The sequence below is a fragment of the Kogia breviceps genome, chromosome 1, assembly GCF_026419965.1.
Source record: "Kogia breviceps isolate mKogBre1 chromosome 1, mKogBre1 haplotype 1, whole genome shotgun sequence".
In the NCBI taxonomy this organism is placed as follows: Eukaryota; Metazoa; Chordata; class Mammalia; order Artiodactyla; family Physeteridae; genus Kogia; species Kogia breviceps.
Window position 1 is genome coordinate 56,628,196 of NC_081310.1, and position 70,518 is coordinate 56,698,713.

Genomic DNA, 70,518 nt, shown 5'->3' on the forward strand with positions numbered 1-70,518 from the left:
CTTGATTCAGTGCCTGATCTGTGCCAGGCCCTGTTCTGATGCTGGGGATACAGCAGTAAACAAGACAGCCGTGGCCTCTTGTTCCAGAAAGCTGCTTTTTGGTGGAGAAGACAGATAATTGCAAGTTGAAGTAAATGCTGGGACAAAAAACAAGGGACTGGGATAGAGGACCAGAGCTCCTTTAGTTGTAGCCTGCAGGGAAAGTGTCTTTGAGGAGGTGATGTTGAAATTGAAGTCAAGCCTTGGGAAGAGCGGGGCAGAGACATTCCAGACCATGGAGAGTCTGTGCTGAAGTCCTGAGAAAGGTAAGTTGTGGATGTGTCAAGGAGCTGAAAGAAAACCAGAGAGGGACTTCCCTGGTGGTGCAGTGGTTAAGAATCCGCCCGCCAATGCAGGGGACACGGGTTCGAGCCCTGGTCTGGGAAGATCCCACATGCCGCAGAGCAACTAAGCCTGTGTGCCACAACTACCGAGCCCGAGTGCCCCAACTTCTGAAGCCCGTGCTCCTAGAGCCCGTGCTCCGCAACAAGAGAAGCCACCGCAATGAGAAGCCTGCGCACCGCAACGAAGACAACGCAGCCAAAAATAAATAAATAAATAAATTTAAAAACAGAGAAAGAAAAAAGAAAACCAGAGAGGACCAGGATGAAGTGGGGAGGTGGGCAGGGGCCAGGCCATGCAAGACTGTGTCTAGGAATGGAGAGTTTTTATTAAACCATTGAAGGGTTTTATGGGAGGAGGGAAAAAAAAAAAAAAAGTCGCGCATGCGCACAGTCACCACTGCCCACAAGGGCACAAGCCGTGTGCGTGGGCGGTTGGTCCAGTCGGCGCCGGCCTCCTGCGATGTTCGTTGAAGTGAAATTGGGTCCTGGTGCCAGTCTAGTCAGCCTTGAGACTCCTGTGCCGGCTGTTCCTTCTTCTGGAGAGGATGAAGCCACGGAGTCTGCTGAGGTAATGGCCTGGAGTTTTTTTTTTTTTTTTTTTTGGTGGTACGCGGGCCTTCCACCATTGTGGCGTCTCCCGTTGCGGAGCACAGGCTCCGGACGCACAGGCTCAGCGGCCATGGCTCACGGGCCCAGCTGCCCCGCAGCATGTGGGATCTTCCCGGACCGGGGCACGAACCCGTGTCCCCTGCATCGGCAGGCGGATTCTCAACCACTGCGCCACCAGGGAAGCCCTGGCCTGGATTTTAATAGGTGCTAAGTGACCTCTTTGCGGGAGGCTTCAGGGTTCGATTCATGCTTACACTTAGGGACAGACGAGGTTCCCTCTTCTTGGGGGCCCACGGGGGTGGGGACCGTCAGCTTAGGGCACGTCAGATGTCCTTTGCTACATCCACTACAATTTAGACGCTTCAGATATTTAGTATCTTTCCTCGCGGTGCACACTCAACCTTGGCGGAGAAACTCAACAGTGGTGGTGGTCACATCATTTAAAAAGAAACATTCTCTTATCAATAAACCTCCTGACTAGAATATTCAAATCGAATCACTATGCAACTTTAATCATCTTCTTTAAACCCCGCCCCCCGGCCCGCCGCTTATCAGGCCCACTAAGTAGCCTCCTGAGGGACCATCACAAAGTCTCTTACCAGGAGCTCCATGGGAGGAGGGATTGATCCCCGTGCTCACATCACCAGGCCTGAGGTGACCCTGCACAGCCAAAGAGGAGTGAGAGAGGGGAGAAGGGGAGCCCACCCTCCTTCTGCCACCTGGATTCCTCTGGGACTCAGGAACCCAGCTGAAGTTGTCTCTCTGCCCTCACATACCCCTCACACACTCAGATTTCCTCCTCAGAGCCTCTTCCTTGCCCAGGTGGAGCCATGGCTGTGTGTGACAGCTCAGTTTCCATCTACCCACCAAACCCAACCTTCTCAATGACCCCGTGAAGGCCTGCTTTCTTCGAAGACTCCTTTCCTGACTGTCCTGCCCCTCCTAGACGTCGCACCCCAAACTCACTCTCTCCCCCACCATCGTTAAGGCAAAGGCGTTTATTTCCCCACAACACTGAGAGGCCCGCGTACCGCAAAAAAATAAAATAACATAAAATAACAAAGGAAACTTTCTATCGCTACCAAACTCAGAAAAATCTAGAATCCCTTGCCATGTAGAACACCAGAAATAATTTTAGTGAAAACCAAGTACTGTGAATAATTTCTGGATCCAAACTGTTGCTTGCCTGAGTTTGCTCTGCATTAGAAAAGGGAACTGGAAAGTCTCAAAGAGGAGCTCAAGACCAGCTCCAAACAAGACCTTCTCCTTGGTGTCAGGAGAAGAAAGAGACCTAAAAAGATAAGAACACTCCTGCTGTGGAAGTCTGCAGTCGTTAATTTCTTGTGCGTGCGTGTGGTTTGAAAACTGGCCCCAATAGACGGTAGGCTTGGAGAGACGGAAGAAAGAGGCAGCCACTCCAGACTGGTAGGAGGCAGGGTTAACGCGCAAGAGAACTTACATATGAGGCTTGTCTTGAGTGCCGCAATATGAGTAGATCTCTGCACTTGCCCACCAGAATCTCAACAGTTTACAGAGAGGCCTTAACAGGGTTCAGACACATACACGCCGTCCAGATGGTATAACACTTAACTGCTGCATCCTTGAAGTAGCTCCTAGTGTGAGAACAGTGGGTGGAATGTACATTCCAAGGACAGGAGAGGGAGGAGCCTCAGATTGCCTGGGTCCAGGTCACAGGTCCACAAGTGGTCACATCCTCTCGGTGACCTCTTCCAACAATGCACCCACTACAGTCATCTCATATACCAGTCCCAAGCACTGGGAAACGCTATTATTTTAAGGTGAGAAAATTGAGGTCCATTGCTGGGCAGTGAGTGACTTGCCCAAGGTCACAGGGCTGAAAAGTAGTGATTTTTATTTGACAAATCCTGTGCCCCGAGCCAGGATGTGAGGATCCAGAAGAGGGAGAATCAAGGCAAGTACTTTCTTTGCCCCTGTGGAGCTCACTGTCCAGTGGAGGAGAAAGACTAAATAAATAATCAGACTGAAAAATTAAATAATGATAATTGCAGCAAGCATTATAAAGAAAAAGCTCAGGAAACTAGAGGATCTTGCAGTGGGAGAATCTACCTGGACTTGGGTGTGGGGGGGTCATCAAGTGGGCTCTTAAGGAAATCACATGTAGGCTAGAGGTGAAGGACAAGTAAGAAATGGCAGGGAAAAAGTTTTAAGCAGAGTGACGTGCATGTGCAAAGGTCCCGAGGCCAGGTGGCTGGCGCAGTGACGGAGGAGGAGAATGGGTACATTTAAAGCTGAGGGAGGAAGGAGTTCAGGTTTCCTCCACAGTAATAGTTTTCTTCAACTCAGGACTTCTGACTCCTAGGGAGGTTTATTTCCCCTGTCACATGTCACCCTTTGGTTAAGTCACTTAATCTCTCTGAGCCACTGTTTTCTTTCTTTTCTGTAAACTGGATCAATAGTAATCTACTGTATAGACTCACATGAGAATTAAATGAGATGTTCTTTGTAGACCAAGAAGTGCCCTCCAGTGTTAGCGCAGTTAGGTAAATTGCTTTCCTTGTACCGAGGGGCCAGCAGAGGTGCAGAGAGGTGAAGTGACTTACTAGGGTCACACAGCTACCAAGCCAAGACCCTTCAGGGATGGACACAGGAGAGGAGCTTGCTCTGGTGATCCTCTTTTACAGGTTAGTTTGGAGGGTCTACTGGATGGAAGCCGCTGGGACCAAAAGACCTCTGGTCGCTTGGGAGAGAAAACTCCTCAGAAGAACTTGTTTCCCAGCTTGAAAAGGAATGGACAAGGAACCGCAGCGCAGCCCAGCGGTGAGTGTGTGGAAGATGGGCGCTCAGCCCAAAGCTGGGTCAGCAAATCACTCGACCCCAAATACAACCACGCCCCTACTCCAGGCTCCACCGCCACAGTCCCCTCCCTGTCAGCTGACCTCACTAAGCATTAGCAGGTTGGGCTCAAGATGCTTTTCCTCCCAGATGCTTTGCAGGTTCCAAAAGGATATTGACAGAGGGGGAACCTCTCCAGGCTCCCAGAAGGAAGCTCGGATGGTGGGATGGAGGCAGGGAACAGAAGGACTATTTTAAGACTGGGGGTGGAGAGGTAGGTATGGTCCATAACATGCAGGCAACTACTCACTTACTACTTAACCTGAGTGATTAGTTTCCTGGCTTTTAGTTTTCTTATCTGTTCAAGGAGTGGGGGGGGGGGATGCCATTAGCCCTAGCTCCTCATAGCTTGTGTGAGATGAGAAAAAAAATAGATTTATAGAAAAGAACTTAGCGAATTTCTTAAAAATGGTAAAATTTCCAGCAATATCGGTTATCCAGAGGATTTCAATCTCTTTCTAGTCTTGCCCACTTGCCTCACTCTTGCCCTCTCTGGCATCTCTGGAAACTTCTGTGAAGTGCTCAGAGCCTGAGGAACCTGGTTTGTGAAACTTTGGTCTAGAGAAATAAGCTCTCTAATAGGATTAATTAAACCCGGGTTAAACATAGCCCTGCCATCGAGTAGTTGATGACCTTGGACAAGTCGCTTGACCTCCACGGGGCCAGGTGTTTCAGGGCACAGACAAAAGTAGCTCTGTGGAAAGTTACAGGGTTCCCCTGCATACTCTATTATTTTGTGGTGATTGTTATAGGTGGCTAAATCCCACAAATTAGAAGGAGCCAGAGAGAGACCGAGTCTGCTGGCTCCCATAGCTGAGAAGGTAGGTCTGGCCTCAGGTGTGGCTGGATCCAGGACTTGAATGACGTCCAAATTCTTTCCCTCCATCTCTCAGCTCAGCTGTTGTCTGGGCACTGGTCTCTCTATAAACGCCTGTCCTGTATCATGCCAACTCAGCAACCCCTACTACCATCCACATAGACAATCCCAAGGAAGGCCTTTTATTAGCTGGCTTGAATCCTGTGCCTCTCAGGGGCCAATCCCATGGCTGGAGAGCAGGCCCCATAATTGGTGGTCCCTTCAGAGCCACACAGGGAGGGGAAGAGCTGCTCCCCAAAGGAAGGGAGTATGTTTTGCAAAAGGGGTAAGTAATATGAGCAAATCAAAAGAGCAGCTCTCGCTCTCACCCCGGGCATATCTTGCTGTACGGTGAGTTTAAGTACAGCTGAAGTGACTTTTGAGTGGCAGAATTAATTCAAAAGGACCCTGGAGGTCTTGTCCACCCTCTCCCAGCTCTGGCCTCCCCTGCCAGCCTGGGAATGATAGTCACCCAGTGTTAGAGCTAGCACATAGAAACACTCTCCAGAACAGTTTGAGAATCCGTGAACAACTGACAGAAAGAGAGGAGGATGGCAGGGTTGTAGAGAGATCTGGTTCAGGCATTTTCTAAGCTGACTCATTACACACCAAGAGAACTTTGGTTTTATTTCTAAACTATTTTGCAGCCTTTGGGGGAAGGGAGAAGATGTCATCTTAAGAGGTCACAGACCAATCTGTCTGCTGGCCAAGTCAGGGTCACAGGTGTGTTTGGCCAGCACGGTGTCTTGTTGTTTAAGGTTTTTTTCTTTGTTTTGTTTTTGGAGAAGTCACCAACATTTAAAATGTTGGAGATGTCACAGGAAAATGTGGAATTTTGGCCTCTCTTAAAGTAGAATGGCAGTACGGGCCACATCCCTGCATGGCAACAGGAGGGTGGATCTGGGTAGCAGCTTCCCCATTGAACAGGGCATGTGAGCTGCAGTCGCCACCACTCCCTTTGATATCCCCCAGCTTGCACCTGGCCACTCACTCACGCCCCCTGCCTTGGCCTGTGGTCATTTTGGGGTCCTGCACTAAATGGCTTTGGGGCCACAGACCAAAGACCAGCCACCAGTCTAGAGACCTTCCCTGATGGAAAGTGAGACCAGCTAGAAAGGAAGAAGTTTGTTCCCAAGCCTGCAGGCTGAACACAGTGACTCAGAAGTTTGGTGTGAGCAGCTAGAACAGAACAGAGCAAAACATCCAGCGGGAAAGAGGCTTTCACAGTGGCCTCTTCACCCACCCCATTTTATGGATGGGAACACCGAGGCTCAGAGGGAAGGGCATTTGGACCTCGGTTTTCCTGCTCAAAGGCCAGGTTCTATCAACCAAACCAAATCATTTCCTTCCTTCCTTTGCTTCCTTCCACAAATCTTTATTAATAGCAAGCAGTAGGCCCTTTGCACACATCACTCCCTCTGTTTTTTCCCATTCACTGGACAAGTATTTATTGAGCCACTTATGCATTCAGGTGCTGAACTCGGTGCTGGGGGAAATACGAGTAAAAAGAAAATACAAGCAGGAAGCCTACCCACCTGGGTCCCACTTTAGGCGGGGCGGGAGGCGGCGGGGGCGGGGCGGGGCGGGGCGGGGCGGCGGGGTTGGCCCTGGTTGGCACTTGCCCAGCCCAGTGGGTGTGCAGCAGCAGCTGAGTCAGGACCAGCACCCAACATCGGGCATCGAGGCACGGTGCGGACGCCGCGCTGGCCTTGCCTCCGACCTGGACCGACCCCAGGCAAATTGTGGGTGCCAAGGAGAGGCCACATCTCAGGGCTACGGAGGTGACAAGGGAGAGAGGTGAGCGCAGGGTTAGAAAAATGGCTGAATTGCAAATCCCGGAAGGGGAGGTTGGGGGGTGGGGGTAGGCTTCAAGACAGGGGTAGAAAGTTAACATTTGCTTATTTCTTAGCAAACCGGGTGGTAAAGACTGGTTCCTTATAGCCTCTTGTGCTAAAAATACCACTTTTCCTTTGGACTGCCTGCTGAGATTTGTCCCTCCCCTCCATCCTGAGGAGATGCTGAGAGGATTCTTGAGGGGAAGGGAGGGAGGGACTGGACGTCTGGCTTGTGGTGGAGGGGTATTCACACTGCTGGCTGGGCCTTGGGGGTAAAAAGGCTGACTTCCGGGGTCTCAACCCACCTCTCTGAAAAAGGAGGCCCAGGCACACCACCGATCCTTCAGCTAGTTCAGGTGGAGTGGGACTAGGCGGTTTGCTTTGCTGGACAACAGGAAACTTGTATCTGTTTAAACTGGGCCAAGAGACTAGTTGCACCTGGTCCTAGTGAAAGCAACCAACAGGTTAAGTCCAGTGTCACGAGGAGATCTTGAAAAGTTCAGTCTATTCCCAGGTAGTGAGTGCTTGATTCAGTGCCTGATCTGTGCCAGGCCCTGTTCTGATGCTGGGGATACAGCAGTAAACAAGACAGCCGTGGCCTCTTGTTCCAGAAAGCTGCTTTTTGGTGGAGAAGACAGATAATTGCAAGTTGAAGTAAATGCTGGGACAAAAAACAAGGGACTGGGATAGAGGACCAGAGCTCCTTTAGTTGTAGCCTGCAGGGAAAGTGTCTTTGAGGAGGTGATGTTGAAATTGAAGTCAAGCCTTGGGAAGAGCGGGGCAGAGACATTCCAGACCATGGAGAGTCTGTGCTGAAGTCCTGAGAAAGGTAAGTTGTGGATGTGTCAAGGAGCTGAAAGAAAACCAGAGAGGGACTTCCCTGGTGGTGCAGTGGTTAAGAATCCGCCCGCCAATGCAGGGGACACGGGTTCGAGCCCTGGTCTGGGAAGATCCCACATGCCGCAGAGCAACTAAGCCTGTGTGCCACAACTACCGAGCCCGAGTGCCCCAACTTCTGAAGCCCGTGCTCCTAGAGCCCGTGCTCCGCAACAAGAGAAGCCACCGCAATGAGAAGCCTGCGCACCGCAACGAAGACAACGCAGCCAAAAATAAATAAATAAATAAATTTAAAAACAGAGAAAGAAAAAAGAAAACCAGAGAGGACCAGGATGAAGTGGGGAGGTGGGCAGGGGCCAGGCCATGCAAGACTGTGTCTAGGAATGGAGAGTTTTTATTAAACCATTGAAGGGTTTTATGGGAGGAGGGAAAAAAAAAAAAAAAGTCGCGCATGCGCACAGTCACCACTGCCCACAAGGGCACAAGCCGTGTGCGTGGGCGGTTGGTCCAGTCGGCGCCGGCCTCCTGCGATGTTCGTTGAAGTGAAATTGGGTCCTGGTGCCAGTCTAGTCAGCCTTGAGACTCCTGTGCCGGCTGTTCCTTCTTCTGGAGAGGATGAAGCCACGGAGTCTGCTGAGGTAATGGCCTGGAGTTTTTTTTTTTTTTTTTTTTGGTGGTACGCGGGCCTTCCACCATTGTGGCGTCTCCCGTTGCGGAGCACAGGCTCCGGACGCACAGGCTCAGCGGCCATGGCTCACGGGCCCAGCTGCCCCGCAGCATGTGGGATCTTCCCGGACCGGGGCACGAACCCGTGTCCCCTGCATCGGCAGGCGGATTCTCAACCACTGCGCCACCAGGGAAGCCCTGGCCTGGATTTTAATAGGTGCTAAGTGACCTCTTTGCGGGAGGCTTCAGGGTTCGATTCATGCTTACACTTAGGGACAGACGAGGTTCCCTCTTCTTGGGGGCCCACGGGGGTGGGGACCGTCAGCTTAGGGCACGTCAGATGTCCTTTGCTACATCCACTACAATTTAGACGCTTCAGATATTTAGTATCTTTCCTCGCGGTGCACACTCAACCTTGGCGGAGAAACTCAACAGTGGTGGTGGTCACATCATTTAAAAAGAAACATTCTCTTATCAATAAACCTCCTGACTAGAATATTCAAATCGAATCACTATGCAACTTTAATCATCTTCTTTAAACCCCGCCCCCCGGCCCGCCGCTTATCAGGCCCACTAAGTAGCCTCCTGAGGGACCATCACAAAGTCTCTTACCAGGAGCTCCATGGGAGGAGGGATTGATCCCCGTGCTCACATCACCAGGCCTGAGGTGACCCTGCACAGCCAAAGAGGAGTGAGAGAGGGGAGAAGGGGAGCCCACCCTCCTTCTGCCACCTGGATTCCTCTGGGACTCAGGAACCCAGCTGAAGTTGTCTCTCTGCCCTCACATACCCCTCACACACTCAGATTTCCTCCTCAGAGCCTCTTCCTTGCCCAGGTGGAGCCATGGCTGTGTGTGACAGCTCAGTTTCCATCTACCCACCAAACCCAACCTTCTCAATGACCCCGTGAAGGCCTGCTTTCTTCGAAGACTCCTTTCCTGACTGTCCTGCCCCTCCTAGACGTCGCACCCCAAACTCACTCTCTCCCCCACCATCGTTAAGGCAAAGGCGTTTATTTCCCCACAACACTGAGAGGCCCGCGTACCGCAAAAAAATAAAATAACATAAAATAACAAAGGAAACTTTCTATCGCTACCAAACTCAGAAAAATCTAGAATCCCTTGCCATGTAGAACACCAGAAATAATTTTAGTGAAAACCAAGTACTGTGAATAATTTCTGGATCCAAACTGTTGCTTGCCTGAGTTTGCTCTGCATTAGAAAAGGGAACTGGAAAGTCTCAAAGAGGAGCTCAAGACCAGCTCCAAACAAGACCTTCTCCTTGGTGTCAGGAGAAGAAAGAGACCTAAAAAGATAAGAACACTCCTGCTGTGGAAGTCTGCAGTCGTTAATTTCTTGTGCGTGCGTGTTGGTTTGAAAACTGGCCCCAATAGACGGTAGGCTTGGAGAGACGGAAGAAAGAGGCAGCCACTCCAGACTGGTAGGAGGCAGGGTTAACGCGCAAGAGAACTTACATATGAGGCTTGTCTTGAGTGCCGCAATATGAGTAGATCTCTGCACTTGCCCACCAGAATCTCAACAGTTTACAGAGAGGCCTTAACAGGGTTCAGACACATACACGCCGTCCAGATGGTATAACACTTAACTGCTGCATCCTTGAAGTAGCTCCTAGTGTGAGAACAGTGGGTGGAATGTACATTCCAAGGACAGGAGAGGGAGGAGCCTCAGATTGCCTGGGTCCAGGTCACAGGTCCACAAGTGGTCACATCCTCTCGGTGACCTCTTCCAACAATGCACCCACTACAGTCATCTCATATACCAGTCCCAAGCACTGGGAAACGCTATTATTTTAAGGTGAGAAAATTGAGGTCCATTGCTGGGCAGTGAGTGACTTGCCCAAGGTCACAGGGCTGAAAAGTAGTGATTTTTATTTGACAAATCCTGTGCCCCGAGCCAGGATGTGAGGATCCAGAAGAGGGAGAATCAAGGCAAGTACTTTCTTTGCCCCTGTGGAGCTCACTGTCCAGTGGAGGAGAAAGACTAAATAAATAATCAGACTGAAAAATTAAATAATGATAATTGCAGCAAGCATTATAAAGAAAAAGCTCAGGAAACTAGAGGATCTTGCAGTGGGAGAATCTACCTGGACTTGGGTGTGGGGGGGTCATCAAGTGGGCTCTTAAGGAAATCACATGTAGGCTAGAGGTGAAGGACAAGTAAGAAATGGCAGGGAAAAAGTTTTAAGCAGAGTGACGTGCATGTGCAAAGGTCCCGAGGCCAGGTGGCTGGCGCAGTGACGGAGGAGGAGAATGGGTACATTTAAAGCTGAGGGAGGAAGGAGTTCAGGTTTCCTCCACAGTAATAGTTTTCTTCAACTCAGGACTTCTGACTCCTAGGGAGGTTTATTTCCCCTGTCACATGTCACCCTTTGGTTAAGTCACTTAATCTCTCTGAGCCACTGTTTTCTTTCTTTTCTGTAAACTGGATCAATAGTAATCTACTGTATAGACTCACATGAGAATTAAATGAGATGTTCTTTGTAGACCAAGAAGTGCCCTCCAGTGTTAGCGCAGTTAGGTAAATTGCTTTCCTTGTACCGAGGGGCCAGCAGAGGTGCAGAGAGGTGAAGTGACTTACTAGGGTCACACAGCTACCAAGCCAAGACCCTTCAGGGATGGACACAGGAGAGGAGCTTGCTCTGGTGATCCTCTTTTACAGGTTAGTTTGGAGGGTCTACTGGATGGAAGCCGCTGGGACCAAAAGACCTCTGGTCGCTTGGGAGAGAAAACTCCTCAGAAGAACTTGTTTCCCAGCTTGAAAAGGAATGGACAAGGAACCGCAGCGCAGCCCAGCGGTGAGTGTGTGGAAGATGGGCGCTCAGCCCAAAGCTGGGTCAGCAAATCACTCGACCCCAAATACAACCACGCCCCTACTCCAGGCTCCACCGCCACAGTCCCCTCCCTGTCAGCTGACCTCACTAAGCATTAGCAGGTTGGGCTCAAGATGCTTTTCCTCCCAGATGCTTTGCAGGTTCCAAAAGGATATTGACAGAGGGGGAACCTCTCCAGGCTCCCAGAAGGAAGCTCGGATGGTGGGATGGAGGCAGGGAACAGAAGGACTATTTTAAGACTGGGGGTGGAGAGGTAGGTATGGTCCATAACATGCAGGCAACTACTCACTTACTACTTAACCTGAGTGATTAGTTTCCTGGCTTTTAGTTTTCTTATCTGTTCAAGGAGTGGGGGGGGGGGATGCCATTAGCCCTAGCTCCTCATAGCTTGTGTGAGATGAGAAAAAAAATAGATTTATAGAAAAGAACTTAGCGAATTTCTTAAAAATGGTAAAATTTCCAGCAATATCGGTTATCCAGAGGATTTCAATCTCTTTCTAGTCTTGCCCACTTGCCTCACTCTTGCCCTCTCTGGCATCTCTGGAAACTTCTGTGAAGTGCTCAGAGCCTGAGGAACCTGGTTTGTGAAACTTTGGTCTAGAGAAATAAGCTCTCTAATAGGATTAATTAAACCCGGGTTAAACATAGCCCTGCCATCGAGTAGTTGATGACCTTGGACAAGTCGCTTGACCTCCCCGGGGCCAGGTGTTTCAGGGCACAGACAAAAGTAGCTCTGTGGAAAGTTACAGGGTTCCCCTGCATACTCTATTATTTTGTGGTGATTGTTATAGGTGGCTAAATCCCACAAATTAGAAGGAGCCAGAGAGAGACCGAGTCTGCTGGCTCCCATAGCTGAGAAGGTAGGTCTGGCCTCAGGTGTGGCTGGATCCAGGACTTGAATGACGTCCAAATTCTTTCCCTCCATCTCTCAGCTCAGCTGTTGTCTGGGCACTGGTCTCTCTATAAACGCCTGTCCTGTATCATGCCAACTCAGCAACCCCTACTACCATCCACATAGACAATCCCAAGGAAGGCCTTTTATTAGCTGGCTTGAATCCTGTGCCTCTCAGGAGCCATTCCCATGGCTGGAGAGCAGGCCCCATAATTGGTGGTCCCTTCAGAGCCACACAGGGAGGGGAAGAGCTGCTCCCCAAAGGAAGGGAGTATGTTTTGCAAAAGGGGTAAGTAATATGAGCAAATCAAAAGAGCAGCTCTCGCTCTCACCCCGGGCATATCTTGCTGTACGGTGAGTTTAAGTACAGCTGAAGTGACTTTTGAGTGGCAGAATTAATTCAAAAGGACCCTGGAGGTCTTGTCCACCCTCTCCCAGCTCTGGCCTCCCCTGCCAGCCTGGGAATGATAGTCACCCAGTGTTAGAGCTAGCACATAGAAACACTCTCCAGAACAGTTTGAGAATCCGTGAACAACTGACAGAAAGAGAGGAGGATGGCAGGGTTGTAGAGAGATCTGGTTCAGGCATTTTCTAAGCTGACTCATTACACACCAAGAGAACTTTGGTTTTATTTCTAAACTATTTTGCAGCCTTTGGGGGAAGGGAGAAGATGTCATCTTAAGAGGTCACAGACCAATCTGTCTGCTGGCCAAGTCAGGGTCACAGGTGTGTTTGGCCAGCACGGTGTCTTGTTGTTTAAGGTTTTTTTCTTTGTTTTGTTTTTGGAGAAGTCACCAACATTTAAAATGTTGGAGATGTCACAGGAAAATGTGGAATTTTGGCCTCTCTTCAAGTAGAATGGCAGTACTGGGCCACATCCCTGCATGGCAACAGGAGGGTGGATCTGGGTAGCAGCTTCCCCATTGAACAGGGCATGTGAGCTGCAGTCGCCACCACTCCCTTTGATATCCCCCAGCTTACACCTGGCCACCCACTCATGCCCCCTGCCTTGGCCTGTGGTCATTTTTGGGTCCTGCACTAAATGGCTTTGGGGCCACAGACCAAAGACCAGCCACCAGTCTAGAGACCTTCCCTGATGGAAAGTGAGACCAGCTAGAAAGGAAGAAGTTTGTTCCCAAGCCTGCAGGCTGAACACAGTGACTCAGAATTTTGGTGTGAGCAGCTAGAACAGAACAGAGCAAAACATCCAGCGGGAAAGAGGCTTTCACAGTGGCCTCTTCACCCACCCCATTTTATGGATGGGAACACCGAGGCTCAGAGGGAAGGGCATTTGGACCTCGGTTTTCCTGCTCAAAGGCCAGGTTCTATCAACCAAACCAAATCATTTCCTTCCTTCCTTTGCTTCCTTCCACAAATCTTTATTAATAGCAAGCAGTAGGCCCTTTGCACACATCACTCCCTCTGTTTTTTCCCATTCACTGGACAAGTATTTATTGAGCCACTTATGCATTCAGGTGCTGAACTCGGTGCTGGGGGAAATACGAGTAAAAAGAAAATACAAGCAGGAAGCCTACCCACCTGGGTCCCACTTTAGGCGGGGCGGGAGGCGGCGGGGGCGGGGCGGGGCGGGGCGGGGCGGCGGGGTTGGCCCTGGTTGGCACTTGCCCAGCCCAGTGGGTGTGCAGCAGCAGCTGAGTCAGGACCAGCACCCAACATCGGGCATCGAGGCACGGTGCGGACGCCGCGCTGGCCTTGCCTCCGACCCGGACCGACCCCAGGCAAATTGTGGGTGCCAAGGAGAGGCCACATCTCAGGGCTACGGAGGTGACAAGGGAGAGAGGTGAGCGCAGGGTTAGAAAAATGGCTGAATTGCAAATCCCGGAAGGGGAGGTTGGGGGGTGGGGGTCGGCTTCAAGACAGGGGTAGAAAGTTAACATTTGCTTATTTCTTAGCAAACCGGGTGGTAAAGACTGGTTCCTTATAGCCTCTTGTGCTAAAAATACCACTTTTCCTTTGGACTGCCTGCTGAGATTTGTCCCTCCCCTCCATCCTGAGTAGATGCTGAGAGGATTCTTGAGGGGAAGGGAGGGAGGGACTGGACGTCTGGCTTGTGGTGGAGGGGTATTCACACTGCTGGCTGGGCCTTGGGGGTAAAAAGGCTGACTTCCGGGGTCTCAACCCACCTCTCTGAAAAAGGAGGCCCAGGCACACCACCGATCCTTCAGCTAGTTCAGGTGGAGTGGGACTAGGCGGTTTGCTTTGCTGGACAACAGGAAACTTGTATCTGTTTAAACTGGGCCAAGAGACTAGTTGCACCTGGTCCTAGTGAAAGCAACCAACAGGTTAAGTCCAGTGTCACGAGGAGATCTTGAAAAGTTCAGTCTATTCCCAGGTAGTGAGTGCTTGATTCAGTGCCTGATCTGTGCCAGGCCCTGTTCTGATGCTGGGGATACAGCAGTACACAAGACAGCCGTGGCCTCTTGTTCCAGAAAGCTGCTTTTTGGTGGAGAAGACAGATAATTGCAAGTTGAAGTAAATGCTGGGACAAAAAACAAGGGACTGGGATAGAGGACCAGAGCTCCTTTAGTTGTACCCTGCAGGGAAAGTGTCTTTGAGGAGGTGATGTTGAAATTGAAGTCAAGCCTTGGGAAGAGCGGGGCAGAGACATTCCAGACCATGGAGAGTCTGTGCTGAAGTCCTGAGAAAGGTAAGTTGTGGATGTGTCAAGGAGCTGAAAGAAAACCAGAGAGGGACTTCCCTGGTGGTGCAGTGGTTAAGAATCCGCCTGCCAATGCAGGGGACACGGGTTCGAGCCCTGGTCTGGGAAGATCCCACATGCCGCAGAGCAACTAAGCCTGTGTGCCACAACTACCGAGCCCGAGTGCCACAACTTCTGAAGCCCGTGCTCCGCAACAAGAGAAGCCACCGCAATGAGAAGCCTGCGCACCGCAACGAAGACAACGCAGCCAAAAATAAATAAGTAAATAGATAAATTTAGAAACAGAGAAAGAAAAAAGAAAACCAGAGAGGACCAGGATGAAGTGGGGAGGTGGGCAGGGGCCAGGCCATGCAAGACTGTGTCTAGGAATGGAGAGTTTTTATTAAACCATTGAAGGGTTTTATGAAAAAAAAAAAAAAAGTCCACCCACCTGGAGGTCTAACAGAACAGATAAGAAAAGGAGAGAGTTGGAGACAGTGAACATGGCTATGAAGGCAATGAATTAAATGGTGTGATACGATGGGGAGGGGTGGTCAGGGGTAGCCTTTATAAGAAGGTACCATCCTTTTGGCATTCAAGACCCAAATAGCAAGACGTGAGCGGCAGGCATGCCCAGCTCACGATGGAGGCCAAGTCACAACTCTCCAGAGATGCCAAACTAAACAACAAGCCGGGTCAAGGGGTGAGGGGCAAGACCTTGACCTTGTTAATGAGGGTCTGGGTACCTGCACTCATCAAGGGTTTTTTTTTTCCGTTTTCCTTTCTTTTTAATTTTTGGGTGGGGGGCGTGGGGCTCACAAAGAGGCTCTCTGTGAATCGTGAGTCAAGATGTGGGCTTAAATCCCTGCTCCGTCCTCTATGTGTGACCTCGGGCACCTGTCACACCTCTCAGAGCCTCAGTCTCCTCCAAGGTAAAATGGGGACCCCATGACACCCATGGGGCAGGGAGGTTGAGAGGAGTTGATGAGCTTGTGTGTGTAAAGGGCTGATCCCAGTGCCTGGCCCTGGGTCCCAGCTCTGAAAACAGCACTGAAATTCTGATAACCCTGTAAGTTGTCAGAGCTGGAAGGGACTCAGAGAGTGGGGCCAGCCCCATCCTTTTGCATATGAAGACAGAGAGGGGAGCAGCCTGCCCAAGGCCACACAGTAACTGCACTGTCAGTAGCTGCATCACTGCCAGCCTCTCCCTATGGCCTAGAACCAGCCTGCTTCCAGAAAGGCCCTCTGGCTTCCTCCCCTCCCTCCTTCCCCCTTCCTCTCCCTGTGGCCTCTGATGATGATCATGGGCCAGGGATCTTAGGCATCATGGCTGCCTGAGCTTCCATCTGTGGTTTCACTCAGACCAGGTGTGCCAGGCCCACAGACCTCATCTGTGATTCTAAACCCATTCTGAACCAGTTCTAAACTACCTCAGGGCTGGCTGGTTGTGGAAGAAGGGGAGGGCTGCGTAAGGGATCAAAAAGTTCTGGGCTCTGAAGGTTGGGATCAAATCCCAGTTCTTACACTTCTCAGCTGTGTGCCCTTGGACAAGTTGACCTTCTGAACCTCAGTTTCCTCATGTATGAAATGGGGTTACACCTGAGGGCACTTCTCCAGGGTTTTTCTTATAGGGGCACTAATCCCATTCCTGAGGGCTGCACCTGCATGACCTAATCACCTCCCAAAGGTCTCACCTCCTAATACCATCACACTGGCGATTAGTTTCAACATGAATTTGGGTGGTGGTGGTGGTGGTGGGGCGTGGGGTGGGGGAGACCCAAACATTCAATCTTTTACAAGGACCCAGAGCTGATTTCTCCTCTCCCCTAAGGCACACCAAGGCGACAACATTTAAAAGGAAAGGAAACCACGGTGCGGAGACCCCAGAGACGGAGACCCTCCTGCAGCAACAAGGGGGCAAGAGGGGCCCACTGCTGAGGGCCATCTGGCACGTGGGCTGCTCCACCTTCCTCCTGGGGACCCTCAGCCTCATCATCAGTGATGTCTTCAGGTTCACGGTGCCCAAGCTCCTCAGGTGGGTCCAGGCCTTGGGTGCCTCGCTGAGGCTGGTGGTCCCATTAACGGCGTCCTTCCAGGACCAGGGGACCTTCAGCCCTCCTCCTGCCTCTGCCTAGACCTCTGGTGCTCAGGGCACTGAGGGTGGGTGAAAAGGATACTCAGGAAGGACCACTTAAACAAGAAAGTGAGTGACCTTGGGGAGGGAAAACGAGTGAATTCTAGCCTGACTCTATCCGTTTGCTTTTGCTATACAACAAAGCCCCTCAAAAGTGAGGGGCTTAGGGCTTCCCTGGTGGCGCAGTGGTTGAGAGTCCGCCTGCCGATGCAGGGGACACGGGTTCGTGCCCCGGTCCGGGAAGATCCCACATGCCGCGGAGCGGCTGGGCCCGTGAGCCGTGGCCACTGAGCCTGCGCGTCCGGAGCCTGTGCTCTGCAACGGGAGAGGCCACAGCAGTGAGAGGCCTGCATATCTCAAAAAAAAAAAAAAAGTGAGGGACTTAAAGCCACTTCTTTAGCTCATGATCCTGTGGGTCAGCAATTCAAGCTGGCTTCAGCTGGGTGATTCTTCTTTTCTTGGCTGGGTTCACTCATCTGTCTGCAGTCACCTGTGGGGCTGGCTGGGGACTGGCTGGTCCAAGACAGTCCCAGCTGGGATATCTTGTCTCTGCTCCGGTGGTCTCTCATCCTCAAAAGGCTAAATCCGGCTTGTTCACAGGGCCATTTGGCAGGATTCCAAGACAAAGCAAAAGTTGCATTTTCTCGTGAGGCCAAAGCTGGTTGCACAGCCAGCCCAGATTCAAGAGGTGGCATGTTAATGTGTTAGGGCTGCCATAACAAAGCACTACAAACTGGGTGACTTTAAACAACAGAAATTTTTTTCTGGTGCTTATCTTTTCTACTGTTCTTTCTTTTCTTTTTTAATTGAAGTACAGTTGATTTACAATGTTGTGTCAGTTTCAGGTATACAGCAAAGCGATTCAGTTATATTGTACATACATATGTCAATATATTCTTTTTCAGGTTCTTTTCCCTTATAGCTTATTACAAAATATTGAGTAAAGTTCCCTGTGCTATACAGTAGGTCCTTGTTGGTTATCTATTTTATAATAGTAGTGTATATATGTTAATCCCAAACTCCTAATTTATCCCCACCCCTTTTCTCTTTGGTAACCATGAGTTTCTCTTCTATGTCTATGGGTCTATTTCTGTTTTGTATATAAGTTCATTTGTATCATTTTTTTTAGATTTCACATATAAGTGACATCATATGATATTTGTCTTTCTCTGACTTACTTCATTTAGTATGATAATATCTAGGTCCATCCATGTTGCTGCAAATGGCACTATTTCATTCTTTTTTATGGCTGAGTAATATTCCATTGTATACCTATACCACATCTTCTTTATCCATTCAGTGGACCTGGAGGTTGCTTCCATGTCTTGGCTATTATTGTAAATAGAGCTGCAGTAAACACTGGGATGCACGTTTCTTTTCAAACTAGAGTTTTCTCCAGATATATGCCCAGGAGTGGGATTGCTGGATCATAGGTCAACTCCATTTTTAGTTGTTTAAGGAACCTCCGTATACTGTTCTCCATAGTGGCTGCCCCCATTTACATTTCCACCAACAGTGTAGGAGGGTTCCCTTTTCTCCACACCCTCTCCAGCATTTATTATTTGTAGACTTTCTGATGATGGCTATTCTGACCGGTGAGAGGTGATACCTCATTACAGTTTTGATTTGCATTCCTCTACTAATTAGCGATATTGAGCATCTTTTCATGTGCGTTTTGGCCATCTGTATGTCTTCTTTGAAGAAATGTCTATTTAGGTCTCTGCCCATTTTTCAGCTGGGTTGTTTTTTTGATATTGAGCTGTATGAGCTGTTTGTATGTTTTGGAGATTAATCCCTTCTCGGTCACATCGTTTGCAAATATTTTCTCCCATTCTGTAGGTTGTCTTTTCGTTGTGTTTATGGTTTCCTTTGCTGTGCAAAAGATTTTAAGTTTAATTAGGTCCCATTTAAACAACAGAAGTTTTTGTCCTCACGTTACTGGAGGCTAGATGTCCAAGATCAGTGTTGTTTCTTCTGAGGCCTCTCTCCTTGCCCAGACAGCTGCCTTGTCGCTGTGTCCTCACGTGGTTTTTCCTCTGAGCACATGCACCCCTGGTGTCTCCTTATGTGTCCAAATTTCCTCTTCTTACAGGGACACCAGTTGTATTGGATTAAGGCCCATCCTAACGGCCTCATTTTAACTGAATCACCTCTTTAAAGGTCCTATTTTCAAATACACAGTCGTATTCTGAGGTACTGGGGGTTTGGACTTTAACATATAAATTTTGTGAGGACACAGTTCAGCCCATAACAGGTGGCGGTAAAAACTTCACCTGTTGATTGGTGGAGACGCAAGTCACGCTGAAAATGAGTGTGGACAGTGGGGGAAATGATTGCAACCATTTGTGTAGAAAACAAAAAAGAACCCCATACTGTCTGGTCCTCCAGACCTGGCCAGGCTTAGGCAGAGGCAATAGCCATGGGTGCCCTTTCTCACCAGCCTCTTCCTGGCGTTTATTGGTGACCCCGAGACCCCAGCCTGGAAGGGCTGTCTTCTCGCCATGCTGATGTTCCTCTCTGCCTGCCTGCAAACACTGTTCGAGCAGCAGCACATGTACAGACTCAAGGTGCTACAGATGAGGCTGCGAATGGCCATCATGGGCCTGGTGTACAGAAAGGTGAGCCGCAGGGGAGAGGCGTGGCCTTTCCTCTCTCTCCATCCTGTCCCAATTCACAGACAAATGTTCCAGCCAAGAAGTGGAATGTTCCTGAACCGTTACTGTCATCAGTGCCTAAAACCACACTCATTCATCACTTTACTCATGTTTGCCCACACCACACCCTCACCTTCTTGGCTATTTCTGTAAGGCTTGCGTGATCTGACCCTGGCACCTCTTCTAGCTGATTACATCACACACTTCCTTCACACTTCTTTCACTTTCCTCCGGCCCCACAGGTCTTCTTTCATTTCCTGAAGCACGCCAAACAATCTCCCACCTCAGGGCCTTTGCACTTGCTGTTCCCACTGCCTGGGCACCCTTTCCACAACTCTTCATGTAGTGAACACTCACCCCCCTGAGGATAAAGGGCTAACCTACGGGCTCTGTGGAAACTGGATAAAGGTGGACTGTCAGCTATTTTACCCGGTAACACTGCTTACAATTAAAATGAGCCCTGACCCCTTGGTAAATTGCATCTGGGCTGAAAGTTCTGCCAATGAACTATGATACCCGGAGGTAAGCCATAGCATTGGGCTTGGGCTTCTCTCTGCAGTGATTCTTGTCCCCTTGGGGGACCTTGGAACCGAAACCTGTGAGGCTGCTGCTCTAAGAGATGTTGGCCCCTCTGGGGTCTGGAGCATCTGAGCAAGGCAGTCCTGTGTAAGCCCCTTTCTGTCACACCTGAGCTGTCACTTGGGAAAGAAGGGGGCAAAGGGATCAGCTCCTGGGTGGCCGTGTAGCTCCTGAATTTCAGGCCACATCCCCCTGAGCACACTGGAGCTGGTGTGGCCTGTCCGGTCTCGGGAGTCCACACATGGAGCTGAGGCTGCAGGAAGATGACCCGAAGGCTTTGCTCTTCCCATCCCCACCCTTGGGGCAGCTGCCTTCATCACCTGATGAGGTCATACCCCTCCACTCTGCCCTCTGGGCTGCTTCTGTTTTAACTGTGTCTTCTTACTTTCTGTATCTGGTGCTTTGACATCTGGGGTCTTGCTGACCCTGGAGGGACTGCCCCTCTGTCCCTCCCAGGATCAGCCAGTTCCCAGAGATGCTAAGAGACTCATCTGAAAGCATCTCTTTCACATGCAAGCCAACCAATCCAGAGCTCACACCCCAACTGCCTCCTTTTTGGGCCCTAACACTCTAGGCCACTATCCCCTGCCTTAATCGCCCCGGGGCAGGGTACCAGACAATGAGGCCCAGCTCCTATGCCTAGAGCCCGGTGGAATTATTCAAACTAGCCAATCCTAAACCTGCTTACCCTGCCTGACCTTCCCATGAAAACCACAACAAGCTCTTGCCTGTGGTCCCCCCAACCCTGCAGCATCCTGGTGCTTCCCCAGTGGCCCCCTCATAGCATGGGGTGCCCCCTCCTCTTGAGATCTGTGAGTATAATAAACCCTCTTGTCAAGGGCAGTCTTCTCTGATCTGTGGGCTTGCCATGCCTGAATAATGATAAAAACCTATATTTGAAAACACTTCTTCATGGCACTCATCATAATTACTATTAAAGGATGAACTATGTACATCTTTATTTAATTTTGTCCCCCAGCTCAAACTCCACTCCGAAGAGAGCAAGTGCCCTGCCTCTGTTGATCACAGTACTCACCTCAGAGTGAGGCCCAGAGCAGGTGCTCGGTAAAGATTTGAAGATTTTTTTTTCAGATTTCTACACTCAATCATTGCCAGCTCACCACTTCACCCCCTCACTTCTTCCCTGACACACTCAGCAGAGAGAGAGAGAGGACTGCAAGTAGAACGTAGCATTCAACAGGTTGGAAGGGGTCCACTGTGACCCCAGAGTTAGGGCAAATTTGGGGCTGCCAGAAAACCAGCTTGGTGTCTGAGAGGCACACCGAATGCCTGCAGGGGTCAGTCTAACACCCTGTCTAGCCCATGTCGTGCCTCTGTCATCCTGGATTCCAATCCTGGCCCAGTCACTTAGGAGCCCTCTGGCTTTGGGCAAATTGGTCAATTTCTCTGTGCCTCAGTTTCCTTAGCTGTGAAATGGGGTTAATAATTCTGCATCTCACTGATTCTAGTCTCACGTTTTTTTTCTCTTTTTAACTTCTGAAATCAAGATGTTTTAATTTAGTTGGCATTGATGTTTTTTCCCATAGTGATACAAAAGTAGAGAGTACTTTATCCACAGTGTTTTAGATTGAATGAAATATGGCAGTACCTGCTCCATACAGTTGTCTGATGTGCCCCATCACGGAAAATGGTGAAACTGTTAGTTTATTGAGCACAGTGCCTAGGCTGTAGCGCTCAGCAGATGACCACCATTATCAGCATTATCACCATTATCAACTATTGCTTTCACCACTCGCTAGTAGTATGTTATTAATTGTTATTAGTCCAGTGCTTTAGGGGTTTCAGGGTATTTTCATTTTTGTCTTCTCCCTGGAGTCTCACAATGGGAGGTTAGCTGAGGAGATTTTATTAGCCCACTTTGCAGATGAGTGAACTGAGGCTCAGATGGTAAAGAAATCTGCCTCAGCCAGCAGGGGCAGCACAGCTTAGACCCCAGCCTGCTGGGTGGCTGTTCTCTTGCTCAGTCCAAGCCGTGGGCCTCCCTCCCTCCTGGGCCCTTCCTCCCTCGTGGTCCTCCCTAACTGCCCCTCACCCCCTCCTTCCCTCCCTCCTGATTCAGGTCTCCATCTTCTGCCCCTCCCAGGTCCTGGCTCTGTCCAGCAGCTCCAGAAAGGCCAGCACAGTGGGGGACGTGGTCAACCTGGTGTCTGTGGATGTGCAGCGGCTGACTGAGAGCATCACCTACCTCAACGGGCTGTAGCTGCCGCTCATCTGGATCATCATCTGCTTTCTCTACCTCTGGCAGGTGTTCTGGGGCAGAGAGAGCTGGGATTTGAGTTGAATCCTCCTCACCCCCCATCCCCCTCCTCCTCCCCCTCCCCTTCCTCCTCCCCTCCTCCTCCTCCCCCTCCTCCTCCCCCTCCTCTTCCTCCCCCTCCTTCTCCTCCTCCTCCTTCCTCTCCTCCTCCCACTCCTCCTCCTCAATCCTATCTCCATCTGCACACTGCGGGCTGATGTAATGGGCAAAGTCTTAGACAAGGATGACCTTCACTTCACCTTGGGCTGGATGCTCACCTTTCAGGGCCTCAGTTTCCTCATCTGTATGATGATGATGGTGATGACATTGGCACTTTTTGGGTGTGATATCGGGGTAACAAGTGAGCAGATTAGGCATGTTTTGAAGTTACCAGTAATGGTAGGGCACCATCACCACCACCACTACCAACAACAAAAAAAAGGGAAAGAACATTTAGGGGAAAGAATTTACTACTTGGTTTTCAAAAAGCATTAAGTAGCCAACCAGGCCAAAAAAAAAAAAAAAAATCAGAACTTTTTCTAACTTTCTTATATCTGTTTTGTGGTGCAGGATTTTCTTTTTTCTTTTTAATTAAAATCACAGACTTTGTAGTGGGACTGCCTGGGTTCGAAACCTGCTTTCAGCACTTGCTAGTTGTAAAACCTTCCAGTAAGTAACTTAGCCTCTCCGTGCGTCATTTCCTCATTGGCAAAGTGAGGACTGTAATTAACCGAAGTGCCCCAGCCCTTGAGTTGCTGAGGAATTAAATGAGCTAATACCTGTGAAGCACTTAGATAGCATCTGGGACACAGCTATACCCTATAGGTGTTTAATTGTCTTGTTGGTTATGCATGGGGGTGGGGCAGTTCATTTGAAGATCTTCTTCAGCTCTGCTCCATGAGGGCTGGTTCCAGGCTCACAGACTTTTCTGTAAAGGAGCAGATTGTAGATATTTTAGACGTTAGGGGCCATAGGGTCTCTCTCAAAACTATTTAACTCTTCCCTTCTAGTGCACAAGCAGCCACAGGCAATACTAATCAAACAGGCCTGGTGGTGTTCCAATAAAATTGCTTATGGACACTGAAGTTTGAATTTCATGTAATTTACACATATCATGAAATCATCTTCGTTTGATTTTCTTCAATCATTTTAAAATGTAAGAACGATAAACAATCTTTGTATGGCTTGAGGTCGGCATGTAAACAGGTGGAGAGATCTGGCCCATGTGCTGTGTTTCACAGGCCCCTGGGTGAGTGTATCAACGGCATATTGATTGTGAGTGAGTGTGGAATGCTCCAGAATACCAGCTGTGTGTTATCATCATTATTGTACCTCTGCTACTGCTCCAGTGTCCCCATAATAAGGGCTTGGGGCCTGGACACTTTTGGACTTGCTACCTTGCAGTCTAGGACCTAGCATACAGAGGGTGCTCAGCAAGTGCATAACTGTTGGCTGTTATTATTAGAGAGAAAGGGAGGAAGGACACTGGGGAAAATGCAGGGCAGTTAAACAGGCCGACCCGTGACTCAAGTGAAACTGCAGACAACACACCCATCACTTTCCCTGACTCTTGGCAGGTGGTCCTAACATCAGAAAGTCACCATGAGACCCTGGTAAAGGGGGAGCGGTAGGAATTGGGGTTGCTACCGTTAACATTTGTAGCATTTTTGCCAGAGAGAGTGTATTTAACCTTCTGTTCACATTCCTTTGACTATTCTCCCAGCCCCGGCTGTAGGCAGGTGTTTGCCTTCTGGGCACCTCTCCATTTGGCCACTGGGGGGCGCAGTTGCTGCATAAATGAAACACTGGCTTGCTAGGGTGTCAAGATTAGAAACTAAACATTCTTAGGGGCTGAGAGCTGAAAATGAGGCCCACAGACTGAAGAGGGGGGTGGGACTCGTCTAGAGAATGGACCCAAATGACCTCAGGAGGAATCTCACATTACAGCCACTTAAAAATCATTTACCCTACTCTCCAGCTCCGCATTTTCCAGATAGAGAGATGAAAGAGGGAGGGAAGATAACTGTCCCAAGTCACAGAGCTGGGGGGTAGGGCTGCCAGACAAAATACAGGATGTCCAGTTAAAGATGAATTTCAGATAAGCAGAAGAATTTTTATTATAAGTATATCCCAAACATGACATGGGATATGCTTATACTAAAAACTTATTTGCTGTTTATCTGAAATGAAAATGTCACTGGGCAGGCAGTTTAATATATTTATTTGCTAAATCTGGCAACCCTTGTCAGGGGATAATCATTGATTGTATGACACCAGCACTCACTACAGGCAGACTGGGAATAGCTCCATTTCCATTTAATGTGAGCAACTGCAGCTTAGGGAGGGTCAGTAACTTGCCCAAGGCCACACCAGTGTGTGTAAAGTCAGCATTTGAACCCAGATCCCGATTCCAGAGTCTGTCTTCACCGTTCTAGCCAGGCGCGGCCCATCTACGTGCATGACCCGTCTTGACTGTGACCCTGCCCCCATTCCATTTTGTGAGGTGCATCATTCCCCCTCTCTCCCATCCCTAACGGAGATGGACTCCATCTTCCACAGGTATTTCCATCTGAGGAGCCCATGAGTCCTGGTCTCTATAACCTGGTAGCTGCCCTCATTGGACTCTCTGACACCTCCCTGCCTTAGGGCCCAAGTCTGAGCCTCCCCCCACCCCCGTAACTACAGCTGGGCTTCTGGAATTGTCTCGTGACATCCTGCCCTTTGTCTCCAGCTTCTAGGACCCTCGGCCCTCACCGCCATCGCTATCGTCCTGAGCCTTCTCCCTCTGAATTTCTTAATCACCAAGAAGAGGAACCACCATCAGATTTGGTATGGAGAAACCCTTCTGAGTAGGGCATTCCAAAGTTTAATTAGTGGCTGCAGGAGGACTGGACGCTGGGTGTTCCAGGAGTGAAGGCTGGAATTCCAGGTGGGAGCGTGTTTATGGCTGCAGCGCCGGTCATGCCAGAGGCTAGAGGTAGAAGCCAGGGAGCCAGACGCAGCTCAGGGGGTGGTCTGGATGCTCTCGAGAGAAGGCCAGCTAAGAGCTGTGAGCTCACTGAAGTCCGATAACCGGCTCCCAGCCCCCACCCCTCCCTCCGCTCACTCTAGTAAAATTGATGCTCATCTCTGTAGTTTTGGAACATGATGGTAAGAATGCTGGTGCCTCGGGTTCTTGTGCCGGTCCTATCTCAGGCTTGTTTGCTTGCCTCCTTCCCGTGCCCCGGACAGGGCTTTGCGTAAAGAAGTGGGCTGGTGGATGACTGTTCTGCAAAGATCCCATGTGCGACTGGAGCAGGTTACCTTCTCTGAGCCTCAGTGTTCTTACCTGGAAAGTAGGCATATCGTTCCTTCTTTTCCTAATAACCAAACCAGCGTTCTTGTACTTTACCTTAAATAAATGTAATTTAAAGATGCCAAACCTTTCGGACATCACCTTTGTGCATAAAGAAAAGTGAAAAATAGAGAAAGGCATTGGCAATAACTTCATCACAAGTGCCGCGATGCTGATTTCAGAGTTAGTAAAATGTGAAAAATACACCACCTGTGTACCTACCATCTTGCCTAAGAGACGGAGCGATTCCCAGCAGCACTGACAGCCTTGTGTCAACCTCCTTGACCTAGCCTTTCCACCCTAGAGAAAACTGTCCCAAATTTTGTGTTTACTCTTCCCTCACGTTTAGCTACAGTTATTTTTAAAACATGTACCCTATGCAATACATTGTTTGGGCTTGTTTCAGAATGGTTCCGTGAGTGGAATTGTATCCCATTCTTTTGATGTTTTTAAAAATCAGGAGAAGTTGATCTATGCTAATGTGTGTAGCTCATTTATTTTTCACTATTGAATATTGCACTCACTTCATAGTCTGCTGTATTAATTCTGTTGATGGAAATTTGGGCTGTTTCCTGTGTTTTGCTGTTAAGTTATTTTTGCTATATACATTCTCACAGTTGTTCCTTAGAACATGTGTGTTTCTCCAGGGTATATACCTGGCAAGGGAACGGCTAAGTCTAGGTGAGAGTGCTTGCTGTTCTGATTGCTAGCCACTACGGCTGCCCTTATTTCTGTCCACTGAATAGCCCGAGGGGACATGCGTCCCTGTTCTTGCTTTGTTTACAGGCCTTCAGAGGGAATAAGCGTTTATAAAAAACAATAGGGGCATAGTGAAGGAGAGCTTCCCAGGCCATAGTCTGACTTTCCACCATGGCTGTGGGGTGGGGGGGGCAAAGCCAGAAAGGAGTGGAGGCCAGATGGAGCACCGCTGTTGGCGCTGAGCATGTGTGTGAGGTGGGGCTGCGCTTGACTGGACACTGGGTCTCAGACTGTGGCGCAGCTGACCTCCCAGAATCCACTGTGAGGCTCCGTCTGGGCTTCGGGACCTAGAAAGTCAGACAGAACACGGCATGCATTCTCAGATTTTTATTTCAATTTCCGTAGGAAGCTGCAATGGGCTCTCCAGGGGTATTTCCCTGAGCCCTGGTTCCCTTTGCAGCTCCCAGCTCTAGGTCCTTCAGCGGTCGCTGGCTCCGTGGTCTCAGATGTCACAGCACCAGTGATTTCCAGGCCCTGGCCACTCTCTGCTGTCTCTGTGATGGCCTCCATTCGGGTCCCTTCCACTGCCTTCGGCGGGATGCTCACATATTCCTCGCGTGAGGAGGCCACACTGTCTTTGTCGTAAGCTTGGCTCTGACATTCCTGAAGAAAGAGCCGATCCTGCTGAGTCTCTTGGTGATGGAACCTGAACTTGCTGTAGGTAAGCTCCTGCCCGATTTGTGCGAGGTCCTGGACTCGTTGGTGATGGGAGCACGGCTGATGGCTTTGTGAGCAGTGCCCTGCTTGTTGTCCCCCGGGCTGCCGTGGCCTTTCTCCTTTTGGTCGTCTCTAGTGGCTCTCCGGCTGCCTGAGCCCGGGCCGGCTGCTTTTTGGATGGTCTTGTTCCCCGCAGTGCCCCCAGTGGCTGTGTTGGTTTTACTTGCTCCTGGACCCTTGCTGGCTGTGGCTGCTATGGCCGTGCTCTGCTCTTCGGGGGCAGGAGACTGGATCTCTGCCACGCTAAAAGCACCCTCTGCGGTGCCGCCTGCCACCCCTGCTGTCTCCACCTTTGTCGTTGCCCGCGATGCTGACTCTTTGTCAAGCACTGTAGGTTTTGCTTTGGCAGTGGCCACATCGGACATGGTATCGGGCTTGTGGGAGTCCAGTTGGATCCCCTCCCCGCCAGCAAAAGCTGCAGACCCGACCGCGGCCACCTCAGAGGGTGTGTGGAGGCTCCTGATGCTCACCTGGTCCTCATCCCACTCTCCTTGGAAATCCTCCACTGCCGGGCTCCTCCCGTCCTCCTCCTCCTCCTCGAACAGAGTCCTGCAGATCATGTCCCCGGCTGGAACAGCGTAGGTGCGGCTGTGACCGTCCAATGGTGGTCGCAGGAGGTAAATCAGCTCTTCCCAGTAGGCGAAGAGGTCTTCCTGCGCGTCCAGAGGGGCACACAGCTGCAGGTAGAAGGAGCGGCCAGTGGCAAACTTCACGCGCAGCTGTCGTTTGTCACGATCGTGCGTGGAGATCCTCACAAACTTCAAGGGAAGGAGCCTGGTGAGCTCTAAGGTCTTGGCAACCTTGTGGCTCTTCCCCTTGGTGGGCTGGCTGTGCTCAGCGTGCTGTTCACAGCCGGTGGCCCGTCGGGCCAGCAGCATGATGTCTGGGAGTGGGAGGACGGGGCTGGTGGATACGATGCCCACGGTCACCGTGCAGTCACAGTTGTGCACGTCAATCACGTGTCCCCTCTTCGTGATCTGGATAAAGTCGCTCTCGAATATCGGCGCGTACTTGAATATGTCGTATTCGCCGTTGTGCAGTTGCTGCTGCAGCTCCCCCATGGTGCTTTTGAACAGGCCCAGCCCGGTGCTGCTCTGGGCCGTGTGATACGGGAGCAGAGAGTCCCCACTCATGGCTGTCTTCGATCACTGCCAGGCAGCGTGGTTAAGGCGGGCCCCTGGCTCTTCCCTCCCTCGGCCTAATGGGCCGAAGAGCAGAGCGAGCTGCGGTGCTCCTGTGTCACGCAGGCGGCCTTATGGCAGGTCTTCCAAGCCCAGCCCACAGGCCCCCACCTTTGCCTCAGGGTCTCCCAGAGGCAGGGGTGTGGGTAGGGGCACCGATGGTCACAGCGGGGACTCTGTAGGGCGGCTGGACCCCAGGCTGAATCTCTTCAAGTGTGTAGAGAGGTATGGTAGGCTCCCCCTCGGCCTCAGCTCACTTCCGCTTCTGGGTTTTTATCTCCCCAAGCGGCTGTGAACGTCAGTCCTAGTGAGAGAAGTAACCACTTTCTCGGCCTAAGGCCCTGGCACAGCCTATTTATCCTCTGATGCCCTTTGTGACCTATCACTGTCACATAGCCCTTTGCCTCATCCCCCAGCTGCCCCGCCCCGCCCGCCCAGTGCAGGGCCCCCATCCTCTCCCAAACGCGCCATTGCCCCCGCGGAGGACAGGCCCATGCTTCCAGCGACTGAGGTGGCTACTAGAATAAAAATGTCTTCAACTGGGAAAATTTTGTGTGGGTCCTTTTTCTTTTCCTCCCCCAGATTTAGCTACTGGATGAAATCTATAGGAATGTATGATGATGGGCTAAATTTGAACCATTTAAGCCCATGGTTTAATTGTATCGAATAACGTAGAGCTGGCAGTGGCGATCCTTAGTCTGTCCTTTCATAACATCTCAGTAAACGTCGATGGTGATTTTTAATAATAACATTAAAAATTGGTAGGAGGAGGCAAGAAAAGATAGAGACAGACAGAAGACTACATTAACTATTTAGGGGTTCTGGCTGCTAAGATCAGGAAAGGAACCTCAGATCCAGAACTGCCCTCCAAGCCCAGAAACCGTGAGGTCTCACCAAAGATTTCTCTTCTTGTTTTTTTGGTTTTTTTTTTTTTTTTTTTTTCCACTGCGTTGGGTCTTTGTTGATGCACGAAGGCTTTTTCTAGTTGCGGCAAGCGGGGGCTATCCTTCGTTGTGGTGTGCAGGCTTCTCATTGTGGTGGCTTCTCTTGTGGCAGAGCACGGGCTCTAGGTGTGCATGCTTCAGTAGTTGCAGCACGCGGGTTCTCGGGTAGGTGGGCTTCAGTCATTGTGGCGCGTGGGCTCAGTAGTTGTGGCTCCTGGGCTCTAGAGCGCAGGCTCAGTAGGTGTGGTGCACGGGCTGAGTTGCTCCACGGCGTGTGGGATCTTCCCCGACCAGGGATCGAACCCCATGTCCCCTGCATTGGCGGGTGGGTTCTTAATCACTGTGCCACCAGGGAAGTCCTCACCAGAGATTTCTATGAGACTTCTCTCCTGGACAGTTGCACGTGCAAGCCCCTTACCTGACTGAGTGAGATGGGTTGTAGTTTTTGATGATCAGCAAAGCCTAAGTAAATCAATGCCCACGTGGGAAGTCCTCAGTCATCTTTCAACTGCCCGTTCAAATGGTACCTCCTTTGAGGAGCCTCCCCTAAATTACCTAATCGAACCTATTCTTCCTTCCACTGTGCTATTGTACAATCTCATATGTGTCTCTTTTACAGCATTAATCTTATTTTATTCAATTTTAGATTTACTGTATTATTTTTAAAATTTCATATTAATTTAGAATTATCTTGTCATTGTCTAGAAACCACGGTTGTCTTCAAATATGGTTGCATTAAATTTATAGGTCCATTTGGGGAGAATTGACATTTGATAATCTTAAACCTTCTAATCCATGCGGGTGATACTATCTAGTCTTTTATTTAAACATTTTAAATATCTCTCGGCTTATACAATGTATTATAAAAATTCACTGTAGATGTGTTGCACATCTTCCAGTAAATTTATCCCTAAATATTTGATGCTTTCTGATATTATTGTCAATGGGATTTGTAAGATTGTAATTTTCCAGTTGTTCGTGCTGGTTTATTGGTTTTTGTGTGTTGATCATGTGTCCTTTCACCTTGCTAAATTCACTTACTAATTCTAGTTTTGGTGTTTTTTTGTTTGTTTTTTTTTAAGGATTTCTTGGAATCTTCTCTGTAGACAATGATGCTGCCTGTAAAGAAAGTTTTACTTTTTCCTTTCCAAACTGTGTGACTTTTATTTCATGTTCTTGCTTTATGCATTAGCTAAAGGCTCCAGCCTAGAATTGAATAGATGGGTTAAGAGCAGTTATCTTTTCATTGTTCCCTCTCTCAGGGGAAATCTTCAATCTTTCACCATAAAGTATGTTGTTAGCTGTAGTTTTATTTCAGAGTTGCCTTTTGTCAAGTTTAAGAAATTCACTTCTAGTTTTAGTTTTCTGGGCATTTTTATCGTGCAGGATTATTGGTGTTTTTCAAATGCTTTTTCTGCATCTATTGAGCTGAATACTTGATTTTTTTTTTTTTTTTTTTTTTCCGGTACGCGGGCCTCTCACCGCTGTGGCCTCTCCTATTGCGGAGCACAGGCTCTGGACGCGCAGGCTCAGCGGCCATGGCCCACGGGCCCAGCCGCTTCGCGGCATGTGGGATCTTCCCGGACCGGGACACGAACCCGCGTCCCCTGCATCGGCAGGCGTACTCTCAACCACTGCGCCACCAGGGACGCCCTGATTACTTGATTTTTAATCCTTCATTCTGTTAATGTGGTCAAGTACACTGATTGTTGTTTAGATGCTGAGTTGGCCATTCACTCCTGGGAAACCCCATGTGGTCGTGGTGCATTATTTGAACATATTGCTGGATTCAACTGGCCAGAATTTTGTCAGGAATTTTTGTATCTGTATTTATGAACGATGCCGGTCTGTGATGTTTTTCTTGAACTGTTTTTGCCAGAATTGATATAAAAGCTTGTTTTTAATTAAAATTTATTTTTTAATCAAACATATACATAATTTAAAATCATCAGATAGTGCTAGAAGGCTGATGGAGTAAGTAGCATTAGTTTCAACTACAGATAATTTGGAACGCCAAAGATTTGCACTTAAACAAGATATATATGTATTCTCATTTAAAAGCAGTCTGAAAGGAAGGGAGTCAAGCTGGTATGGCAGCTCCACTGTGTCATCAGAGACCTAGGCTCATTGTCTTTTCCTGGTTATCCTTAGGGTCACTTCATATTCCAAGATGGCTGCTGGAGCCCCATTCATCAAGTCCATATTCCAGGCCATCAGCAAGAGAAAGGGGAAGGAAAGAGAAAGGTGGTCTGCCTCTCACTTTTACAGAGCCTTCCAGAAGTCCCACATGACCCTTCTAGTTATGTTTCTTTGGCCATCATTGTATCATATGACCACATCTAGTTGCAAGGAATGCAGGGAAGTGTAATCTTTTAGCTAGGTACATTGCCCAGGATTTACTGAGGAAGAAGAGGAGGATGGATACAAACATTATGCTGAGGCAAAAAGGCCAAGACACAAAAAGGGTACACACTGTATGATTCCATTTATCGGAAACTCTGGAAAAGCCAAATCTAATTTCTAGTGACATTACTGATTGCAGGTCAGGACTGAATGGGATGGGGCAAAAAGAAACTTTGGGGAATGATGGAAATGTTCTGTAACTTGATTACATGGGTGTATGAATTTGTCAGAATTCATCCAAATGTATACTTAAAATGGGTGCGTTTTTGTGTATATACTTCAATAAAGTTAATTTTTATAAGTTCGGACAATCTCAGCAACCATAACAAAACTACTCTTAAATTTTGTTCATGTCCGTCATGTCTTCATTCGTTTGCTTTCCTTTACATGACTGAAATCAGAACGTACCTAATGACTTTGAATCTTGCTTTTTTCATTTAACATTACATCATAAAATTTTCCATATTGCTTCATTAATTTTCATAATCACCATTTTAAATGACTCTATAATCTTTTGGGAATTGAAAATGTAATCTATACTTACAGTAAAAAAAAAAAGAAAAAAAAACACAAACAAACTTCGGAGACCCCCTACACAGTAAGAGCTAACTCTTCCCCTGAACTCTGACCTTTAAGGCCCCTTACTTAGAAGTAGTGGACAATCCAGTTTCTAGTATGTACATTCAGAAATATTCTATGCATATAAAGACAAGATGTGAACGTCTTTCGCTCTCCTTTTAGACATAACTAAGACAATACAAGATGCTTGCTTTTGCCCATAATACAGCTTGGTTACCATCTCATGTTCATACATCAAAAGGGGCCTTGTTCTTTTTAACCACTGCATGTATTCTACAGTGTACTGAACCAATATTGATAAGCACTTAGGGTTTTCCCAGGTTTTTTTTTCTGTTTCCCATACCACAAGGTATAATGTTGAAGTTTTGACTCAGCTATCAATTTACAGTAGATGCCACATTCCAAAGGCAGTGCTAGCCTGTATGCAAAATGTGCCACAAAAGTAGCTGAGAGGTTGTCACATGATCATTGAAACCTCTCAGCTAAGCTGAGGATATAAAAGGGTGGAGAGGGAAGAGATTGTGAAGGGATATGGGAGGGCTTCCTCCACCCGTTAAGGTCAAGAAAGACTTTCTTCAACAGGTAACTCAAAGGGCTCAGTATACGTCCCTACAGTCAGGGGTCTGACTTCTGTCTAGGAAACACCGAGGAGGAAAGAAATACTAGAATGATCTCTTAAGGGTATAAAGTGGTGTGGCTCCTGCTGTGCTCATCCTGTGGGCTCAGGATTTTTCCAGAGAAAATTACACAAGTTTTCCCGTGCAGCAGTTGGCTCTAAGTCGGTGCCATCTACACCCCCCTCCCCCTCCCACTGGCTTCCTCTGGTCTGTCAGCTGGAGGCAAGGCCAGCTTTGACCTCTTTGCCCATGAATCACAACCTGTTTCTCTCATATGCTCAGCACAAGTCAGGGGCGGACAGGCCAGGACATCTGGATAAGGTCTGGGTCCAGTTCTCAGGCTGGCTCCTTGCCTTTGACCATTCTTCGGCCCCTAGCCCACCTACCCTGTGGGCTGGGCTGAAATAGAGACCCCGTGGGTCACTGTGCTGAGCCTGAAGGGCTTCTCTCTTCCTTCCTCCCACCTGCATCAAGACAGGTGCTTCTTCTCACCCCGCTGCTGCCCTCCCGGGAGAGCCTGCTTTCTGGGCTTCTTTCCCCTCATTTGCTCCTCTTGATCTAGAGGCCAGTTGCCAAGGTCATGACATGCACACACTCCCTACGTGATCTGTCCTTGCAGTCCTTGGGTTGTTCTCTCTCTGCTCCTCCCGCCCTCAACTCTGCCCAGGGCTGGCTGTCCCCAGAACAAGGCATACGCTCAGAGAAGACGAGCCCCTGTTAGCATCCTTGGGAGCAAAGCAAAATTCTGCAAGGAAAGTCACTGCCCATGAAGATAATATCCAACAAGGTGCTTCTCAAACTTTAATTTGCATTGGAAGCATCAGAGGATCTTGCTGAACCGCAGACCCTGACCCAGGATATCTGGATGATGAAAGTGTGCATCTCTAACAAGCTCCCACGTGATGCCAGTGCTGCTAGTCTGTGGACCAGACTTTGAGTGGCAAAGACTTAGGACATTCCAAAGCCAAAGTGACTTTTAAAAAGTCATTCTTTGGGGTCATCTCATAGGTAGAGAGAGCAAACAGAATTAAAAATAAATTACTGGGACTGCCCTGGTGGTCCAGTGGTTGAGAATCCGCCTTCCAATGCAGGGGACGCACGTTTGATCCCTGATTTGGGAACTAAAGATCCCACGTGCCGCGGGGCGACTAAGCCCGCACGCCACAACTAGTGAGACCGCGTGTTGCAACTACAGGGCCCATGTGCTCTGGAGCCCGCACACCATAACTAGAGAGAAGTCCACACACCGTAACCAAAGATCCCGTGTGCTGCAACTAAGACCCGATGCAGCCAAAAATACATAAATAAGTAAATAAATATTTTTAAAAGATACATCCTCAAAAATAAATAAAATTAAAAATAAATTATTTAAATATTGTAAAGCACAAGGGCTTTTATTTCTTTCAAGGATACGTATTATCATGGAGTGGAGTGACAGAGGGCTAAAAAAGAGGGTCCTGTGAATCTGCCGCAACAAAGAGGGAAGCACTAAGATTCACAGGTCTGTTTTCCTGCTACATGTGAGGGCTTCGAAACAGCTTGAAAATGCCTGATTCTCACCCATAGACCAGGGTGCTATGACGGATTCTCTTATCCATTTTTTTTTTCTTGGCCATTTTTAGGGCGTTTTCTAACCCTCCTTGAGTGTGTTCTTATCTATGCATTGAACAAATGAACAAAGAATTGGATTAGTTTGCTAAGAAATTAGTTTCCTCACTGTACAAAAGTAAACTCTGGTCCCATCACTATGTTGTCACAAAGTCTGTGCACTGTTCAAGTTAATGATGCTTTCCCCAAACCTAAGCCAGGCTTACACCTGTTTCCTTCTATTGCCGCTGCTTGCCCAGGGGTTGCTCGGGGTTACATGAATGTGTTTTCCTGAGCAAGGCTGGGCAGTCACTGTTGCTGTCCTGCAAGGACAGCCAGAAACAGCTCTTCTGTGATCACCTCTCCCCGCCTGTGCTGGGTCGGGGTGGGGATGCAGGAGGATTGGCAGGGAAGCTAAGAGGCTGCTTTGAGAGGCTGCCAAGTAAAGTGCTGCACGGTTATCTCTGAGTCATCAGGGCAGGGACGAGCTTGGAGGAGTGGGGTTTTCCTGCCAGTATTGTGGTGTCTCTGGGTATGAGCAGATGCAATTGGCTGTGTGGACTGGCAACCAGCCCCGTGGCTACTGCCTCATTTGCATCATGATTTACATGGTTGGGTCTTAGACACTCATGGGTAGGCGTTTTTCTGAAAGGTTTAGACAGACACATGCTTTATGCCTATCTAGGCAAGTGAAGAGTTCTTTGGAGTGAAGAGCAGATTTTTGGCTGTTTCTTAATTTGTGCATTTCTACCAGTGGTGCCAGCTGCTAATGCAGTGATAGCTGCACCTTATGAAAAGCTTCACGTGGGGCCCTTGGCGTTGGAGAGGAGAGGCCATAAGGAGAACTGGTAAATACAGCCCTGGTTTTTGAGGAACTGACAGTCTGAGGCAGGAGGAGAAGCAAAGGAAGATCCTGAGAAATCATGAAGGAACTTCTGTGCAAATGGGTTTAGGAAGCACAAGGGCACGGGGCGGTGACCGTGGAGAGAGCAGAGGTGCTGCAGCCCTAGGGGGCGGGGGGAAGCAGAGGGGAATTCGCTGTGTCCTCTAGGGAGTTACTTAACCTCTCTAGGCTTTAATTCCCACCCTCATCCCCACATCCCACAGCGAAATCCCACAGCAACTGCCAGCTCAGTTGCTTGGAGGATTAAATGACAGAATGCATATAAGATGTCTGGAGCAGCACCTGCTGTCAGTGGCATCTGTCACAATTATTATTGTCAATAGGATGGAACCGCGGACCAACCATGATGCTGTCTTTCACATTTAGCCTTCCACTGTGAGGAAGGCCTGCCCTGAGCTCCCTCACTCCCTCAAACCTTGGGTTTTCCTTGGAATCGACAGCACCAGTGAATGGCTGGACAGAGGGCAAAGTGCCATCTGTGGCCACCAAACAGGACAGAACAGAATGAGGCTGAGAGGTCCACTTGAGGGTAAACGTCAGAAGTGCAACCTCAGGGACAGAGAGCATCACTCACTTTCTACCCCCAGCCAGCTGGCTGGAACGGGTTGGCAGACTGAGAGGTTGCATGATGAGTAGTTACGAGCATAGGGCCAAACCGGGTTCAAATCTCAGCACTGTCACCATTCATATCCCCTTGGGAAAGTGACCTTAACCTCGCTGCATCTCTGTTCCTTGATCTGTCAGATGGAAATAATCATAGTGTTGTTGTGAGAATCAGAGAAGTTAACACATACAAAGGGGTCAGAACAGTGTCTGGCATGGAGTCAACACACTATTCTTTAAAAAAAAATAAAAAATTATTTATTTATTTTGGCTGCACCGCGTCGGTATCTTTGTTGTGGCACGCGGGATCTTTAGTTGCGGCGCGTGGACTTTTAGCTGCAGCACGCATGTGGGATCAAGTTCCCCGACCGGGGATCGAACCACGGCCCCCTGCATTGGGAGCGCGGAATCTTACCCACTGGATCACCGGGGAAGTCCCTGCTATTCTTATTTAGCAGAGATCCTTGGGTATGACGTTCTGGGTTTTGTCCCTCTGCGATAATTTTTGGGGAGGTGGCTGGCCTGTGTATGGTAGTGTGAGGGGGGGCTGTGGCGGCAGAGGACTGAAGACACCCAGGTGGGCAGGCAGAGCCCTGCCTTTGCCCTGGTCTGTGGGTTGTCAGGGAAGGGGAGGATAAGGCTGCTTGCCAGGAGGGAGGAGGATGTGCTTGTCCAGGGTCTTAAAGTTCCTTTAAAGGACTCTAACGAATTTTCTAGGAACATCCATGAGGAGCTCGGGGCCCTGCCCAAGGTGTCATCTCCTCTTGCAGGTGGAGAATGGCTGTGTCTCCATGACCCTTCTGGGGCACCATGCCCACCAGCTGCAGCCTCTGCTTCCCAACCCGCCAGCAGCCCCTCAGCCCAGGCACTGGTGCCTAAACCTTACCCTGGCAACATCTGACTTTTCCCACCACTACTTTCCCCTCTTTCGTGTTCCTTCTTTACTGAAACAAAACAAACAAACAAACAAACAAGCAAAAAACCCTTGTTGTGTCATATCTAGTCTTGTAAGTCACTTTAGGTTGCTCTTGGAATAGGCAGAGTATAAATAAATAAACTTGTTCCTGGAGTTCTCGTTTACCTTTCTTCAAGTTTTTACAGCAGTGATTTTCAAACATTTTTTTCAGAGAAATCCCCCCTCCTCCGCTTTTTTTTTTTTTTTTTTTTTTTTTGATGTGGACCTTTTTCTTAAAGAAGATGTTGGGTGTAGGAGTTTATTAATTTATTTTATTTATTTTTGCTGTGTTGGGTCTTCGTTTCTGTGCGAGGGCTTTCTCTAGTTTGGCAAGCGGGGGCCACTCTTCATCGCGGTGCGCGGTCCTCTCACTATCGCGGCCTCTCCTGTTGCGGAGCACAGGCTCCAGACGCGCAGGCTCAGTAATTGTGGCTCACGGGCCCAGCCGCTCCGCGGCATGCGGGATCCTCCCAGACCGGGGCTCGAACCCGTGTCCCCTGCATTAGCAGGCGATTCTCAACCACTGCGCCATCAGGGAAACCCGATGTGGGCCGTTTTTAAAGTCTTTATTGAATCTGTGACAATATTGCTTCTGCTTTATGTTTTGGTTTTTTGGCCATGACGCACGTGGGATCTTAGCTCCCCGACCAGGGATCAAACCCACACGCCCTGCACTGGAAGGCAAAGTCTTAACCACTGGACGGCCAGGGAAGTTCCGAGAAATCCTTTAGAAAAATTTTTTTTTTAATTTTTGGCTGCATTGAGTCTTCACTGCTGCTCACGGGCTTTCTCTAGTTGCGGCGAGCGGGGGCTCCTCTTTGTTGTGGTGCGCAGGCTTCTCATTGTGGTGGCTTCTCTTGTTGCGGAGCATGGGTTCTAGGCGTTTGGGCTTCAGAAGTTGTGGCGCACGGGCTTAGCTGCTCCACGGCATGTGGGGTCTTCCTGAACCAGGGCTCGGACCCGTGTCCCCTGCATCGGCAGGCGGATTGTTAACCACTGAGCCACCACGGAAGCCCCCGAGAAATCCTTTTTCAAAAATGAAATATTTCGGGCTTCCCTGGTGGCGCAGTGGTTGAGAGTCCGCCTGCCGATGCAGGGGACACGGGTTCGTGCCCCGGTCCGGGAAGATCCCACATGCCGCGGAGCGGCTGGGCCCGTGAGCCATGGCCAATGAGCTTGCGCGTCCAGAGCCTGTGCTCCGCAACGGGAGAGGCCACGGCAGTGAGAGGCCCGCGTACCGCACACACACACAAAAATAAATAAATTAAAAAAGAAAGAAAGATTTCATAGAAGCTCTACATATATTATATATACCTCGGGTATTGTGGGCTCGGTTCCAGATCACCACAATAAGGTGAATATTGCAATAAATCGAGTCTCACAATTTTGGGCGTTCCCCAGTGTATATAAAAGTTAACCCTGGTGGTGCAATAGTTAAGAATCTGCCTGCAAATGCAGGGAACACGGGTTCGAGCCCTGGTCCAGGAAGATCCCACATGCCGCTGAGCAACTGAGCCCGTGTGCCACAACAACTGAGCCTGTGCTCTAGAGCCCGCGAGCCACAACTACTGAGTCCACGTGCCACAAGTACTGAAACCCACGCGCCTAGAGTCCGTGCTCCGCAACAAGAGAAGCCACCGCAATGAGAAGCCTGCCCGCCGCAATGAAGAGTAGCCCCTGCTCGCCGCAACTAGAGAAAGCCCGCAAGCAGCAAAGAAGACCCAATGCAGCCATAAGTAAATAAACAAATTTATTTAAAAATAGAGAGAGAGAGAAAATAAAAATTTATTAAAAATATTTTATCACTAAAAAGTGCCAAAATAATTACAATAGTAACATCAAAGATCACTGATCACAGATCACCATAGTGTAATAATAACAAAAAAGTTTGAAATATTACAAGAATTACCAAAATGTGACACAGAGACATGAAGCGAGCAAATGCTATTGGAAAAATGGCACCAATAGACTTGCTTGATGCCAGGTTGCCACAAACCTTCAGTTTGTAAAAACCACAATATCTGTGAAGCGCAATAAAGTGAAGTGCAATAAAAAATAAAATGATATATATATATACGTGTATATATATATATATACATATGTATGTATATATACATATATATATCCATATATATGTGTATATATATATATCTTGCTCAGTTAAAGCAGGAGAAGGACCCCGAGCACCCAGGCCCTGGCCGTTCCCTTTTTTTGAGGCATCCTTACCAAGCCTTAGCTCTGGGGATCCCTGTTTGTAAACCACCAGTCTGCTCCATGGAAAACATGCTGCAATACTTAGTATGTCATTTTGATGCAAAAAATAAGGAAGTGAGATGGTTTCTTATGACCTTTTGGACAATTTGCTAACTAGTGGTGGAATGCTAAAGAATGAAATGCTAAAGAATTCACTAGTATCTAACAGAAAAGAACTGTGAACGAAAACAAGTCTTGGGGTTTGCCTGGTGGCGCAGTGGTTGAGAATCTGCCTGCCGATGCAGGGGACACGGGTTCGTGCCCCGGTCCCGGAAGAGTCCACATGATGCGGAGCGGCTGGGCTTGTGAGCCATGGCCGCTGAACCTGCGCGTCCAGAGCCTGTGCTCCGTGACGGGAGAGGCCACAACAGTGAGAGGCCCGTGTACCAAAAAAAAAAAAAAAAAAGAAAAGTCTTATTGACTCTTCTGTTATAAAAGATAATCATTGTGAGTTTAAGTAACAATTTGGTCTTAAATATTACTGATGGAATGTCACAGTTAAATGTGGCTCCTTCATGTGAGATGTAGAAGAAAAACTTCAGAAGTCATGATGGAACAGAGTTTTAACTGATAACTGACACAACATCTCTATCAGCTGCCTCTGTCTCCCCCATACCAGTGAATTCCCCATTCCTCAAAATGCCTCCACTTTCCAGTCTCCCTCCTTAAAGAGGGTTTAACCCTCTTTCTTCTCAACTCCCAACTCCATGAAGCCTCTTGTAACCTACCTAGTCCAAACCTTGTAGCACTATGTCAAGCACGGGCTGCTCTGAGTTAGGATGCGGGCCTGGCTCCCCCAGGGAGGGGATAACGTGGTGTCTGAATCACTTTGCACTTAATGGTCAGCCTACACTAGGGCAGTGGCACCAAATAACTGCCACCGTTATGCTCTAATTCTGCCTGGTACCTAACACAGTGCCAGCTTCTAAAATAATTCAAACTTTTACGGCCGTGTTGGTATAAGTCAAATATATTAATATCATATGTCAAAACATCTTCTTCAGACCTAAAATTAATTGTTTTCTTCTGATTAAAAAAAAATTGCAGCATTTTTGTAAGTCTCCCAAAATTCTGTAGTACTTGGTACTCGGCAGGTATATAAGACTGCTGCCTGCTAGCTATGTGGACTGGGCAATTTACTTAACTTCTCTGGGTTTAGTTTTCTCATTTGTAAAATGAGGATAATAATAGGACCCAATTTGCCAAATTAAATGTTATCTATCACTTGTTTTGCACAGTTAAAAACTGGGAAGCACAAAGGAGAAAATCTTAATTTCTTCTTGTGCTCTGATCCAACCTCAAAGCTAGTGTTTCACTGTACTCTTGGCAAAAACAGACTTCCTCTTTCAAAGGAAAAGCACCACAAAAAACAAATGAAACCAAACCAAAAGCCCTTTCTGAGACATCCAAGGACTCTTGCCAAGCACCAGCTTGATGAGTTCATAGTAAATGAATCAGAGACACACGCTTTAGATTTCTCTCTCAAAGTCCCAAGAGAGAAACAGGAAGGTGAGGATTTGAGGAGCTCCTGGCTGTGCCAGCCCCACTCCACCAGCTGAGCGAGAGATCAGAGTGTCCAAGAGCCCCTCAGACATCCTTCCCCTGGGCTCAACTCACATTTCTCATTTGAATGTGTCCTGTCCCAGAGAGTAGATGCCATCGAGGGGCCCTGACAAGAAACCAGATAGTAAACACGGCACCCCAAACCCACTATTTGGTTATTGCTTAATCCTCCACCTCTATTCCGTTCATTTCTAGCTGCAGACAGGTAGGATTTCTAAGAAAGATCTGGGGGTGGAGGTGGTGGATTGGCTCTCTGTGGGTGATGTTCTCCAGGAAACTCAGCTAGCTTCCTGAAAGATGTCATACACTGGAATGTTCTCAGGGGCTGGCAGGGGAACCCTGGAATGACTCAAGTGAGGACCTGAACCAGGAAAGGGTGGGTTATGGCCTAAAACCACACTCTCCTCTCACTTTGTCAAACTGCGTCCATTTTACTCACAGCTTTATCTCCTACCCCAATAACCAGGAAGACTTCCTAGATGAACTAGAAGCCATTTCCACCCCAGGTCCCGCTCACACCTCCAACACCCTCATTTGCATATGCCGTTAGATTTTATTGACAGCTGAGTGATCTGTGAATAGCTTCAGCAGGGTCCACTAATGGAATGCAATGAGTTGGATCGCAGCTTTTAAAAAGATCTGCTCGACATCCAGTTTGGTTGAGCCCCCCCCACCACCAGAGCCAATTTGTCAGAAAGTCAGTCAATACACGTGGAGTGATCGTGCACTCCTAGCAAGTCCTTTTGCCAAGCACTGGTTAGTGCAAGACCGAGACAGATGTTAAAGAAAGACCTGACCCTGACTCCTAGAGATGGAGAAGTCAGGAAAAATATAAACGGAAGCCACAAAGAACTCCAGACGCAAACATCTGCAACCTGACTTGTTAACCTGTGTGGTCATGCCCAGCAGAGGTAAGTGTTCCCCACTGTCTTAATCTTGCTAAGGGTCTAGAGGCGGCTTCTTCCTCTCTGCCCAAGCAGGCCTTTATATGGAGCACACAGTATCTCCAATCCTAAGTGGAAACAAAACAAGTTTGGCACTACCGCTCACCCGCTCTAGGCATCCCTCCAGCCCCAGGAAGCAGGAGGGGCTTCCTGCCTAGAGGAGAGTAAAAGGCTCTCATCACTCAAAACTGGGCACCACGCATCCCACAGCAGAGAAGGGGAGCACTCAGCAGTTGCATCAGCAGATCTGTGTAAGAACCCACCACCTGGAGAAGACAACATGAATGCAGAATTGTAGCTGGAGGCTGTGGTTTGCGGTGACCACTGTGACCCACTGTAATTATCATGCACCAGGAGAGGGCCTGTGCTGGGCGTTTTGGAGCACAGAGATATAGAAGACAGCTCTCTGGCCTTGGGACATCCTATATGAAGAGTCAACCAAAAGCACAAGGTTGTCTGCATTCAATGCCAAATGGCTGATGTGCACAGTGTATCAGAGGAAAAGAAATAATAATGGTAACATTTATTGAGCGCTTCCCATGTGTCAGAGCACTATTCTAAATGGTTTATATATACTTAATTTTTCCAACAACCCGTAAGGTGGGTACTAGTAGTATTCTCATTTTATTGATGAGAAAAGTGAGGCTCAAGGAGATTAAAGAATTCACTTGGTGTCACATGATTTTTAATGGTAGATCCAGGATTTGAACTCAAAATTCCACTTCCACAAGCGTGTTTTTCTTAAGAGATGGGAAAGGACTCTGGGAATGAGAGGTAACAGAAGGCACAGGACTCTGACTCTTTTTTTTTTCTTTTTCTTTTTTCATTTTTTTTTTGTTTTCTGTGTGTGTGTCTGTGTGTGTGTGTGTGTGTGGTACGCAGGCCTCTCACTGCCGTGGCCTCTCCCGTTGCGGAGCACAGGCTCCGGACTCTCAGGCCCAGCGGCCATGGCTCACGAGCCCAGCCGCTCCGCGGCATGTGGGATCTTCCCGGACCGGGGCACGAACCCGTGTCCCCTGCATCGGCAGGCGGACTCTCAACCACTGCGCCACCAGGGAAGCCCTGACTCCTATTTCTGTTACTTATTTTTGATATAGACAGGGAAATTCAATGGCTGAGTTTTAAAGTAGGAGCATGCCTTAACAGTCGAGAGATCGTTTCTGATGTTTAGTTTTGCAATATTTAAAATCCTCAACTTGTGAGCATGGTTTTAAATTATATATTCAGTATCTTGTAATAATTCTCTCTCTATATATGAATCACTTTGCCGTACACCTGAAACCAACACGATATTTAAAATCAACTATATTTCAATTATAAAAAAATTATAAAGTGCGAGAGCAGTGGGCTGGGACTGGCTGGCTGGCTGGGAAGGGGAGGAGCTGAGGGGCAAAGAGGAAGGGAGGGCCGGGAGGGAGAAGCAGCTCTCCTGGGGGCTGCCTGCGTGTCGCTGCGGAGTCCCAGGCTTGCCTCTGCATCCTGCGCTCCCTGATGCGGCCTCCGTGTCACAGGCGGGACGGAGGACGGAGGGGAGGGGCATCCCGGTCGGGTGGGCGTGGGAGAGCGTCCTCAACAACCTCTTTCTTCCTCCTTGGGGTCGAGTCGTTCGCGAGGCAGCTCTCTTATCCTGGTGGGTCCCGTCCCGCAAGGGTCCCGGGTCCTGACCCTCGGTCCTCGGAGACCGTGTCAGGCAGGACCCAGAGTCTCCTGAACCACAGCGCCATCGTGTGGCCGCTGACAGGTGCCTCTGGGGCTCCTCTGGCTCCGCTATACCGCGCTCTACCCACCTGTGCTGGTGGGTTTCAGTTGGCTGTCTTCTGGGGCAGGGAGCCGAGAGGGAAAGTGGGCCTGCCTGCCGAGGCCGGGAGCAGATTTGCCTGGCTCTGAGAACTGGCTTCTCAGAGCGTAGCATATTGGAAGGAATGATCATTAGAGCTGGGCGGGCCAGAGCCCTGCCCCCCTTGCTTAGGAGCTTTTGTCCCTGAGCCTCTTGGGGCCTCAGTTTTCCCATCTGTTAAAGGGGCATAATCATACCTGGTGGAAGATAAATCGCGAAGCCTCTAGAAGCCTCCACCTCCTGCAAGCGGTGGGAGCTCAACGTGTCATTGATGGTGCCATAATCCTCAGTCACCCCAACAGGTCTCAATGCTGCTGAGACTCAGGCTTGGCAGACGGCAGGTGTTCGGGGTGCAAACCACTAGGAATGCCTTCTTAGTGCCAGCTTAATAGTGGGATAGCCCCAGGGCTAAATATTTGCCTATTCTCATAAAAGATAACAGTCCAGTTGGTCTTGCAAACCACATAGGAACAGCTGGCTAATCTGTTCACCAGCCCAGGGGAATGCTCCGTCTTCACCATTTACTTCTGCCTCCCACGTCTGCCCGAGGGAAGCCCTCTGGGAACAAACACATCCCACTTCTGAGAGGCACTGCAGTTGCAGTGGTGAGGGGGAGGCAATAATGCAGGGGATCCCGCAGACCCAGAGTTCACTTGCCAGGTGAGGACCTGGGGCAAGTCACTAACTTCTCCAAACCCCTGTCTCTCACCTGTGAGTCAGACATCTTAGCTCCCAATTCCTTAGGCTTTGTGGAATTAAATGAGGTATTCATGTGAAACGCTTAGTACACTGGATTTAGTATGTATTAACAACACCAGAGAACTTATTAAAATACTAGTAACCGGGCTCCACCCTGAGTTTCTGAATCAGTATATCTGGGGTGCGGCTCAAGAGTGTGCATTTCTAATTTGCATTTCACGAGATGCTGCTACAGTCTGTCCCAGGACCAAACTTTGAGAAGGACTAATCTCGCATATACTAGACCTGCAATTCATGTTCACGGGGACTCCCCAGCCATCCAAGTACAAATCAAAAGGGAGAATGACAAGATATGGGGGAATGTGAACCCAAACCCTATCAAGCAAAAGCTGCAAGCCCAACATCCAGCTAGTAGTAAGAAGAGTTCCATTTAACAAACGTAAATTGAATGTCTTCTCTCCATTGCTTCCATATGCTCCGTTGGACAGTGCTTTGCTCACATGCACCGTCTCATTTGATACTCATCCTAGCCTTCTGAAGTGTGTGACGATCAGGAGGAAGGGGCTCTCGGAGAGGTCCAGTGATTGCTGAGGGCACAGAGCTCTGGAAGGCAGAGCACAGGCAGCTGGAGCCGGCTATGATGGGGGCCCTTTCAAGCTGCCTCTCAGACACCTGAGCATGCTTGGCCGAGGCTGGGTGGGCCCCTGTGAACCTGCCTCGGGCCCTGCCCTCTGACGGCTTCTGTCCCGTCTGAATTCCCATCGCGAGCACACTCTCTTAGCCAGCTGAGTCTGCTCTGGGGCCAAGGGCCGAATCACCTCGCCCTTGCCAGGCTCATTGGCTCTGCCTCTCTTCTCACCCACAGGACACTTTGTCCTTCTAAGAGTGTGGCATGTGTCCTCACCTCTGGCTGTTTGCTCTGGGCTCCAAGGCTCCTAGCAAAAGGAGGAGGTCCTCAGGGTTTGGGGTAGAACCAGTAGGCTGTCCCTTGGCAAGCAGCACATACCAGGCCCTGCAGGTCTCAGAGGGAGTCCTCCCTTCCCTATCTTGGGCATCTGAGAGGCTGCAGAGACCCAGCCATAGCAACACCCCAGGAGCGAGCCACCTCGAGAGGCTCATATGGAGGTGCTGCTCTCCCCCACTCAGCCTGGGTCGGGGAGGGAAGGGGCACTAACTGCACGGACTTCAGGATGCCAGGGTTCCCTCCTCCAGGCCCAAGATCCATTTGTTTTTATGGTTGCTGGAGGGAACAGGGGCTTGAGAGCAAAAGGCCGTCATCTGAACCAACGCTGGGTCTCTGCTACCGAAATAGCTGTGTGGTCTAAGGAAGTCGCAACGTCTTCGCCTGCATTTGTTTCCTCCTTTGCAAAGAGCTGAGGAGGACCCGCCTCCTAGGGCCGCTGGGGGGCTGAATGACATGGGTGTGTTCGAGCTGCTGGCACCTAATGAGCAGTGAATAACCCCATCTTCCTTCCTTTGGTGAGCCTGTTCCTGAAGGTACACAGGCCGTGAGACAAAGACCCCACCTGCTAGGAGCTTCTACCCCACAGTCTTGCCCAAACAGGGCAATGGCAGGAGGTCTGAGACTGGACCCGGCTGGGGGCATTGGGTTCAGGAGGTTGAGGCTGCTGGTCCAAGGGATGGGCACCCAGTGTGTGAGCTCTGCAGCTGGGTGACTGAAGCCTGCTCCGTGCCAGCTGGGCTTGAATCAGAGCTAATGGCCTGCTAATGGTTTTCAGAGCTTTGCCTTGGAGGTGTGGAGAGCCGTGTGACTCACTGAGAGCCCCGTGTGGCTCACTGCCGTGGCAGCCGGTGCGACTGGAGGCTCTTCCATCCAGCAGCCTCTGCTCTCAGCACCTTTCGTTTCAGGTTCCTTCATTTATATTTATTCATTCTGCAAACACTAGTCAGGAACCCAGAATGTGCTTGGCCCTGGGAGCACAGGCCCGGCTGAGGAAGACAGACTTGAAGGGGGGAAGGACTGAAGGTGGGTGACCTCCCACCCATCACCCCCTCTCCTCATCAGGCTCTGAGTGGCGGGGGGTGGATGAGTCAGAGCTTTCCTCCAGGCTCCCGAGGCTCACCCCCTTTCTCATGGGGTCACAGGAAAGGCCTGATGAAGGAGAAGTGTTTGAGGTTAATTGTGCTGAACTTGGCTCCTGAAGGGATGTGGGATGGGGAAGGAGGAAGCATGGAAGATAGTGCCCGGGGGACCAAGAGAAGGTACCACTGACAGCTGCGGCCATAGAACTGCCTTGGAAGGGGAGAAGATCAACTTGGTTTCAGTTTGTTTTCTTGAGTTTCTTTTCTTTTAGAAGATGAAAAGGGAGTCAAGAAGCCCAGTGTGAGGATCCTGGGGGATAAAAGTGAGGACAGAGAAAGGGTAAATGAAATGCTTCCTTGGCCCCAGCTCCCTCGAGCCTTCCTTCCCGGTTTCTCTGTCTCTAGCATCTCCCCTCTTCTTCTGGCCATCCTCTCTACCCTCTTGTCTCTTCAGTGCCTCTCCATCCCAGACTACCTCTGAAGCTCCCGAGGAATAACTGAAAAGTACAGCGACCGCCAAAATTGCTTCCCCGGCCCTGGCTCCACCTCTGCATCTGCTGTCCAGATTTTGCTTCAAAGTTCTGCCCGCCACTCACAACCAGAAAAGAAGTACTGATTAGAAAAGAAAAAGAAGTTGGGAATTTGAGTTGGAAAGTGGAAGGAGCAAGGGATCTCTTTCATATTCAGCTAATGGCACTGTGGCTAGTGAGCTGTAGTGGGACATCAATACCAACTCCAAACCCCACTCACATCCTGCTGAACTGAGGTCTGAGTAAAGGCTAACTGATGGATGGTGACAGTGAAGTGACTTGTCTAAGGGTATTCGATAAAGACTAGTTCTTCTCTCCCTCTCCTCCTCCAAATTTCCTGGAGGTCCCAGGACATTCCTAAGGCCCCCCCCCATCTTCTCTGTGGCCTTAAACTAGCCTCTAACCGCTTGTCCAATTGCCGGAGCCTAGAGGCGGTTGGGAGCTTTGGAGTAACGAGCCTGGGCTCTTAGTAGCTGTGGGAACTTGGGAAGTACTTAACTTCTCAGAGTCTCAGTTTCCTCATCTTAAAAAGGGGGGCAATAATATCTACCCAATGGGATGCTGTGAGGATTCAATGAGATCATGAGTTTGAAGGGCTTAACATGGTACCCAGAAGGGAGTATGTTCTCAATATGTGTCAGTCAATAATGATTCCAATAAAATCTCTACTTGGATGACCTACGAGTACCTTACACTCAGTATTTCTTGCCCACAAACCAGCTCCCTGGCCTCACTTTCTAGTTCCCTTACTGGAGTTAGCATTCCTCCTACATGTCCTCGGTGGTCTGGTCACCTGGATTCTATTCTGTTCTTTCCTCGTGTGAACTTTCTACCATCTCCTCATGCCCGGGTTCAGCCTTTCGTTATGTTTTCCCTGGGCCCCCTGACATCAGCGCTCCTGTTCAATCGCTCTCCACAGAGCCACCAGATTTAGCTTTTGGATTATGTCACTCTCTTCCTCAGGAACCTCCGGTGACTCCCCAGTGACCACTACTAATGTAACTACACACTCCTCACCCTGACGGTTCAGGTCCTCCACACTATGGCCTGATGCACCCCACTCCCCTCCTCCCTGTCCTTTCCCTCTCCCAACTCTTCCCCTCGGATGGGACATCACTGTCCCCACCACCCTCTTGCTCCCCAGGGTATGCTCTGTCAACAGAACAGATTGTAGAGACTATCCTAGGCAAAAAAAAAAAAAAAAAAAAGGAATCTTTTGATGCTACCCTCAACCCACCAGTACACTGGTCTACTCAGTCAAGGTTCTCCAGAGGAACAGATTTATATATAGAATATATGTTATTTTGGAAAACAGTGAAATTTAATGAATCAGTATATCAGGATGTTTCAGCTGCAAATAACAAAACACTTGGAATAAAGAACTAAATGACCGGGCTGATTAATCACAGCAAACCTGCAGGTCAGAGACAGGTGATGCCAGGATTGGTGTGGAATCTCTGAGAGATCATCAAGGACTCAGGCCCTTCCACCTTCTCTCTCTGCCTTCTTCACGGCTGCCGCGGTCTTCCCTCATGGCGGCAAGATGGCTGCAGTGGCTCCAAGCTTCCATTCTCATGTAGCAGCTTCTCAAGTAGGAATAAAAGGGGTAAGGGTGAAATCAGTGAGGAAAAGCTTTCTCAGAGCTCTAGTAGCTTCCTTCTGGGTCTCTGGTCAGAACTGGGTCACAGGTCTAATCTTAAACCAATCACTGGACAAAGGGATGGGACGGACCAATCATGATACATCTACCTGGGCCTGATGGATGTACGAACAATTGAAAACTTGGGATTCTGTTAGCAAGAAAGGTTTGAAGCAGCTGTTTGGTGGGTTACACTCTTTCAGGAGAAAGAAACAGTGTCTGGCTGTTGTAGCCAAAAAGGGAATTTATTGGGAAGAAAATATAGGGTGGGGCCTGGAGGAAATAGGCAGAAAACAGCAGGAGCTTTTGAAATAAATGCTTTTCAGCCAGAATGGCCTGGTACAGACCCCTCATCACTGGGAAAGAATTCTAGTGCCTCTGTGCCTTGCGTCACTTGTTCGAGACAAGTCTTGGCAGAAGTAGCGTATTGAATCAGGCTGGGGTTCAGGTCTATGACCTGGACACCTGGGTGCAGAGAGGAGCACCTGGCCTGTTTAGTCTCCCAAGTAGCCACCTACCAAGACCTTATCCAATGGGAGATTCTCATCCAATAGGAAAGAGGAGTTGGAAGCTGCACAGACAACACAAAGCCAGACAGCACAGCTAATATCCAGGAATTAGAAAAGCCTCTGTGAAGCCTGTGGCTTGGGAGATGCAGTCCTTGGGAAGCAGTGGTTGGCCTTATTTATTTCCACCATGATTAATTACCAGGAAACAAAGTAGTGACTATATGCTCCATATCATTTTGCAAATCTTATTAACTGTTGGGTAAGTTCAATTTATTTACAACACTAATATCTGTTTATGTCAGCCAAGTTGGCAGTGTGGTTAGCCGTTTGCAACTTCAAGGAATTAGAATATGGTTAAAACAAACATTAGAAGGAACATCGTCTCTGAGGAGGCTGGGCTGGGGAGGAGTTTCATCTCAGGGCCTTAACTGCAGCTGCTTCTCCCTTGGGTCTTTTCTGCAGCCCCGTGCTCCCGCCACTGCCCCCCCCGCCGCCCCCCCCGCCCAGGTAAGACATTGATAGGAGCAGAGGCTCCTGAGGGGCCCAGGTTACATCTCCAGTGACTTGGCGATGGGTTGAGTTGGTTAGGAGGAGAGAGGCAGGTGGTCTTGCATTTTACAAGTTCTATTGAATTGAGGCAAAATTTCTGGTCATCTGTAGGACCTTCAATTAAAATGAGTTGAATAGGAGTTTACACAGCCCTGTTTCATCAGCCCTGAATGCAGGGACCTGGGTCTGGGATGGAGGAAAGGATGGGGCAAGAGTGCGGACAAGGGCTTCCCTGGTGGCACAGTGGTTGAGAGTCCGCCTGCCGATGCAGGGGACGCGGGTTCGTGCCCCGGTCCGGGAAGATACCGCACGCCGCGGAGCGGCTAGGCCCGTGAACCATGGCCGCTGAGCCTGCGCGTCTGGAGCCTGTGCTCCGCAATGGGAAAGGCCACAACAGTTAGAGGCCCGCGTGCCGCAAAAAGAAAAAAAGAAAAGAAAAAAAAATAATAATATATAAATAAATTAAAAGAGGGCGGACAGCCAGTGATGCGCGTGCGCACGGTCGCGCACAGTCGCACCTGCGCATGCGCAGACTCGCGCATGCGCACAGTCGCCCCTGCGCACAATGGCGCAAACCTTGTGCGTGCGCAGTTCGTCCAGTAGGCGCCGGCCTCCTGCGATGTTCGTTGAGGTGAAGTTGGCTCCTGGAGCCAGTCTAGTCAGCCTTGAGAATCCTGTGCCGGCTGTTCCTTCTTCTGGAGAGGATGAAGCCACGGAGTCTGCTGAGGTAATGGCCTGGATTTTAATTGGTGCTGAGTGACCTCTTTGCGGGAGGCTTCAGGGTTCGATTCATGCTTACACTTAGGGACAGACGAGGTTCCCTCTTCTTGGGGGCCCACGGGGGTGGGGATCGTCAGCTTAGGGCACGTCAAATGTCCTTGGCTACATCCACTACAATTTAGATGCTTCCGATGTTTAATATCTTTCCTCGCGGTGCACACTGAACCTTGGCGGAGAAACTCAACAGTGGTGGTTGGCACATCATGTAAAAAGAAACATTCTCTTATCAATAAAACTCCTGACTAGAATATTCAAGTCTAATCACTATGCAATTTTAATCATCTTCTTTAAACCCCGCCCCCCGGCCTGCCGCTTATCAGGCCCACTGAGTAGCCTCCTGAGGGACCATCACAAAGTCTCTTACCAGGAGCTCCATGGGAGGGATTGACCCCCGTGCTCAAATCACCAGGCCTGAGGCAACCCTACACAGCCAAAGAGGAGTGAGAGAGGGGGGAAGGGGAGCCCACCCTCCTTCTGCCACCTGGTTTCCTCTGGGACTCAGGAACCCAGCTGAAGTTGTCTCTCTGCCCTCACATACCCCTCACACACTCAGATTTCCTCCTCAGAGCCTCTTCCTTGCCCAGGTGGAGCCATGGATGTGTGTGACAGCTCAGTTTCCATCTACCCACCAAATCCAACCTTCTCAATGACCCCATGAAGGCCTGCTTTCTTCAAAGACTCCTTTCCTGACTGTCCTGCCCCTCCTAGACCTCGCACCCCAAACTCACTCTCTCCCCTACCATCGTTAAGGCAAGGCGTTTATTTCCCTCCAATCAGACACAGTGCTTCTTTCCTTGGTGATGTCTTTTACCTGGCTTAAAGGCCACCTCTGGTGTTTACTCAGCGTGATTTCCCCGGACTACAGATACGATGTGTGTAGCAAATAGAAGGGGTGGGAGGCTAAAGGTAGTCGTTACCATCCATGTATGACATTCCTTCCAGCTTTTTTCTTTCCCAGTTCGTTCGTTCACTCGTTCATTCATTCATCAGTCAGAGCTTGCTCATTTGTCATGTGTCAGGTGCTATGAAAGATAAAGGGCATGAAAGAAAATGGATAAGACATGGTCTCTGCTCTCACGAAGCTCAGAGTCTAGTAGGGCAGGACAGTTACACAAGCAGATAGTAGTGAGTGCAGTGCTGAAGCATTACGGGAGCAGTGTGGAGAAGCACTGAACCTGGGTGGGGATGAAGCTGAATTGCAAAGGATGAGGAGGCATTGGCCGGGAAAGGTGGGGTGGGGGACTGGAGATCAAGAGACCGTGGTCTCCCAGGGAGAGGGGACTGCACAAATAAGAGCCTGGAGGCCAAAAGGCACCAGGTGTGTGTTGGGAACTAAAGGTAGTTTAGAGTTGCTGGACCTTAAGGCAGGAAGTGGTGAGCGCTGAGGCCAGAGTTGCTACACACCCAGGGTGTCATCATACTGTAGTCAGTGCCGATGGATCCCCCTGCTGGGGACAGTTTTTGTGACCTTAGACCATGGCCCTGAATGGGTCCCAGAGGCAGGTAAGGGCTGAGCTTGGTGGGCGTTACAATTTGAAAAGGGCCAAAGGACATGAACTTCAGCCTCATGCTAGCCCAGCTCCCTGGGCCTCACCGTATGTATCCTTCCAGACACCCACCCTCTGGCTCTCACTGTTGTGGCCTCTCCCGTTGCGGAGCACAGGCTCCGGATGCGCAGGCTCAGCGGCCATGGCTCACGGGCCCAGCCGCTCCGCGGCATGTGGGATCTTCCTGGACCGGGGCCCGCACCCGCGTCCCCTGAATCGGCAGGTGGACTCTCAACCACTGCGCCACCAGGGAAGGCCAAGTCCCTCTTTTAACAAAGAAAGACATGGAAGCCTGGAAAAGGGGTTGCCGGCGGTCACACCGCCAGTTAATGGCAAAATCTGCCCATCTGTTCTTCCCTCAAACCCAGCTCCCTACTGGCTGAGTGGACAACACACCCAGCATCCACCCCCTCCTCCCAGCTTCTCTGGGTATTTTCTTTCAGGCTTTCGGGTGTGCCTGAGGCTAATTTACTTAAACCTCTCCTCCAACAGTTCCTGTTTGGTGGGGGTGGGACCTGGGGTTGCACAGTAAGGCCGGAGGAGAGGTTTGTGGGAAATGCACTTCCTTACTCTAATGAGGACGTTTCCAGAAGTCCCCTCTGGTTGTGGGGCAGGGGCTGGGCACAACACAGGGTGGAAACTGTCGGAGGAGGTTCGGAAGAAGGAGGCCCCTGGGAGACAGACACAGATGTGAGGTAGGAGGGCCCCCCCACGTAACCTCTCGGTCAGGTGTGCTGGCGTAGCCTGGTGTGTGGTCTTGAGGAGAGCACAGAGAGCGGACACCAAACAGAAGGACATCTTGTCCTGTGGCCCTCCCCTTGGTAGTGCCCTCTGGGGGTTAGGGGCGGGGAGGGCAGCATACCAGGAATTATGGGAAGTGATCAGGAGGAGCGGCTGGCTTGCCGCGATGCTAGGGGTGATGCCTGGAAGCCCCTGGTGCATGTGCGGCAGTAGGACGGGGTCACACGTGTATCCGTTCTGTAGATGATCGCCTGCAGGTGTTCACTGTATCCTCGTCCCCTCCCCTTGATGTTGGTCTGTCCTGTGACTTGTTTTGGCCAAAGGAATGGAGCATAACATTAGCAGAAGCTGTAAATGTGCTCGTGTGGTTGAGCTTCACCCTGACACACAGAGCACGTCCTTAGCGTCCACTAGTCCCAGAATTCAGAGACACGTGGGGCAGATGTGAACATGACCCGCGGTCTGAAGCAGAGCCACCGCAGCCCACTTGCAGGCCTTTGAATGAGAGAGAAATAAACATCACCATCTGAGAGTTTGAGGCTGGCCAAGAGCAAATCCTAGAATACAGGTTCCTTTGTGAGTGACAGAAAGTACAAATGAATTGTGCCGTAAATCAAAAAGGTTTTATTTTCTCACATCGAATGTCCAGAGGTAGGCCATCCAGGGAGTTGTCCAGAGCCAAGATCCTACTAGCTTTCTGGTTCCTCAGAAGCTGTGGCCCTCAGCTTCGTGGTCAAAAGTGATGTGGATGCTCAAGGTGCAACCATCGTGTCCACACTCCAGCCAGGAGGAAGGAGGAAGGAGGGGGAGAAGAGCATACCCATCTCTCTAAAGAGACTTCCCAGAAGTTTTTGCACACCAGAAGTCATTTTCAAAGTATTTACAACATGGATTTCAATTAATCAGAATGGATGCCCTCTGTCAACGACAGGTACATGGGTATCTGTACTTGTGGGTTGTCCTGATCACATCTTTCCACGTACAAATCTCATTGGCCACAGCTCAGTCGCGTGACCACACCTGGCTTCAAGGAACACTGGGAAATGTAGTCTTTATTCCAGACGGCCATGGGCACACTTAGCTACTATCAAAGAAGGAGAGGACCTTTACAGTGGGACAGCTAGCATCTCTGCCACACTATGGAAAGTACTTAAAGCTCTCAGTACAGGTCCACAAACCCTTGCCACAATTTGAAAGACAATTTTTCTGAAAACAAGTATTTTTCAGAAATCATTAGATGGCAAAACTTGACCCGAAGTGTGTGTTTATCCCCCTTGTGAATATTCGTATATTTGCTGCAGAAATATAACGTTTGATCATGAGGTGCTGCCCTGGATCCCTCTAGGGTATTTGTATGTGTGTGTGAGATACACACGCAAGTACAGTATTTCCTGTAAAATCTTTAAAAAGTCTGAATTTGAAACCCATTTGGCTCAGGGGTTTGGATAGAGTGATCATACATCCCAGTTTGCTTGGGATATTCTGGTTTGCCCTTGTCCTGGTGACATTATTAATAGCTCTCCCAACTTTCACTTTCACAATTGCTCAGTTTGGATGATACATTTATAGGGTCAACCTATGGATAAGAGACTGTGAACCTGTACAAACTAAGCTCTCAGTTAAGGGCAGCTGTTATTACTGTTCCCCAGCAGAGCTCCTGTAGTGCCTATTGATATATACAGATATGCTAAAATGTTTCTTCAAGTAACCATTCAGTTCCTCAGGGCTAAACGGTACCCTCCTGCCGGTTTTGTCTCCATTCTTCTTGAATTGGCTTCCAAGATAGTGTGGCAGTCAGTTTCATCCCAGCCACGTCTCAGAGAGCACAGGCTTGGAAGCAATGAACACTAAAATCAAGGCAGTTTTACTGAGTCAGGAACATGACTAGCAAATTCTGAACCTTGGCAGACTTTTCTCTCTTCATTCCTGGCAAATTTAAAAAATAGGTCTGGAGATGCCTGTGGATGCAGCAGAATTCCACAGGCATGATACCCTCTTCGCACCTGAGCAGAGATGTAAGGGAAACAGCTGAGTCAAAAGGCCTTTTCTTGCTTTCGTTAATTGTCCTCTGGGTCTCATGGCCAGGATCCCAGCTGTGAGCAGGGCCGGCCCTGGACAAACCCATAGAAGGCCCCCTTGTGTTCTCTTCCCCTCTGCTCCCTTGGCATCCATGTACCCTCTTAGCTTTCCCACCGCGAGGTGCAGAGAAGTGGATCCCAAACTTGGCTGGTCTTCAGTCAGGCCTGGGGTGTGTGCGAAGAGAGATTGCTGAGGCCTGCCCCAGGTCAGTGATTTGGGAGTCTGGCGCCAAGCCCAGGAATCTGTGTTTTAACTATTCCCCTGGTGATTCTGAAGAGCAGCCCAGTTTAAGAAAACACTGCCATGGTGCAATGAGCAAGGACTTTGGAATCAGATGAAGCGGAGTTCAAGTTTAACTTCTGTCACTGTGGCCTGGGGCTGTTTCTAAGCTTCTCTGAGTCTCAGTCTGCCCATCTGTAAAATGTGAAACTTCAGGAATATAATGTATTTTATTTTATTTTTAAAAGAATTAAAAACTCTCCTTTGAATATATAGTTACATTGCATTTTTTAATGCTCAGTGTTTTTATTGTGTTCACGCATGTGGGATCTTAGTTCCCTGACCAGGGATCCAACCCACGCCCTCTGCAGTGGAAGTGTGGAGTCTTAACCACTGGACCGTCAGGGAGGTCCCAATGTATTTTAAATTTAAAAAATTGTTTTTCAGATTGACAGTCTATTCTTCTTCTCAAACATAAAATCAGACACTCCCCAGGTAGCCCATTAACACACTGGGAGAACCAAGGAGAATCTCATTGCTGAAAAGAACAGGCGTAGGCTTGCCTCCCACCTTATCCTCTGCTCCCCTCCCATCCGGGACAGCAAAGGGCAGAGTTCATGACCTCAGGGTGACAACAAAAGCAGATTTGTCTCTGCTTGGCAGGTAGTGTGCAGTCAACAAATATTTGTCGATTGCTTGCTTGATTTTATGTTTTTGTTTACCCAATTTCCTCTAAAATCTTGAGGAATCTAATTCTTGTTTGTGGGAGAGGCATGGTGGGAGAGAGGTGAACTGTGGGATTAGATAATATTTTATAGATGGGCTTTTATATTTCTGCTGTATTTGTGTCAATACGTCTTAATGAGAGAGGATGGTCTTTAGAGTCTGATGGATTTGGTGTCAGATCTTGCCTTCACCATGCGGTCAGGACAAACGACTCTTTTTTTTTTTTTAATTAATTTATTTTATTTGTTTATTTTTGGCTGCACCGTGTCTTCATGGCTGTGCACAAGCTCTTTCTAGCTGTGGTGAGCAGGGACTACTCTTGGTTGCAGTGCGCGGGCTTCTCATTGTGGTGGCTTCTCTTGTTGTGGAGCATGGGCTTTAGGCGTGCGGGCTTCAGTAGTTGTGGCAGGCGGGCTCTAGAGCACAGGCTCAGTAGTTGTGGTGCACGGCCTTAGTTGCTCCGCGGCATGTGAGATCTTCCCGGACCAGGGCTCGAACCCGTGTCTCCTGCATTGGCAGCCGGATTCTTAACCACTGCGTCACCAGGGAAGCCCCAAACTAAACTCTTAGTGGATTAACACGGTGAAGGTTTACCTCATCCAAGTCACAGTCCAGTGCAGGGAGCAGAGGACAAGGTGAAGGGTGCTCTGTTCCATGTAGTCACTCAGGGAGCAAGCTCCTCCCATCTTTTTGGCTTCCTGGTACCCTGGGTCATCCAGATAGCGATGGGAAAGGGCATGATGTACCAAGGTTTTTATGGACTAGGACCGGAAGTGGCAAAATCACTTCTGTCCCTATTTCACTGGCAGAATTCAGTGATGCGGTCAGCCTAATAGCAAGAGGACCAGGAAATATAGTTTAAGACGTGCCTAGAAAGAAAAGGAGAAAGTGGATAGTAATGAGCAGTAGAAGGTTCTGCCAGAACCATTCATCAGCTCTGTGACCTTGGGCAAATGCCTTTAACTCTTAGCCTTAGTTTCCTCATCTGTACGATGGGAATGATACACATCTATTGGGCTAGTTATAAGACTTAAAAGAGATATATTACATGCTTGATACACAGTGTGCCCTTGCCTTTTACATACATGGAAGAGCATGTTTTCTTTCCTCTGAGTAGCCCCAAATACTGACTAGTTGAAAGTTTTGGCCTTCAATAAACTTTCCACCAAGCTAGGGGAACACAGATGAGAACACAGCTCCTGTCCCCTGAAGTGGAGGGTTCAGTTTGGATCATCTCCTTTAAGCGAAGCAGTGAGGCGGTCCCTGAATCTTGGGGGAGTTTGTCTTCAGGTGTTTTCATGACATGTGTTAAGGGTTTGCCGGTGTATTACCTTAAAAACGAGAAACGGGCTTCCCTGGTGGCGCAGTGGTTGAGAGTCCGGCTGCTGATGCTGGGGACGTGGGTTCATACACCGGTCCGGGAAGATCCCACATGCCGCGGAGCGGCTGGGCCCGTGGGCCATGGCCGCTGAGCCTGCGCGTCCGAAACCTGTGCTCCACAACGGGAGTGGCCACAACAGTGAGAGGCCCGCGTACTGCAAAAAATAAAAAACAAACAAACAAAAAAAACCCAGAAGCATCTGTACTCTAGTTACCTGAAGGAAAGAACCAGAAGACAATGACGTCCATGGCAGCACCAAGCAATTATGTTAATACAAGTAAAAACATTCTGATGACGCTTGGTAGTCTGTTGGAAAGATTTTGGAAAAAGTATTTTCTTCTCTTGAAATCTTTAAGCAAAGGTCAGTTTGTGCCTTTTGGAGTTAGTCAGCACCTCCCAGCCTAGGGACAGAAGAACGGAAGCTGTTTCTTCTGTGGCCACCTTGTTCTCTCCTGTCCTTTCTTGGAATGGTCCTCCTGCAAATGAGACGCCTAAGGCTTCGTGCCTGAGTTGACCTACCCCAGAGCTATCCTCTGAGGTCTTCTTTATTGGAACATCCAGACTGCTGCCTAACCACTCTGGCCAGGTTGCAGAACATTCTGTGTACTTGACCAGCCATACCCAGTGAGGACAAGTAGAAGGGGGTGGATGTAGGAGATGCAAGAAGAGGGGAGAATAGCAGAGCGTTGTCATGGGGAGTGGGACATAAATAATGCCTTGTTTCAGAGATGCAGTAATGCCCTGGGTGCTCTGCCCTCCACTGTGTACCCCGTTGGGAGGTTTTGGCAGGGCATGGGGCGTAACCAGAGCTCAGAGCCAGGAGAGGAGAAGGGGGGAGGGCTTGGCAGCCAGATGCTTTCTCTTCCTCTGACTTTTGCTGGGTCACTTACTAATGACAGGGAAGCCAGACTGTGCTTCTTTTCTCCGAATGACTTCCAGCCACATCCCTCCCCAAACTCCAACTGGAGGCCACTCTATTTTTAAATTTCTCTTCGGAAGTAGATTCCAGAATTTCCCTAAGTCTTCCCGTCAGGGGAGCTGCTGATCTCCAGTAAATCCAGGGTCACATAGCTTTCTATACTCATTTGCCTTCAGTTTGCATAAATTAGCATGCCGCCAAAAGCAACCCCGGGAATTAACACAAAAGGACTCAGCTTTTGTGCCCCAGGGAGGTGATGAGGGAGGCAGCGTCATCCCCAGAGAGAGCGGCAGCCCTGACTTGTTGGCAGGAGGTTCCGTCGTCCCCTTGGCCTGCAGGTCCTCAGCGTGGGCTGGTGGGAGGAGGCATCCTCAGATCTGAGTAAACGTCAGAAGGGAGGGAAGCTGGGGGCAGGGGTGGGAGCAGATGTGGAAGGTCCCAGTGAGACGGAGTGCCTTTCCAGTGGAGACGGAGACAGCCCGTGGGGCGGGGACAAAGGGAAGAGGGGAGAAGGAGCAAGAGTGGGTGGGTAAGTAGAGGCAAGTTGGTGGCGAGCACTACATGGCCAGTTAGGAGGGCACACGGTGGACATTTGTTAGCTCGCGAGCTCACGGTCCGAGAGAGCGTGTGGCCAGGCGGGTTTCCCAGGAGCCATTTGCATCCTCTCTCGCCAGGCGGGTGTTAGACTGGGTTTTCTCGCTGGGGTCTGGAAAGTCATCCCTTGGGTCTCTGAGGTGTCCCAGCCTGAAAGTGCAGATGACAGATTTTAAGGTGGTTCCAGATGAGACAGGTGACAGCAGGACAGGACTCTGGGTTGTTTTCCCAGAAGGAGGAGCAAGCTACCCCGTCCGCCAACACCGCTCATTTCCCCGGTGGCCGCGACACTCTTGAACCTGAGTGAAGGGCGCTGCCTGGCGTAGGAGCAGAGGGAGGTGGAGCGGCCCTCACAGCCCGGGGAGGCTGGCACCTGATGCAGTGCCCACTGTCCTAGGTAACACACCTGTCTCTAAGCCACGGAGTTTACTGACTGCTGGCTGTAGGCTGGCCACTCTCCATAGTGCAGGGTCTGATACCTTCTAAGACCATGCACTCCGTGGAGTCAGCCCGTGGTACGGTCAGTAGTGTGGACTTGGGTGTCAGACCCCTTGGGGTTTAATCCTGGCTCCACCACTGGGGATCTTGGGTAAGGTATGTGAACACATCTGTGCCTCAGCTTCTTCATCTGTAAAATGGGAATAACACTGACTACTTCATAGAGCTGTGGAGAAAGAACTAAACACAATAATCCCTATAGAAGTCTTAGAACAGCAGCTGTGTGAGAGGAAGGGCTCAATCGATACAAACATTATCATATGCGGCAGCCCCAAATAAGATGCAGTGAAAACGATTGCAGAACTTGGAGAGAAACACGGGGTGGGCTGCTAATTTCTTGGCCCCGTGCCCAGTGTGGCAGCTGCTCATACAATTTCTACCCAAGCTGATGCAGCCACAGCACCAGACCGTGTGGACAAGGGCCAGTCGTGGGCTCTGGCCAACCACAGGCTAGGAAATAACACTGTTAGCTGATGATGGTTCCTTGTTATTTCCCCCTCCCTCCAGCAGGGGAGTATGAAGGAAAAGAAATGGCTCCTGTGTTCGTTTGGCTGGAGAAAGGGACCCCAGCAAGAAAGAAAGGTATGGGACCCTTCGTGACTTGTTTCTACCACTCCCAATAGAGGGCCCCTAGGGAGGGCCTGGCATCGTGGGCAAGAAGGGACTGAACATTATGAATGGTCTCTCTCCATGTCCTGGGCCTCCCACACTTAGAGCTGGCAGAGGGCTGCTGGAATGAGGGGAGCAGGGACTGTGGAAGGTCACCGTTGTGCCTGGATGCAGGAGAATGACAGATGGACTCGTGACTGTAGGTCTTTATAACAAACATTCATAGAGCCTCTAATATGTGTGCTGCACCTGGGGACTCAGAAACTATAAGACATGGCCACTCCCCTAAAGGAGGTTACAGGCTGTACTAGTTGAAAAGAATTACTTCAATCCCTTCTTCTCAACACAGCCCTTCACAGGTGCCACTTCTCCCTCTGTCCTGGGCACTTAGACAGCCTTGGGGACTCTCACCGTTGGCCTAAGGTGACTTCCCTGACAGCACACCTGTGTCCCACTCTCAGCTTATCACCGACTTGCAGAAGTGCTCTCTGCCCGAAAGCACTGGGCTGGCGGATTACAAAGAGTTCTGAGAGGCTTCTTAACAGGCTGTTCTCCACATCATTACTACTCAGATCCCAGAGCAACGTGCCAGCCGCCTGCTTTTTCTCCAGCCCATGCTCTTCCCTCAAGATCAAGCTGCTGGGAATTCCCTGGTGGTCCAGTGGTTGGGACTCCGTGCTTCCACTGCAGGGGGCAAGGGTTCAGTCCCTGGCTGGGGAACTAGGATTGCACATGCCTCGAGGCACGGCCAAAAAAAGAAAAAAAAACCTCCGGCTGCTGATGCTATGGGATGTCTGATAGCCCAGCCTGGGCTCCCTACTCTGGGCCCCATAGTCCGCTTGCTAGAAGTGAACGGAGGAAATAGACTGTAATGTAACAGAGTTGTTGTCTCTTGGACCTGGCCTTAAGAGTTGTGTCTTCGGGGCTTCCCTGGTGGCTCAGTGGTTGAGAGACCGCCTGCCGATGCAGGGGACACGGGTTTGTGCCCTGGTCCGGGAGGATCCCACATGCCGCAGAGCGGCTGGGCCCTGTGAGCCATGGCCGCTGGGCCTGTGCGTCCGGAGCCTGTGCTCCGCAACGGGAGAGGCCACAGCAGTGAGAGGCCCGTGTACTGCAAAAAAAAAAAAAAGAGTTGTGTCTTCTTGTTTTACATCACCTCCAATTTATCCTCAGCCTGACTTCAGTCATCACCAGCCTAAGTTAAATCCTGGATGCCCAGAAAATTTCAAAACTGGCTGCTAGTTGATTCTTGAATTCAGGGAATTCTTGGACTTTGGGATCAAAAGAAGCTACTTGTGTCTGGAGTACAAGGAGGTGGTTGGAGGGGGGCTGGTTATATGGATCCCAACTTGCCGTATCTGTGTTCCCCCCTCCCCCCATCCATCCATCTCTGAAGGCCAAGACCCAGGCCAGGGCTGGGACAGGCCTCTCTGGGCACAAAAACCTGCCAGCATTGATTTCGCTCCTGAACCAAGAGGCCAAAAGGACATTGTGACGGTGAGGCAATGAACGTGAAACAGAAACGAGTGGCTTTAGTTTCAGGAAGTCCGAAGTGGAAAGCAAGTGTTGACATTCTTTAAGACCCACTGTAGGCTGTATTTTGTGCTGCGCTAGCCAGAAGTCTGCTACTTACTTGAAGTAGGACCTTGGGAAAATCCCCTTCCTCTCTAGGCCTCAACTTCCTCATCTGTAAAGTGCATGTGGGATTAGTCAAGATCCTTCTGGGCCTGACCTGATATGGTTCTAGGTGTTCCAGTAATCTGTCACTCAGAGGACAAAGAGCCTGAAGGTATGTGGGGAGAGATGGGGAGGAAGGGACTAAGAAAGGTTCAGTGGGAGTCCCTGTGAGTTTAGCTAACTGATAGCGGAGAGGAAGAGAGGGGAGTAAAAACATAAAGCGAAAATGGGGAAAAGGGAAAAGCGTTTAAGAGTGGGGACTAAGGGGGCCACCAGCATGACCTCAGCGCTCCTCGGGCACATCCGGGCCAGTTTACTTAGTTAGGATGGGGGGTAGGGTTGGGAAGTGGCAAACTGTATTTTCCAAAGAGGGCCACGATGATATTGCCACCCGCCATGTTCTTTGACATCGTGATCTTACCATTTCCCTGTCAAGAGGTGGAGTCTCGTTCCTCTCCCTTCAAATCTGGCCTGGCCTTATGACTTGCTTGTAACCACAGAATGTGGTAGAAGTTATGCTGGGTGACTTCTGAGGCTCAGTCAGAAGCAGCTTCCACTTGGTTATCTTGGGTCACTGGATCTGAGGGAAGCCATCTGACTACCTGAGACCATCATGCTGGAGAGGCCACATGTAGGCATTCCCGTTGACAGTCCCAGCTGAGGCCCACGTACCAGCCGTTTCCCTCAAGGCACCAGATACGTGGAAGAAGCTCCTTTTGACTCTCCAGGCCAGCCTCGCTTGATACCACGAGGAGGAGAAGATTTACCCCGCTGAGTCCTACCCAGATTTCTCATGTAGAAGAATCTATAAAATATAAGAAAATGACTGTTGTTTTAAGCCACAAAGCTTTGGGGTAGTTTGTTATAAAGCAAAAGGTACCGGCACAGGATGGTAGGAGATGTTTAAAAATATGAGCTCCCTTGCAATGAAAAATCCTTAAAAATGTATAAACAAGACTTTAAAGATTTCAGAGATGTGTGAAATTTCAAAATTAATTTGGAAACCAACTTTAAATTTTGCCTATTAAGGACATTACAAACAAAACTACCGTTTTCTGTAGGTCACCATATTATATATTTGAAAATATATTTTTATCATGAGAAAGGGAGAAAAGTCACTATATCCCACCTGAATGGCTGAAAGGAAAGAGGTAACCAGTATCAAATGTTGGCAAAGATGTGGAACAACCAGGACTTTCATACATTCCTGGTGGGAATTATTATTTCCACAGTCATTTTGGAAGGAAAATAGCTTGGCAGTATAATCAGAAGCTGAACATATGCATATATTCAATTCCATTCCTATGTATATGCCGAACAGAAGTTTATATATATTTTTACCAACAGATCTGTATATAGATGTTCATAATAGCACTATTTTTATTTTTATTTTTATTTTTTTATTTTTTATTTTTTTTGCAGTACGCGGGCCTCTCACTTCTGTGGCCTCTCCCGTTGAGGAGCACAGGCTCCGGACGCGCAGGCTCAGCGGCCATGGCTCACGGGCCCAGCCGCTCCGCGGCATGTGGGATCCTCCCAGGCTGGGGCACGAACCTGTGTCCCCTGCATTGGCAGGCGGACTCTCAACCACTGTGCCACCAGGGAAGCCCAATAGCACTATTTTTAATAGCCCAAAGCTGGTAATAACTTAAATCAATAACAGAATAAGTTGTAGTATCATCACACAAAGGAATACTGGAGAGCAGTGAAAATAAATGGACGATCGCCAGGAAAGTCATGCACAAACCTCATAAATATGATGTTAAGGAAAAGAAACCCGAGTCAAAGAGTACATACTATGTGATTCCACTATGTAAAGTTGGGATTTTTTTTGGTTTTTTTTGTGGTACGCGGACCTCTCTCACTGTTGTGGCCTCTCCCGTTGCGGAGCACAGGGTCCGGACGCACAGGCTCAGTGGCCGTGGCTCACGGGCCCAGCCACTCGGTGGCATGTGGGATCTTCCCGGACCGGGGCACGAACCCGTGTCCTCTGCATTGGCAGGTGGATTCTCAACCACTGCGCCACCAGGGAAGCCCTGTAAAGTTGAAAAGCAAACAACATTCATCTGTGGTGTTGGAAGCTAGGGTAGTGGTTACCCTTGAGTGGCTGCAAGGGGGCCCTTCCAGAGTTGCAGGGATGTTCTGATTCTTCGCCAGGTGCTAGTTTTGTGGGGTTGCTTATCTCGTGAAATGTCATCGAGTGGTATGCTTACGATGGCACACTCTCCTGCATGAATGTTATAAATTGACCATTGATCAACATTGGGGTTAGGAACCTCCCCACCCCCAGGTGAAAATCCCTATATAACTTTACAGTTGGCCCTCTGAATCCGCGGTTCCGCCTGTGCGGGTGCACCCAACCACGGACTGTGTAGTACTGTAGTATGTATTTAGTAAAAAAAAAAAATCCAAGTTTCAGTGGACTCGAGCAGTTCAAACTCGTGTTGTTTCAGGGTCAACTGCACTTCAGAATATAATGTTAACAGACAAGGAGGCAGGACATGATCTCAAGGCCAAGGATAGATGTTTAAAAAACTAATTTAGTTTTATGAAAAGCAATATATTTGTTCTTATTTTTCCCTTGAACCAGTGTATATTGCATTGTGGCAGGGTCCTGGGACTGTGAAAGTGTCAGTGGGAAAAGAAAAGAGGGGTGCCGTGGTGAGCATCAGCTGAAGCTGTGGGGAGCAGGCTAGCTGTCCAGGGAAGGCACTTCTCAGCAGCTCCTTGCTGCTGCATTCACAGTACCTGCAAACTGTATCATGTACATGCATGTGCCGATCTAGAAAGGTGTTTCCCAACCTTTCACAGGCTGTGGCACATGTGGAAAATGACATCATTGGAATGGCACACACTGGGGTACCAGATGGGGCTCCTGGCAGCCAAAGCCAAGTGGCCTGGTCCTCCAGGTGCTCCCACGATGAGGGGGGTAACAACCTCAGCACACCGGTGGGATAAGGTCCTCTTACAGAGAGTGTGGGAAGCCATGGGCCTCCATTATCCATTTCACATTCTCTGAACTGGCAAAGGGGAAGAGTCTAGGTTTCCATTGCCCTTCTGCTCTTGGAGAAACCAACTCTGCACACCCCTCGGCCCTGGGTTACAGGTCCCATTTGCAGTCATGAAGATCATGGGGTTCAGGGGAGTTGTGCGGCATTCTGGGTCTCTCCTCTATGCTGTGGCCTTACTTCTATTTCTAGCCTCATTTCCCACCGCACAGCCCGCTCTCTCTGCCGAGCACATTACACCCTGGGCACACTGCAGTTGTCTGTCATCTGTGAACATCTCCCAAGCCCTTCTCCCTCTCCATCACACCATTCCCTGTGCCAGAGCACTCAGCCCGCCATCCCTGTGCTAAGCCCTCCACTTCTCCGTGAAGCCTCTTTCTGTACACTGAGGCCACTACCACGCTGTGATTTGTATTATAGGCGCGCGCGCGCGTGTGTGTGTGTGTGTATTGTATGTGAACATCCTCATGGTCCCGGATTCCCTATCTTGCCCACAGTAGGTGCTCAGCAGTTGTTTCTCAAATGGCTTCCATGCTGCAGAGGGACCCTGGCACTAACTCCACCCCTGTTCTTGGCGGTGACTCATTGTCCCCTTGGGTTCGGGTCCCCAGCCTCTCAGGGACCTTTCAGCCATTTCAAACTCTACCGCTCCACTGCCAGGGGCCTGGAGCCATGCCGCCTGGTTGAGACACATCCTCATTGCCCAGACCCCCCCACCTCCCCTAGCTCACACCTTTGGGGTTGGCATTAGACTAATTGTGGTGTGACAAAGGGAAAGGGTCACGGTGACTCAGCCTCAGTGCTGACTCCCCTCATTCAAGCGCCAACCTGCAGTACCATCATGTGGCCACAAGGGGCTCTCTGGGGCGACTCTTTGCCCAGGGGAGGAGGGCTCTCAGATAAACAAGGAACTTCTCAGGGGCTCTGCCCCTCTCCAAGTGCTGAAGCGCCACTGACCGCCTCGGCTGCCTTATCCTGATGTTTTACCCTTAGCCGTCTAGCAGCTGTTGTTTTCTATCTGAACACATTACTCCTTGCTTTCCCGTTGAGCCTCTTTTCTGGCCACCCACTCTACTGACCAATAGCCGCCACAGGGGCAAGTCACCTCCACCTCTGTCAGTTCTACTTCCTTTAGATGAGGGCCAGACCTACACCATGAGCTCCCCGTCTTTCAGGACGTGGGCTGGAAAATTGTCCTGTTCCATCTCTTCAACACCTCCCGACTCTGCCCCCTTCTGTCTCCCCAGTGCCACCCAGGTTCAGGGCTCCCCACCTCTGCCAGGATTAATGCAGTGGCTTCCTGGAGGACCCCGTGTCTCCAGACAGCCCCCTGCCCATCAACTCTCCACCCTGGAGCCAGAGGGATCTTACTCCCATCAGACGCTGGCCTTCAGTGGTTCCGCAAGTCCCATACACTCAAATAGTACCCCAGGCTCCCCAAGACCCAGCTGCCTGATTCTCCAGCCTCACGTCCCTCTTCTCTTGCCCTCCAACCAGTGGTACTGACATACCTGTAGTTGCTTAACACACCGTGACGTTTCAAGCCTTTGTACTTTGCACGCGCTCTTTCCTGTGGCCTGATCATCTCCCACCCCTCCCCCACCTTTACCGTTGCTCCTCATACTTCCTTCACCTGGCTGAGCCCTATTCATCCTTAAAAGTGCCAATACCCCTGTGAAGCCTTCCCTAACCCCAAAACCCCTCCTCTGAATAGATCCAGTCCCCAAACACACGTCTCTGATTGTATTTGTCACTCAGAGTTGTGATAATTACTCGTGCTGTCCTGTCTCCTCCACCATCCGTGTACCTCTATGCGGGACCGGGGTGGCACACTGTCTGAAAGTTGTTGCACTGAGGTAGCTCCCTCTCTGCACCATCACCTCCCACCCTGAGCAAGTCCTTTAAATGCTCTGAACTTCCGTTTGCTTATCTGCAAAATAGAAAGATGTGAGCATCGGAAGGGGGCACACACATTCAAGAACTTTATAAACGACTAAGGGCTATGCACATGGTTTTAACACTTTTTCTTCCTTCAGACTAGTGTTTAGCTGCACTTGCCTGTGTGGAAATCATAAGATCAAAGGAATGTGATGTGATCTTTTCGTAATTTCTCCACCTTGGGTCCAAGGAAAAGCTGGTGGAGAGTAAACCATTCATTGTGTCTCCCTGCAGCTCCTAGTCTTCTCGGAAGCTCTGGGTTAATCCTGGGGTCAGGAACCTTGTCTGGCCAGGGGCAACAGTGCCTATGTGTAGGTCTCGGGCTGTCTCGCTTTCTCATCAGTGCTCCCCACCAAGTGCCCTCCATTCCCTCCACCAACAGAAGAGACCTCTCCCCACCCTCCCGTGATGAGGTCTGTGGAAGTCACAAACTGAAGGTCCAATCGACAAGGATGCTCTGACCTAACAAATAATCTCACTCACGTGAGGGTTAAGGATTTGATTTTGGAGCCCCAAGAAGAAAAAAGTTCCTGAAGATTTGATATAGAAAAACCCTTCTGAGTAGGGCATTCCAAAGTTTAATTAGTGGCTGCAGGAGGACTGGATGCTGGGTGTTCCAGGAGTGAAGGCTGGAATTCCAGGTGGGAGCCTGTTTATGGCTGCAGCGCGGGTCATGCCAGAGGCTAGAGGTAGAAGCCAGGGAGCCAGACGCAGCTCAGGGGTGGTCTGGATGCTCTCGAGAGAAGGCCAGCTAAGAGCTGTGAGCTCACTGAAGTCCGATAACCGGCTCCCAGCCCCCACCCCTCCCTCCGCTCAGTCTAGTAAAATTGATGCTCATCTCTGTAGTTTTGGAACATGATGGTAAGAATGCTGGTGCCTCGGGTTCTTGTGCCGGTCCTATCTCAGGCTTGTTTGCTTGCCTCCTTCCCGTGCCCCGGACAGGGCTTTGCGTAAAGAAGTGGGCTGGTGGATGACTGTTCTGCAAAGATCCCATGTGCGACTGGAGCAGGTTACCTTCTCTGAGCCTCAGTGTTCTTACCTGGAAAGTAGGCATATCGTTCCTTCTTTTCCTAATAACCAAACCAGCGTTCTTGTACTTTACCTTAAATAAATGTAATTTAAAGATGCCAAGCCTTTCTGACATCACTTTTGTGCATAAAGAAAAGTGAAAAAAAGAGAAAGGCATTGGCAATAACTCCATCACAACTGCCGCGGTGACCTTGCTGATTTCAGAGTTAGTAAAATGTGAAAAATACACCACTTGTGTACCTACCATCTTGCCTAAGAGATGGAGCGATTCCCAGCAGCACTAACAGCCTTGTGTCAACCTCCTTGACCTAGCCTTTCCACCCTAGAGAAAACTGTCCCAAATTTTGTGTTTACTCTTCCCTCATTTTTAGCTACAGTTGTTTTTAAAACATGTACCCTATGCAATACATTGTTTGGGCTTGTTTCAGAATGGGCTTGTTTCAGTATGGTTCCGTGAGTGGAATTGTATCCCATTCTTTTGATGTTTTGAAAAATCAGGAGAAGTTGATCTATGCTAATGTGTGTAGCTCATTTATTTTTCACTATTGAATATTGCACTCACTTCATAGTCTGCTGTATTAATTCTGGTGATGGAAATTTGGGCTGTTTCCTGTGTTTTGCTGTTAAGTTATTTTTGCTATACACATTCTCACAGTTGTTCCTTAGAACATGTGTGTTTCTCCAGGGTATATACCTGGGAAGGGAACGGCTAAGTCTAGGTGAGAGTGCTTGCTGTTCTGATTGCTAGCCACTACTGCTGCCCTTATTTCTGTCCACTGAATAGCCCGAGGGGACATGCGTCCCTGTTCTTGCTTTGTTTACAGGCCTTCAGAGGGAATAAGCGTTTATAAAAAACAATAGGGGCATAGTGAAGGAGAGCTTCCCAGGCCATAGTCTGACTTTCCACCATGGCTGTGGGGTGGGGGGGGCAAAGCCAGAAAGGAGTGGAGGCCAGATGGAGCACCGCTGTTGGCGCTGAGCATGTGTGTGAGGTGGGGCTGCGCTTGACTGGACACTGGGTCTCAGACTGTGGCGCAGCTGACCTCCCAGAATCCACTGTGAGGCTCCGTCTGGGCTTCGGGACCTAGAAAGTCAGACAGAACACGGCATGCATTCTCAGATTTTTATTTCAATTTCCGTAGGAAGCTGCAATGGGCTCTCGAGGGGTATTTCCCTGAGCCCTGGTTCCCTTTGCAGCTCCCAGCTCTAGGTCCTTCAGCGGTCGCTGGCTCCGTGGTCTCAGATGTCACACCACCAGTGATTTCCAGGCCCTGGCCACTCTCTGCTGTCTCTGTGATGGCCTCCATTCGGGTCCCTTCCACTGCCTTCGGCGGGATGCTCACATATTCCTCGCGTGATGAGGCCACACTGTCTTTGTCGTAAGCTTGGCTCTGACATTCCTGAAGAAAGAGCCAATCCTGCTGAGTCTCTTGGTGATGGAACCTGAACTTGCTGTAGGTAAGCTCCTGCCCGATTTGTGCGAGGTCCTGGACTCGTTGGTGATGGGAGCACGGCTGATGGCTTTGTGAGCAGTGCCCTGCTTGGTGTCCCCCGGGCTGCCGTGGCCTTTCTCCTTTTGGTCGTCTCTAGTGGCTCTCCGGCTGCCTGAGCCCGGGCCGGCTGCTTTTTGGATGGTCTTGTTCCCCGCAGTGCCCCCAGTGGCTGTGTTGGTTTTACTTGCTCCTGGACCCTTGCTGGCTGTGGCTGCTATGGCCATGCTCTGCTCTTCGGGGGCAGGAGACTTGATCTCTGCCACGCTCAAAGCACCCGCTGCGGTGCCGCCTGCCACCCCTGCTGTCTCCACCTTTGTCGTTGCCCGCGATGCTGACTCTTTGTCAAGCACTGTAGGTTTTGCTTTGGCAGTGGCCACATCGGACATGGTATCGGGCTTGTGGGAGTCCAGTTGGATCCCCTCCCCGCCAGCAAAAGCTGCAGACCCGACCGCGGCTACCTCAGAGGGCGTGTGGAGGCTCCTGATGCTCACCTGGTCCTCATCCCACTCTCCTTGGAAATCCTCCACTGCCGGGCTCCTCCCGTCCTCCTCCTCCTCCTCGAACAGAGTCCTGCAGATCATGTCCCCGGCTGGAACAGCGTAGGTGCGGCTGTGACCGTCCAATGGTGGTCGCAGGAGGTAAATCAGCTCTTCCCAGTAGGCGAAGAGGTCTTCCTGCGCGTCCAGAGGGGCACACAGCTGCAGGTAGAAGGAGCGGCCAGTGGCAAACTTCACGCGCAGCTGTCGTTTGTCACGATCGTGCGTGGAGATCCTCACAAACTTCAAGGGAAGGAGCCTGGTGAGCTCTAAGGTCTTGGCAACCTTGTGGCTCTTCCCCTTGGTGGGCTGGCTGTGCTCAGCGTGCTGTTCACAGCCGGTGGCCCGTCGGGCCAGCAGCATGATGTCTGGGAGTGGGAGGACGGGGCTGGTGGATACGATGCCCACGGTCACCGTGCAGTCACAGTTGTGCACGTCAATCACGTGTCCCCTCTTCGTGATCTGGATAAAGTCGCTCTCGAATATCGGCGCGTACTTGAATATGTCGTATTCGCCGTTGTGCAGTTGCTGCTGCAGCTCCCCCATGGTGCTTTTGAACAGGCCCAGCCCGGTGCTGCTCTGGGCCGTGTGATACGGGAGCAGAGAGTCCCCACTCATGGCTGTCTTCGATCACTGCCAGGCAGCGTGGTTAAGGCGGGCCCCTGGCTCTTCCCTCCCTCGGCCTAATGGGCCGAAGAGCAGAGCGAGCTGCGGTGCTCCTGTGTCACGCAGGCGGCCTTATGGCAGGTCTTCCAAGCCCAGCCCACAGGCCCCCACCTTTGCCTCAGGGTCTCCCAGAGGCAGGGGTGTGGGTAGGGGCACCGATGGTCACAGCGGGGACTCTGTAGGGCGGCTGGACCCCAGGCTGAATCTCTTCAAGTGTGTAGAGAGGTATGGTAGGCTCCCCCTCGGCCTCAGCTCACTTCCGCTTCTGGGTTTTTATCTCCCCAAGCGGCTGTGAACGTCAGTCCTAGTGAGAGAAGTAACCACTTTCTCGGCCTAAGGCCCTGGCACAGCCTATTTATCCTCTGATGCCCTTTGTGACCTATCACTGTCACATAGCCCTTTGCCTCATCCCCCAGCTGCCCGGCCCCGCCCGCCCAGTGCAGGGCCCCCATCCTCTCCCAAACGCGCCATTGCCCCCGCGGAGGACAGGCCCATGCTTCCAGCGACTGAGGTGGCTACTAGAATAAAAATGTCTTCAACTGGGAAAATTTTGTGTGGGTCCTTTTTCTTTTCCTCCCCCAGATTTAGCTACTGGATGAAATCTATAGGAATGTATGATGATGGGCTAAATTTGAACCATTTAAGCCCATGGTTTAATTGTATCGAATAACGTAGAGCTGGCAGTGGCGATCCTTAGTCTGTCCTTTCATAACATCTCAGTAAACGTCGATGGTGATTTTTAATAATAACATTAAAAATTGGTAGGAGGAGGCAAGAAAAGATAGAGACAGACAGAAGACTACATTAACTATTTAGGGGTTCTGGCTGCTAAGATCAGGAAAGGA

General features: G+C 49.8%; 3 protein-coding genes across 3 annotated transcripts; 1 reads left to right on the plus strand and 2 right to left on the minus strand.

Annotated features, from left to right (window-relative positions):
- The first annotated feature begins 7,845 nt into the window (after positions 1-7,845).
- Positions 7,846-22,048, plus strand: LOC131753284 (ATP-binding cassette sub-family C member 6-like). Its single transcript, XM_059058413.1, has 5 exons — positions 7,846-7,926; positions 10,743-10,873; positions 16,292-16,495; positions 19,035-19,212; positions 21,908-22,048. The coding sequence occupies exons 1-5, from the start codon at positions 7,846-7,848 to the stop codon at positions 22,046-22,048; spliced, it is 735 nt and encodes a 244-aa protein (XP_058914396.1).
- Positions 22,049-27,298: 5,250 nt separating this feature from the next.
- LOC136793587 (Golgi-associated RAB2 interactor protein 4-like) lies at positions 27,299-28,613 on the minus strand (the record flags this gene model as incomplete). The annotated part of the gene is made up of 1 exon (XM_067025904.1): positions 27,299-28,613. A coding segment is annotated over exon 1 (729 nt), but the record flags the coding sequence as incomplete, so codon positions are not given.
- A 40,283-nt stretch (positions 28,614-68,896) lies between these two features.
- On the minus strand, positions 68,897-69,610 carry LOC136793594 (Golgi-associated RAB2 interactor protein 4-like; the record flags this gene model as incomplete). The annotated part of the gene is made up of 1 exon (XM_067025986.1): positions 68,897-69,610. A coding segment is annotated over one exon (714 nt), but the record flags the coding sequence as incomplete, so codon positions are not given.
- Positions 69,611-70,518: the final 908 nt, after the last annotated feature.

Excerpts from the sequence above, each read along its gene's own strand:
- LOC131753284 (XM_059058413.1), top strand. The coding sequence starts at position 7,846 with ATGCGCACAGTCACCACTGCCCACAAGGGCACAAGCCGTGTGCGTGGG. Across the intron at positions 10,874-16,291 it reads AACCGCAGCGCAGCCCAGCG|GCACACCAAGGCGACAACAT; the intron begins GTGAGTGTGTGG and ends CTCTCCCCTAAG. Across the intron at positions 16,496-19,034 it reads ACGGTGCCCAAGCTCCTCAG|CCTCTTCCTGGCGTTTATTG; the intron begins GTGGGTCCAGGC and ends CTTTCTCACCAG.